General features: G+C 40.8%; 2 protein-coding genes across 4 annotated transcripts; both read right to left on the reverse strand.

Annotated features, from left to right (window-relative positions):
• Window positions 1-12,697: 12,697 nt before the first annotated feature.
• Window positions 12,698-58,926, reverse strand: SAMD13 (sterile alpha motif domain containing 13). Of its 3 annotated transcripts, XM_081224943.1 has the most exons (5): window positions 58,856-58,888; window positions 55,309-55,407; window positions 54,031-54,115; window positions 29,388-29,499; window positions 12,698-12,915 (listed from the first exon to the last, which is right to left on the reverse strand). In XM_081224943.1, the coding sequence occupies exons 3-5, from the start codon at window positions 54,081-54,083 to the stop codon at window positions 12,772-12,774; spliced, it is 309 nt and encodes a 102-aa protein (XP_081081069.1). In that variant the 5' UTR covers window positions 54,084-54,115; window positions 55,309-55,407; window positions 58,856-58,888; the 3' UTR covers window positions 12,698-12,771. The 3 variants fall into 3 exon arrangements, with proteins under 3 accessions (XP_081081069.1, XP_081081067.1, XP_081081068.1); XM_081224941.1 differs by lacking the exon at window positions 55,309-55,407 and having other exon boundaries at window positions 58,856-58,926; XM_081224942.1 differs by lacking the exon at window positions 58,856-58,888 and having other exon boundaries at window positions 55,309-55,598.
• Window positions 16,923-17,566, reverse strand: LOC308612652 (dnaJ homolog subfamily B member 6-like; the record flags this gene model as incomplete). The annotated part of the gene is made up of 2 exons (XM_081225309.1): window positions 16,923-17,149; window positions 17,326-17,566. 2 exons carry the CDS (start codon window positions 17,564-17,566, stop codon window positions 16,923-16,925), a joined length of 468 nt encoding a protein of 155 aa, XP_081081435.1.
• Window positions 58,927-60,948: the final 2,022 nt, after the last annotated feature.

The raw sequence follows: 60,948 nt of genomic DNA on the forward strand, positions 1-60,948 counted from the left end.
AAAACCTTTGTAACTCCTGCTTCCTCACCTGCATGTATGAGGAAACCAAAAGCTTATTTCTAAAGACATGGATTTCCAGTCTTCTAACCAGATGCACTGGGTTATTCCTGCTTCCAAATACTGGAATCTTCATCTTTTATTTATTTATTTTTATTTTTATTTTTGCGGTACGCGGGTCTCTCACTGTTGTGGCCTCTCCCATTGTAGAGCACAGGCTCCGGACGCACAGGCTCAGCGGCCATGGCTCACGGGCCCAGCCGCTCCGCGGCATGTGGGATCTTCCCAGACCGAGGCACGCACTTGTGTCCCCTGCATCGGCAGGCGGACTCTCAACCACTGTGCCACCAGGGAAACCCCATCTTTTATTTTTTATAGTCTTTGTTCTTGCTTCTTCCAGAGTTCAGGTGCCTCTCATTCTTCCATTTGCCCAACTCTTTCTCAGAAATTCTTAATGTTCTTTGGATCCTATGGAGACCTTATTGTAGATAAAATGGCTGTGTACCTTCTTCTCAGCAAAACATTCATTCACATCTCTACAGATGCTCAACATCTGCTAAGGAAAATTTTACACTCTGTCTTTAAAGTGTAAAGGATTCCATTAGAAATTTACCACAAAAGGAATATATTCAATCAAATGTAGAAGAAAGGCATACTGATCACCTTTATATGAGAAAGGATATAAGTGTGTTTAGAATAAAAGAATGGTCACAGATGTATGAATTTACTGAGGCTACTGTAACAAAGTAACACAAACTTGGTGGTGTGCATAATAATAGAAATTTATTCCCTTATTGTTCCGGAGGCCTGAAGTCCAAAATCAAGGTGTTGGCAGGGTTGTGCTCTCTAAAGGTGCTAAGAGGAGATGGTCCTTACTCTTTTAGCTTTGGGTACCTTTAGGGATTCCTTGGTTGAGGTTGCATCACTCCAAGCTCTGCCTTCATAATCACATCACCTCTTCTGTCAGTCTCCACTGTTTGACCTTTATAAGGACACTTGCCATAGGATTTAGGGCCCACACAGAGAGCCCAACGTATTCTCATCATCTCAAGATCCTTAACTTAATGACCACTACAAAGACCTTTTTTCCACATAAGGTCACACTTATAGGTTCTGGCAATTAGGATATAAACATAGGATTTTGCAGCCACCACTCAGGGAACAGTAAGCTTCCTGAGGGCAGCTCTTCTGGTAAATATTGAATCTTTAGCTACACACAGGCTACTGTTCCTTTCAGATCTGGGGATGTCACATCCCCTTCCCAGTTTGATCACATAGATGTTTTTAAAATGGAAAAGAGCATGGACTTTGGATTTAGATAGTGTGACATTTTAGACTAGGCTCCACCAATTTCTAAGCTGTATAACCTTGGAGAAGTTACCCTGAACTTTAATTCTCTAATTTTGAAATGGCAGTAATAATACCTACTTGAGAGTAACTGAGGATTAACTGAGATAATGCATGCATGGGTTAGAATTCTTTTGGTTGCCAGCAACTGAATACCTTACAGTGTCTTAAACGGAAAGGTCTTCTTATTAAGTTTAGAGATAAGCTATCCAGGATTGATTTGGCAACTCGGGCTCATGCCATCTTTTGCTCTGCTGTCTCCAGTGTGTGGTAATGGTTCCCCCATGGACACAAAATGGGTGATAAAGCTCCTATTAAAGATGCTGTGGTATATTACCCACCCAGGTCTCCCTTGAGACCAAAGCACTCAGATGGCAGAAGTGTTGGTCTCTGATGGCCTATAGTTGGCTCCCTCTGCAGGAATTGCCCTTGGCTGAAGGAGGTTATCTCACCCAAGTTTAGAGCCACTCCCCGGGAGCAGCTCATATCCAGTGCTGGTCAATGTGGGAGATACAAAATCTTGATCCTCTTGCCTCAATTGAGACAACCCATCAGGGGCATTCCAGCTCCATAGCTCCTGATTGGCTGAGGCTTCAGCAACTGCATCATAGCTCAAATTCTCCCTCTGCCCAATCCTGCTTCTCTGACTGCTCACAGGCATTGTTCTGGAGAGCACTCCTTACTAAACGTCCTGCATGAAAATCTCAGGGTCTCACTATGTGTTTCATGGGCAAGACTATCTGTGATAACAGGGTATAGAAAGGGGTCTGTAAAATGGGATTTTAGGAGCTGGGCCACCCATTGGCCCACTGACAATGAGCCCCTGGAATGTTGTAGTCATGCCATTGTTACAACTTTTACCGGAGTTGAATTGGGATGTGATACTAGAGGCCAGGAATATACTGGCAGGGGCAATATCTCAGATGTTGCTGATACAGCCAGATGGCAGAAAAAGTTAGGACTGGGCCCAAGACTTAACTAAGAAAAGCAGAGCTCCAAGAAAGATTGAGTTTTCAACCCTGACAGGTCTGCCATCCCAAGGTTAGGGTCCTGACTGATGCATCTGAAATCTTGAATCCTCAGATCTCCCTCAACTCTCTGGACCTGCAGAAGTGACCTAATCCTCCCTGTTAAAAGCTAGCACTGCACTCCTTGCCTGAAGATAATGCAGAGGCTTCTGCCTGGCAAGGAAACACGTGCCCCCTTGAGATGTATCCCCACCTCCCCTCCTGGCTACCAGACCTATAAATAGGATCAATTCACATCGTACACTACCCAGAGACATGCTGGGCCTGCTGCAGCAGGAAAGGGACTATAGGCCAAAAGAGTGACAAAGACTCGATCAATATATACAGGAGCTGGAGGATTATACATGGGACTTGATACTGAGGGTGCCCGATGTGATAAAACCTATCAGACTTTCAATCAAGGAAGAAAAGAAGTGGTTTCCATTTGCATGGAATGGATCATTGTATACATTTATGGTTTTGCCCTAGGACTACATTAACTCTCTTGCTATTTGCATATGTGACCTGGACCATCTGGACACTCCTCAGAACATCACATTGGTCCATTGTTTCCATAATATCATGTTAATTGGACTGGAAGAGTAAAAGTGACATTTGTTCTCTGGAGAATGGTAGAGAAACCCATCACAGGCCTACCATATTAGTGAAGTTTTTAGGAGTCCAGTGGTCTAGGGCAAATCTCTCCCACCACCTATTTTTGTAAGTTTTAATTGGAACACAGTCATGCCCATTTGCTTATATATTGTTGTGGTGGCTTTTGTGCTACAATGGCAGAGTTGAGTAGTTATAACAGGCTGTTTGGCCCACAAAGCCTGAAATATTTACTCTGGCCCTATATAGAAAATGTTTTTGATCCCTAGTCTTGGACATTCCAGGACATCCCTTCCAAAATAAAGGACACATTACTGCGTTTCAGATTTTCTACCACGAAGAAGAAAACACTGTGCCTAGTAATCTCTTCAGGTTTCAGAGGCGTCATGTTCCACTGGGATATTACAATCGGAATATTCATCCAACCCATTTACTGAGTGACAAAGAGGGCTCCCAGTTTTGTGTGGGCCCAGAGCAGTAAAAGGCTCTGCAGCAGGTCCAGGCTGGGTACAAATATTCCTGCTACTTGGGCCATATGAATCAGCAGAGCCTATGCTATTAGAGGTGTATCTGATTGTGGAAGATATGGGATTTATGGTAAGTCCCAGTAGGAAAATTACAAGACAGACTCCTAGGATTCTAGAGAAAGTCTATACTATCTGTAGCAGAGAATTACTGACCATTTGAAAAATAGCTCCCAGTGTGTTATTGGGTTTTGGTAAAGACAAATGTCTGACTAAGGGGAAGCAAGGGATTCTGTGGTGGAGCTGGTTTCTATCAAACCTATCAAGTATTACCGTCTGGCGGCCTAGCAGCAATCCATTGTAAGATGGAGGTGATAGATCCAGGATTAGGCACAAGTAGGGTCACAGGACACAAGAAAGGCATATGGCCCCAATCTCCATGTCATACACCACTGCTTCATCACCTCTCGTGGCTGTAGGAGCCATACTCTTCTTATGACAGTGGTGATGGGAAATCCTTCTAACGAATAAAGCTTCAGGAAATGCCCCAAAGAGTCATCTACTTTGGGGGAAAAAAGTGGTTTTAGATAATATATATAAACTCATGGGCAGTGGCAAATGCCCTGATTGGTTGGTAAGGATTCTGAAAAGAGAAAGATTGGAAGGCTGGGGAGAAAAAAAGAGGCTTGTGAATGGACCTGTGTATATTAATCATGTTTTTAATTTTCTGTATTTTATGTTTTGACATCTTGGGGGCCATAAAGACCCAGGGAAAGATTGCTCCTCCCACAGGTAGCTAGTACCTAAAGAGAGAAAACAACTTACTTGACAGCATGCCTGTCATATGCAAGTCAACCACCTCCTTATTGAACAATCAAACACCAAGCCAATACTTCCCCTGCCCTTTGTCAACCCAAGGCCAGGAACCAGAGAGCTAGAGATAGCCCCTATGCCCCCAAAGCCTGCTGGAATTATTCAAACCAGGCAACCTTAAACTATTTACTCTGCCCTGCCTGGTCTCTACAGCAGTTACCCCAACAAAACCTAGGCTTTCCCCTAGCTTTTGCTTCTGCCTCCTAACCAAAACCTGATGTTTCCATTGTGGCCCTGCATGGCATGGCTTGCCCCCTTTTCTCAGGAAATGTAGGTAATAAATTCTTTTTCAAGTTAAAACCTGGGCACAAGTCTCTGTGGGAGTGGTCATTAAATGTGAATATTTTTGTATTGCATAATATCTACCAAAGGGCATCAACCATGGAAGAGGCACTGGCCAATCAAGTAGACAGAATGACTTGGCCAGTTGATGTCAGTCGGCCTCTGTCATTGGCAATCCCAGTGCTGGCACAATGAGCTCATGAATAGAGTAGTCATGGTGGCAGGGACAGAGGCTATGCACGGACCCAAAAGCATGGATTCCTGCTTTCCATTACTGATCATAACTGTTGCTAACAAATATCCAACTTTCTAGTGGTAGAGACCAATATCAAGTGAGATCTTTATGGCACAGATCCTTGAGAAGACTAATCAGCTACTTGGCAGCAAATTGAATACATAGATTCTTTTCACTCTGAAAGGAGCAGTGACTCATCTTAACTAGAATTGATATATATTTTGGATATGTTTCCCTTTCCTGCCAGTGGGGACTCAGCCAGCAGCACTGTCCAAGGGCTTACACATTAATCTTGCATACCATTACTCAGACTAAGGGACCAAAATGCTTATTTTAAAGGAGATGTGGCAGTTTGTAAATGACCATATGATCCACTTGTCCTACCACATACTGCACCATCCAGAAGCTGTTCGCCTGATAGTGATGGAGTGGTTTTTTAAAGGCATAACTGGGGCTCCAGGTTGGGGATGATACTATGTGATGATGGGGTATCATCCCCCAGGATGTAGTACATTCCCTAAACACTTGATTCTTATATGGTGCTACGTCTCCCAAAAGTAGAACACGTGGATCTGGTAAACAAAGTGTAAAAATAGAAATGGCCCCACTTACCATCATCCTAGTGACCCACTTGGGAAGTCTGTGCTTTCCCATCCCCTCAACTCCAGGCTCTGTTTGTGTAGAGGTCCTATTCATAGAGAGGAGATACTTCCACGATGGGTTTAAAGTGAGAGTAGTTTAAAGTGAAAGCTACGGGGTTGTACAATGAGCAAATTTGACAATTCTCAAGAAAGGCAGCTGTTTCCAGCCCACTACACAGCCAAGAGAGAATCATAATCAGACTGAAACCACAGGACATTTATGAAGGGGAAATGACATTGTAAAACGTGACAATGCTGTGAGTTTTAATCGAATGGTGGAGAGAATCAGTGACACATATAAATCAAATAATTGGATTCTTAGAAAATCAAAGACATTGAGTGCAGAAATAAACTTCTCATTGAACCTTTTATTTTACATGGGAGGCAGTTGAAGCAAGAGAGGTTAAGAGGCTTGTACAGGTCTTATATAGATAAGTCGGCAGTGGATCCAGGACTAGAACCCAGGTCTCCTGACCCCTAGTCCAGTGTTCCCTTCCTCTTCTGTGGATTCACATCTCCAGTTTTCCCTTTTAACTATGTGTGGATTAGGCCAATGTTAACTTATTCTGCATTCTACATGCACACCATACAGAAGGCTGATGAATAGCCTACAGACATTATGGTGGCTGGGAGAAGTCACGTTAGCATTAAAAATTCATTATAAAATCAGCCCAAATAGGCAATTAGACAAACTGATGTCAACCTAATTGGCTCAAATTAATGCAGATCTACTGAGATTTTTAAAAATTTTATTAAAAAAATTTTTTTTGCTGTTTATTATTGACCCACACGTCTTCATTAAAATCACAAAGGTATCAGAGGTCTCCCTTTCCTTTGTCTCACAAAACCATTTTGAATGTCATTGAATGTTCATTTTGGATTAGGAAGAGGATGTATTTAGAATGCACCAAATGCCTCAAACTAACTTCTCTACATCTTTGGGGACCAATAAAAGCTTATATACATTTTGCTGAGTACATTTCCCTTAACTCAGCATAACAGTTTTTCATGGACCTTAAATTATGCAAGTTTTTTCCTTTTATGTGCCTTTATGAAGATAAAGCATCTAGAACCACCCAATATCCAAGGACCTAAGAAAGTAATTATTTTATATTTCAGTAGTATTAGGGTGCACCAGATGAACAGTATTGGAGTTTAGCATGTGTTTGTTAATTCCGGGACTGGGCTGGGTTTAAAATGGAGTGAGATCATAGTAATAAAACCTCACTTTAAAGCACCCATCATGTAATACTAATGACTGTGCAATGTACTCTCAATAAATCCTCCATCAACCTTATGAGATTGGTACTATGGAAGGATTGTTAGCTTCCCCCCAGTATCCATCCTCCTGTCCTTGTTTAGCTGAATACTTGGCTGCCTGAAAGAAAGACTAGATTTCCCAGCCTTCCTGGCAGCTAGGTATAGCCAAATGACTAAGTTCTGGTTAAAGAGATGCAAGTGGAAATGCTGTATGCAACTTCTCATAACAGGTATCTTTCTCTCCTCCACCTCCTTCTTGGCTAGAATACAATTGTGATACTGAAGCTTAAGCAACCATCATGGACCACATAGGAAGCTATGTGTTGAGGATGGTAGAGCAAAATTCTAGAAGACTGGGACCAAATGATTATGGAGTAGCCATACCAACTCTTATCTGCTTACCTTGAGACCTCATATATACTGTAGAGAAATTTTGTCTTGTCTAAGTCACTGTTATTTGGGTTGTCAACTGAAACTAATCCTAACTGATACACCGGAGCTGTCGGTCCTGAGATGTACTGTAAGAATAAAATACACAGTGGATTTTGAAGACCTGAAGAAACAACTGTAAAGTACATCGTTAATAATTTTTATATTGATTACATGTGGAAAATGGTAATATTTTGGATATACTGGGTTAAATATATTCTCCTGTTTCCTTTCACTTTTTAAAATGTGACTACTAGAAAAATTTAAATTGCATATGTGGCTCAGGTTTATATTTTTATTGGACAGTGCCAGGCTAGTGCTGTATCTGCACTAGAGAATAGGTGAGGTACCTGAGGCTAAGAGGAGCCGTACAACTTACCCAAGTTCCCATGTCAAGTCAGTGATGGGGCTGGATTCATGCTCAGAACTCTCTGGAGCAGCCCCAGTGCTTCCACCATTGTACCACAGTGCTTTTCAACTGGTGTCACTGGGTTCTGGCACAGCAGAGAGGATACTGGCCCAAACATTCATTTTATTTGTTTATAAATTTATTTATTTTATTTATTTATTTTTGGCTGTGTTGGGTCTTCATTGCTGCGTGTGGGGTTTCTCTAGTTGCTGGGAGTGCGGGCTACTCTTCGTTGCAGTGTGCAGGCTTCTTATTGCGGTGGCTTCTCTTGTTGCAGAGCACGGGCTCTAGGCACGCGGGCTCAGTAGTTATGGCTAGCGGGCTCTAGAGCACAGGCTCAGTAGTTGTAGTGCACGGGGCTTAGTTGCTCCGCGGCATGTGCGATCTTCCCAGACCAGGGATTGAACCCGTGTCCCCTGCATTGGCAGGCGGATTCTCAACCACTGCACCACCAAACATTCTGAAGCCCCAAACATTCATTCTTAAAGGCAGGAACTGCTGGTTGCTTGAAGAGTTTTACTGAGTTTTCCTCAAAATACATTTATATTCTGATAAATTTTATAGTCTTATTTTCAAATTGTCTATTTCCCAGTATATAAAAATAGAGTATAATCCACTTTACTTATTCTGTGGAAGAAGGACATATTTTTTATTTGGAGATTGCCTGGCATCCCCAGCTTTTGTGATTTCTCCCTAAAGACAACTGTAAACAGGACCACCAGGTCCAACTAAGGTAAAGAGACATCAACCTAGCTACCTATTGTGGGTAGCCAAAAACCACTCTTGCTTTACTCACAGGGTCCTCCATTATTCTGCCCCTGTGTTAGACTAGACACTATTTTCTTGAGGTTCACAAAGACACAGCAGCCACAGTCACCAAATGAGCCTGGATGTGATCATTTTAATCTCTTTCTCTCTGTATAGAACTGCCAGTACTGGCCAGAAATGGTACACAAAATACTTAATTGCCTACAGAGCTACAGCATGAAGCTAACAAGCTGCTCATTAATGCACCCATTGCATGCTCTCTCCTTCCTGTAGATTCTGTTCCTGGTTTAGAAGCAGAATTAACAAGTTTTTTTCTAAGAGGCATATCAGTCCTATAGCAGTCAGGTATTTGAACATTTAACTTCATCTTGCAAATCATTACAGAAAACACTTAATGGCTCTGTGCCCAGACCTGACCCCTGCAGATCCCATTTGTAATGACCGTCAAAAACAGATGGATCACCATCAGCAAGTACTTTTTGCATTCGGCTTCTAAATATGGGAGTGGTTGGGCAACTCTAGGTCATTAGACTTTTTCAAATTAAATTCCTTCAAAGATATATTTCACTAATGCAATAGAAGGACATTGTGTGCCTCTGACAGTGTATGCTAAGCTCAGAGGGACAAATTCCTGCTCACATAGGATATTTGTCGAGGACAAAATGAAGAGACTGCTACCAACCGGTCTCTTTTTCATTGTCATCCTGTCCACTAGGTATGAAAAAATGATGCCTATGCCTGCTGCACATTCCAATGCAATATGCCAGCATGTTTTCTTTTCAGCTAAATCTACATGCAATTTCTAGTTCCTGAATTAACTTACTTTAAGGAGGCTCTTTGTGTGTATTCTTTGTTTTAGATCAGAGTCCAGTTAGTGTAAAAGGGCGCAGCTTCTGGTTGCAAGATATTAGGGAAGTAAAGAGACTGTAATAAATTGGAGCTTTCGGCCTCACCTAGAAGAACACAGATGTAGTTGTAAATACATACACATATTGCACTGGCCAAAGGAAAACACGTCAGCTTAGATTCTACTGAAAAGCAACCAGTTTGTGACCTTGCCTATAAATCAATTCATTAAATGTCCTTTGTAGAGTCTGGATCTGAGGTTCAAATGTGGGGAGAGGAGGTGGAGTGGCAATTACTTTTTAAAATCCCTCATGATTCTGATATCCTGTCTGCCCCTCTGGTTGAGCATAATCAAATTCATCATTAAACAGTTCTCACATAAAATATATTGCCATCAAGGCAAGCTCATTCCCACTTATACTCATGAATTGCTTCCTTATGTAGCATGCGTTTTTGCTGTTTGTTGCAGACCCAGATCACATTAATAGAAATCCAGTGTGATCTGAAAAGAAATCAGACATCTCTGGTTTTACAGCTGTCTGGAGACAAAGGCTGCCTACCTGCTGAATTTCAAGTACTTCCAGACTCTCTCTATGGCCTATTTTGATCACACTGCTTTTCCCTGGATGGGGTGGGGGAAGGAGGGAGGGAGGAGAGCACCTTCAGATATTGCCAAGGCACTCAGGCCTGCCTGTCATAGGCCTTTATTCTGGGTATAAGAAAGGCAGACTATCTTTAATTTGCTAATTTTGCCTGAAAGCTGTCAACAGAGACTGAGGAATGATTTGATTTTTTTTCAGTTTGCTTTTCAATTAAGATATTTTCCTCTCCTTTTTTTTTTTTTTTTTTCCTGACAAGCATTTTTACAGTAGTCCAGGTCTAAAGATTAGTTGAGTTAGGTTGGGGGTAGTGAACAAGGCTTCCAACAGCTGTGAAAGGTGACTGTGATAAAAAATATCCAGAGACTGAGGGAATGTGAGCCCAAGTTCAAATCTAGAGAAAAATACAATACATAGAGAAGATACATAGAGAAAAATACACACTTGCAGTGTCATTTTCTCCAAGTGTTCAACAGCCGGCTGACAGTGGTAACAGGAAATTGTCCTCTAATACCCCTTTTCCTTTGTCTACAGAATAATGGGACTTTTGAATTTTAGCTGGGCCCATCCACTCTAAGAAACAAGCCTCCCTTGCAGCTTAGGTATGGGAATGTGACTGAATTTTGGATAGCAAAATATAAGAGGAGGTAATACTACTTCTTACTACAGTTTCTTGGAAGTGTTCTTAAAGGAAGGAGGTATGTTCCTTTTCTCTTTTTTTCTCCCCACTAGTTGGAATTCAAGTGGTGATGGTGAGAGCTGAAGCAGCCATCTTGGGCTGTGAAATGATTCTGGGAATGAATAGCTGCATGATGGAGCAAAAAGATAGGAGGAACTTATTTCCCTCACATCATGGAGGGCCTCACCATCCTTAGCCCCTCTATCTGGACATTTACATAAAGAAAAGCAAGCTTCTGTTTTGTTTACATTACCTGGCATGGTAGCGAGGGAGGCAACTTTTTTTTTATCATTCACAGCCAAATCTTTTCCAAACTAATACAGAAGGAATCAGGTAGATGCACAGAAGCAGGGCTCGGACATTCCTCATGCTATCCTTTTGAAGTAGAGAGGGCTCAAACATCATCACTATTTCACTTGTGGGAAACTCCTTCAGAGAGATTAAGTTCTTCCTTCCATCTTCTTTCTGTCTGATCTTCTGTCCCTTCTTTCCAACCCAGGTCTCCAGCAGGTGTAGTCCTCCTGTTTTGCCACTATCACACCTCACAGTACTTTACTATATTCTGCCTTTTGGTCTTATGTGTTTTGTAGACTGTGAAAAGTTGGGGATGGAGAATGTCTCTTTTGTAAATCCTTCTCCCACTTATGCAAAACAAAGCATTACTTAAGTTTCAGGGAATTCCCTGGCAGTCCAGTGGTTAGCATGCTGCACTTTCACTTTCACTTTCACTGGGATCAATCCCTAGTTGGGGAAAAATGTGAATTAATTTGGGATACATTTCTGAACCCCATTCACTATACCATTTCCTCTGTTTCTTTTCACTTTCATCTTTTTAGACTTTCTTTCCTTTAGAGAAAATATCTCCACAGGGGACTGAATTATAACACTCTCTAAAATAAGGACTATTAACTTGAGGAGGGGAAAGAGGGAACTCTGGGGAGTCCATCAACTCTGCAAAGTTTTGTGTGTGGGAATATGAGCTTTCATCTGGAAGGAGGGTCCAAAGCTTTCATCAGAATTTCAAAAAAACCCCACAACATCCCTTCCCCCACTGGCCTACAGCAAAAAAACCCCCACAAAACTTTGGCTAAAATGACACCTAAACTTGGTTGTTGGATCGGGGTAAGGAATAAGGCCTAATAGACAATTCAGTCCATAAAGAAGATAAATCTACATATAGATCTATATGTTTTCGATATCTAACGTTTATTTTTTAAAGAAGGCTTAACTTTCTCTCCATGGTTTCAAGGAGTTACCTTAATCCTTAAGCCCAACCAAAGAGGCAACCAAACTGAAAAGATCAAAAATAAATACACTGGGAATAAACTGAAGCAATGCTTTATTGTGACCACAAAGCACCAATTCAACAAGGAATTGACACACAGAGATTGAACAAATGTCTCTTTGAACAGAGATGTAGCAAGCCCACTTTTTCAAGTTCTTAAAAACAAGTACTCAAATTGGAAATCAAACAAAGCATCAGAGCAATTAAAAAAATATTACACCATCATGAAGGAATATATATATAAAAATATTCTGTACTAGTAACAAGGCTTTTCAATCTATAACTCTTGGCAATTTTCTTCAGAAACAAATTATTATAAATACAAACCATAAAGTGAAAAAAAATGCTTTGTTCAGAAACAAAGAACCAATTTTAAAGCAGATCTATGCAGAAAATACCATTACCCCCATGAAAGCTAGCTGAAGATGGATGGATGTCCCCAAAGTACAACAGAGTTTCTCTTTTCAGAGCTACAGTCTGCTCCTGAAGGGGCCATGATGCATGTCCGTTTCAAACAGCGCAGCATATCCCAGTGAAACCTTAATAAGGTCAAGTGGAGGACCCTCTACAAAAAAGGGTGTCGGCAATTCCATCCAAATAACACAAGCTCTAAGGAGCAGAGGAATTCAAGGGAGGCACAATCCCTTTCTCTTTCTCCCTCTCCCCAAGTTCTTGCTTTTGATCTTCCCACATCTGTAACTGAAAGATGCTCATACCATTTGATTCTTTTTTCAGGAATTTGGGAAAGCAAACTATGAAGAAAATCCTCTTTGTGGGGAGGGCTGTCTAATCTCATCAAAGATCATTCTATTTGACAAACTCCACAAGGTAAACCATCCTGTCCACATGTCCTCGCTCCTCCTGGCTGAGTTCAGGTCAGCCGATGGATTGCCTAGTCTATCCAATAGGATAACGTTTCATTTGATTGAAATTCTTTACATATACACATGTATGTATTCTGTTTACAAAGTTTCATCACATGAAACTAAATTATGTCATTATGTATTTTTTGAGGTTCAAGACCCCAATTTGACTATACTATGAAGAGTTGTTCTTTAAATGCTTTGTCTGCAGAGGTTTTACATGATACTCATAGATTTTCAGAGCAGGCCCCAATTTTAACTGAAGTCCTGTCAACACATCATTTCTTGTCATCAGTAGCAGGGATTTTCCATCAATTTCCTATAATGGAAGCAGAGGGTAAGGCTCAAGGATAATGAAGAAAAAAAGGAAGGTCAAAGGAAGAAGTCATATTGCTTGTCTCCACGCTAAAAACATTATTTTTTTAATAGTGCCAAAAATGGAATCTTCTACTTTTATCTTCCACCTTTTACATTTATTTTGGAGTTAAATATAATCTATAGCTGATCTTGTTTTCAAGATCACATCACAAATGTCACATCGTAAAAAACTGACAGCAAGCTTGGAGTACGTACCCTGAAGGATCAAAGATGCTGCTTCTGAAAGGAATAATGACACTTTCCACTTGTAAAATCTGTTGAAGTTTATGCAGAATTTTTGTCTAATTCCAAAACAAACCCTATAAATTAGGACAGGCAGGGATTGCCATCTTAATTTTATAGGTAAACCAAGGATCAAGGCAAGAAGTTAGCCAGCCCAAGAAGTTAGGAAAGGGTGGCACAGAATTTGAACTCCCATCTGCCTACAGCCAAAGCCGATGTTCTTTTTCATAACTCACTTCTGTTTCTCTTGACACTTAGAAGTAAATATGTGTTGTCTAGATGGACCAATGGGGACCAGAGCCTTGGGTTTTCTGAAACCTTTTCAATCGTAACAATGGGCACTGGAAAAATGACTTAGTCTCTGTGAACTTCCTTTCTGTCCTTTAAAAGGAGAACCATCCTGTCTCAACCTGAATATCAAGTCTCATGCTACCCCACTTCCTCTCGGTGGAGCCTCAAGATTCCAAAGAAGGTAGCGAGGGGCAGAGCTGTGCCCACCACAAATTCCCTCCCCTACTCTCCTCGCAGTCCACTCCCCACTCCTCTCAAGTACCCAACCAGGTAGACTTCACTCCAGGTACCCTGGAGACTACAAACCTTTGTAATGAAATAAAAATGGGCTTCTCGTGAAAGAGATAAGGACCCCAAATATAGAAAGTCTACAGGCTGAAAACCTTTGGAAAGGATGCACTGAGAAGAGTGCCGAATACCACCATCTTTTTGTTATTGTTTGTTGTGGGGAGAATCTGAGCTGGTTCTTAGGAAACCTGTGTTCAAGAGATGGACCAGCTGCGCATGCTCAGTAAGCCTCGACACAGCTGTTCATGATTTTACCCACCTCCCCCACTGATGGACAGACAAGGAGGCACTGTGTGCAACTGCAGCTACATAAAACTGTGACTCCCTCCTACACTGTCCCCAAGAGGGCCATTCCTCCAAAGTCTCTCATGTATTTTGCCAGGCTGTGAGGAAGAGGTGCTCTGAATGTCTGAGTATGTGGGAGATACAGCACCGGGCTAGGGGCTGAAGAAACACCCACTTTGTGACCTTAGGCAAGTCCCTTCCTCCTCTGTCTCTTCGGTTGATAATATGGGATATTGGGTTTTGACAGGATTTCATGAGATACCACCCTTGCAAGTGCTCCCTGAGCTTTGTGTTACACAATCACATGTCAGTGTTCCTGGACAGACTGCAGCCCTCATTTTACAATTATTTAAGGACAAAGGAATTGACTTTTCAATCCTAAAGTATCTTTTTCTATTTAGGCAGCTAGTAATCCCAAAGACTGTCCATCAGTAAAACCTGCAAGTATGAGAGTTGGAGAGGAGCCCTGACACCTGGAAACCACTGCAGCAGCTCTGAAGGCATTGTGAGGTCACAGGAATCTGAATCGCAGGTTACATCAAAGCTCATGCTCTATCTTACACACTGAGATGAATAGTGATTCACTCGGGCTGCTTCAAAGAACAGCAAAGCCCTGCCTGCTCTCCATCTTTCCTTTGCTGTTGTTTGCTCATATTTAACTTACCACATATTTTAAATGGGGACCAGGAGGAGATGCCACTGCTTTCATTTCTATACAAGAAAACTTCCTTGACTAACTGCAAATGAATTTTTTTTACATCTTTGTTGGCAAAAAGTCCTTCTACAACTCAGCATTTCTGTCAAAAGCCAAGTACGTCTGTGAAAAATGCTGAAATTTGGATTTTATTTAAGACAAAATGGAAAATCATGTTTCATGCTCCAATTTGATTTTCCTTTGTTTGGTAGCTACACTGCCATTCACCTCAGATGAGGGTTGGTAAAAGAAAGCTCCATCTGGAATTCCTCATTTAAAAATGTTTGAAATGAATATAATTCATATATACAACAAAACTTTCCTCTTAAACCATGACTATGGCAGCTCAGATGAATGGGAGTGGAGATGGCATAATGGAAATGGGAGCTTCCAGGTCAAACAAACTGCAGTCTGAACTCTGTCTCCACAACTTATTGTGTGGCTCTGGGTAAGGGACTTAACTTCCCTGAGCCTCAGTTTCCAAACTTGTAAAATGGAAATAACCCCCTGAAGAATTTTGGAGGTTAAAAATGATTAATTCATATGAGGCACCTAGCACCGGGTCTGACATATAGGACGTTCTCAATGACTACTAAGTGGAAATGTGTAGGCTTTGAAAGAACTGGGATGTGTTCCAATTCCAAATCCATCTTCTGTTTCTTTTCTGGAAGGATGTCCCCTGCCTGAAAGCTACCCTTTGCCAGAGGGATGCAGGAATATTCTTGTTCAAGTTCAGAAAATTCATTGAGATTAAAAAAGTTCAAAGACTACATAAAAATGTGTCTCATAAAAATCACAAACATAGGAAAGTTCCTTGATTAAGAAAGCTAATCATTTGTTACATAATTTCTAGAAAAGCTTGCAAGGCAAATGAAATCCAACTTTTGCCAGTCAGCATGGTATACTAGGATGTACGTGAGACTGGAAATCGGGAGACAGAGGTTCTAATGCAGACTCCATCAGTAACTTTCCACAAGGAACCACTCCTCTGGAGCCTGGTCTGTGTATAAATGAAGGAGTTGGAGTGTGAACAGATCCAGTTAAACAAACAAACAAAAAAGTCCCATGATTTTGCATTAACAATCCAAAATTCAAAACAAAAATATAATTCACATCTTAGGATTTTGTTTACATTTCTGTGTTAAGGGATAATTATTTGTTAGTTTCAGTGAAACTTTTTACATTGCTTCTGTCTTCTGTCTTCATGTTAGAATAACCAAGTGCCTGCTGGGCAATAATACTCAAAATGCTTGCGTACTTAAGTTCCCACAAGTACTCATGCATGGAAGTAAGGTTTAGAGATGACAGGTGCAAATTTCCAATGACGCCAAGACCCTAGATCTAAAAATAAATGAGTAGAATCCGTAGATGTCATAGCTCAGTAGATAAGCATGTGTTTCAGAGTAAGACACTATCTTATTGCTTATTAGGCGGGGCCTGGGGCAAGTTACTTAATCTCTCTAAACCTCATTTCCTTATCTATATGGGGGTGGGGGGGAAGTAGTTACTGTATCTCACTGCTGAAAAGATCATTGAGATAACACATGAAGTAGAATTCCTTAATTCTACTGAGCAGTCGATAAATCCTAGCTATTTTTAAAAGTATATTTAAAAAATCTTAACCCATTTACTTTTCACTCTTTCTCTGACAACTTTATACATAGGTGACTCTTTCAGTTAAGCTTAATTATGATATGGTCTATTGGAAATGGGGAGAAAGAAGAGGTGGGGAGAGAAGAAGCAAAGAGAAATAGGCTAGGAAGAGAAAAAGGGCCATCAAGAAAGAGGCAATGGATAATAACAAGGTAGGGCAGGAAAGAGAAGTCAGGAAGAGGAGTCAGTGGGATTTATAATGGTAGGGCCCTGCAAATGTCTCAGAAGGCCATATCTGTGGTGGTCTCTACTGTCCCAGATAGAGTACAGGAGAAAAGAAGGCTCAATTTAGACTCAGAAGACTTGGGCTGGAAGCCAAACTCTGCTGCTTCCTAGTTCCTATGGAGCATCTGGCCCATTATTCCCTCCTTCTGTGAAATGAGAAATTTGTATTAAGCTGACCCCTGTCCGTTCCAGTTCAACACACTCTCAGATTCCAATTCTGTCTTTGATAAGCATCAGACTCACCAGCCTCACAGCAAAGTCTCCCCGTGGAAGAACACGGCAGCAACTCCTTACCAGTGGCATGGAGGAATCTGATGAAACAGGCGTTCTTTTCCCACTTCAGTCTTCTGCCTCACATATTCTAGAACTTTCTTTATAACAACTTCCTTGCCATTCACTATCTGGATACAAGTGGTGACCAGTTTGAAGTTTCCCATTCCACTGCTTATAAAAGGTACAAATGTCACAGAGGAAGGGGAATTTGGTCCAGAGCCCAGGGATACAAAAGTGGAAAATCCTGTGTCCAGTATGGGGGTCACATAAAAGAAGGAGGAGTGGAACCTCCTGGCCCTACCCACACGGCCACTGGGAAAACAGTCTCCTGAGAAGGGCTCTTTATCTTCAAAGACATTTTGAAAGCCACAGTGTGGCCTCTCAAACCACAGTTCCTCCTTCAAATAGTCCTGTCTCTGCCATCTCCTCTGTTTTCCCTTTTGATGCAATTCCTTCTGGACTTGTCATAGTTGTTGTGTTTCTCAGCATCAGACAAGACTGCATAGGTCTCTGCTACTTGATTGAACTTCTCCTTAGCTGCCTCCTGGTTTTCTGGGTTCTTGTATGGGTGGACCCCAAGAGCTAACTGGCGATAAGCCTTCTTAATATCAGAGGAGGAAGCATTTTGTGGTATCCCCAGTACTTTGTAGTAACCCACCATGTTTCTTTAAAGGACTTTTCCTCACCAAGACACAGAGTTTATTTTCTGAAGAACTTCCAGGTAACTTCGGAAAGGAAGATGGTGGACTATTCAAGTCTACAGCAAGACCTTTTGAATCGTATCACATGATTCTTGGGACAAAGGCTATTCTGGGGAAGAAATTCCTATTTGGGGCTGGTATCCTCTACAATGTCCCCACCCCTCCCCTGACCTCTGCAGCTCATTGTGGGTGGAGTGACTATGAGCTCAACACTATCAGCCAATGACTATCAGCTGATGCTGTGCTTGCCTTGTAATCCTATTGGTGGAAAATTTGGGGTGGATAATATACATCTTGGAGGACAGAAACTATCTGTGTGGCTCAAAAAGAAGTCTTTACCTCATTTGTTAAAGTAACAATCGGAAGCAACATGGGTCTTGCATTTATATCAGACACAAAATCCATTTCTGCTCATTATGCGGGCTCATGCCTTCAGTAATGTAATGGGTATCTCCCTGTGGATATCTGCTGCAGGCACGAAATGGGTGATAAAGGGGCTCTATTCCAAAAAAATCACGTACACATTTCTGATGAAGGAAAGAGATTGAAACTCATGTCATCAAATGAGGAAACTAGGTTACAGAGAATTCTGCCTAGATAAGAAAGAAAGAATAGATTGAAGGAACAGAATTAGAAGTGAAGGCTTCCCATGTATGGTCAGATAAGGCTCCTTCACTTCAGTTGAAATCTTAAAGTTAGTCTTTTTGAAATTTATCTGTGGACTTAAAGATAGAACTAAGTAGCAGTGTCGCATCAGCCAATGCTTTAAAGAATGGCTTTAAAGCTCAAGTGTAGCAAGGCTGCTCTTTTTCCAGGACACACAACTACACATTTCCCAGACTTCCTTGCAGTTCGGTGTGGCTGTGTGACCACATTGTGGCCAACAACATGTGAAGGGATGACGTGCACCTCTCTCTAGCCTGGCCCATGAAACGACCACGTGTGTTCCTTCTTGTGCTTTATCCTTACACCAACTGGATGTCAGTGCCCAAGTGATCTTGAAAGCATACAGCTGAAGATGACAGAGCTCCCATCAGCCTGGGACCTTGAATTACAGTGGAGCAGAACACCTCCACCAACAACCTTGGACTATTTATATTAAGAAACTTCTACTATGGTTAGGCCATTGTATCTATTTTCATCCACTTGTGACAGCAGTTGATGTCTACTCGAATACACCAACCATTTCTACAACTTCACCTTCCCCATTAGAACCTAATCTTATAATGTCATCAACCAGAAGAGTCCCACCTCTGCCACATTGGAAGTCCAATAACCTAGTCTATCTCTCACTCCTCCCTCCCATTATACCCACTTTTTCATTTCAACTCCTCTTTCTCCAGGGTAATGAGTCCCCTGCAGACTCCTCTTTTGTATCAAATCTGCACCCACTGGTTGGCCCTTGGAACCATTCTTTTACATGCCCTCTCGAATCACCCTCTTAGGCTAGTAGCCCTCCACTGTGCCCATGCCATAAACACTCTATCCAGGAGCAGTTTAGCAATCAATCCAGCTTCTCTGATTCCTATACCTGATGAAGTGGGGGAAAAAAATCAAGAAACCAAGAAGATGAACACTAAACGTGCAGGGTACCAGTCTCGGCTGGGTCAGGAGAATATATCAACAGTTCTTGTGTTTACCATTGCTCAGCTCTCTCTCCCATTCCCCTAGGTCATTCTCAACCTTCACTGCTCTCCTCTAGTTCCTTAGTAAACTTCTACCTATCCTGTCCACTCCAAGCAGAGGAGCTTGCCTCTTGGTTAGCAAAGAATATAGAAACTGTCAGGAACTCCCTGAATGTCCCTTAGGACAAGGGCCATCTCAGCTGTATCCACACACATCCTTACCTATGCTCCCAGAGCACAGGAAGGACAGAGGAAGATGTCCCTGTCTTGCTCAGAACTAATCCCCAATATATTTTTTTATATTGACCAAATTGAGTCTTCATGTATATTACCTGACATTACATTTTATTGCAATAAAAAATATATAACATAAAATAGGCCATTTTAACTATTTGTAAGTGTACAATTCAGTGGCATTAGTGATATTCACAATGTTGTACAATTGTTGCCACTGTTTTTTAAACTCTTCCATCACCAAACAGAAACCCTATGAAGCAATAACTCCCTCCTCTCCACTAGCCCTTGATAACCTCTAATCTACTTTGTGTCTCTATGAATTTGCCTATTTTAGATATCTCATATAAATGGAATCATACAATATTTGACTGGCTTATTTCACTGAGCATAATACTTCCAAGGTTCATCTATCTTGTGGCTTGTATCAGAACTTCATTCCTTCTTATGGCTGAATAATATTCCATTGCATGTTAGGTACCACATTTTACTTATCCATTCATCTGTTCATGGATACTTGGGTTGTTTCCACCTTTTGGTTATTGTGAATAATGCTACAATGAACATTTGTGTACAAGTATCTGTTTGAGTCCCTCTTTTCAATTCTTTTGTGTGGAATTGCTGGGTCATATGGTAATTTTATGCTTAACCTTTTGAAGAACTGCCAAACAGTTTTCTATAGCGGCCACACCATTTTATATCCCTACCAGCAATGTATGAGGGTTCAAATTTCTCCATATCCTTGCCTCTCCACACTCTTTTGATCTCATCCACTTCCTTGTCCTCAGGGATTTTGCTTCACTGAACTGTTCTCAATTTCATTCAATTTTAACGTGTCCAATTCTTCTGGCTACTTTCCTGCATGTAAATAAGTTTGAGCATCTCCTCTCTTAGAAAAGAGCTCCCATGTCTTCACGACCCTCCTGCTGCTGGTGCTCCCTCCACTTGCCTTCCACTCACTCCTCAACTTGGAGGAAAGAGTCCTCCACGTTCCAGTCCACCCCCAGCTCCAGTGAAACTCCACTGTCATTGGCAGACCCCATTGGGCTTCACCTTTTTGAGGTATTTGACCTTGTTGATCATTTCACTTTTTTTGAAACTCTTCCCCTCATTGGTTTCTAGACAACCTTTCACACTGAGTATTTCTCAGATGCTTTTGCCAGTTCCCTTTCTTCTCCTAACAATTGAAACCTGGGTGCTCCCTAGGGTGCTGTCCTTGGCCTTTTTCTTTTCCCCTTTTAAATGCCTGTCTCTTCCTCACCCATTCCTATGACTGCTGATGACTCTCATGTCTCTCTTTCTAGGCCTTGCCCTTCCCCTGAGCTCTCTTCTAGATATATCCACTAGATGCCTACATGCCCTCAAACTGAACGTGCCCCAAACTGTACTCAGTCCATCTGTCTTAAAACTGACCTCTCGGGGCTTCCTTGGTGATGCAGTGGTTGAGAGTCTGCCTGCTAGTGCAGAGGACATGGGTTCAATCCCTGGTCTGGGAGGATCCCACATGCCGCGGAGCAACTAGGCCCGTGAGCCACAACTACTGAGCCTGTGCGTCTGGAGCGTGTGCTCCGCAACAAGAGAGGCCACTATAGTGAGAGGCCCACGCACCACGATGAAGAGTGGCCCCTGCTTGCCACAACTAGAGAAAGCCCTCACACAGAAACAAAGACCCAACACAGCCAAAAATAAATAAATGAATAAATAAATAAATTTAAAAACAGAACAAAACAAAACTGACCTCTCACTAAAGTCCTGGTTAATGACACTTCTTTGCAACTAACAAATCCAGACATCTAGCAGTCGTCACCCAAGCCTCCTCCCTCTCCCACCCTGAGCAGTGAGCTCAGTCCTGGGGCTAAGGCAGAGAACTGAGACAGGACAAATCTTCACCCTCCATTGCCAACGATCCACTAAATTCTCTTGACCATCTTCCCCAGACTTTCTAATCCATCTCTTCCTTTCCATCCCCCATCCCCAATGGAGTGATTATATCAGCTTCCCTGCCTTCTGTCTCCTTGTCTTCCAAGCCACTCCACATTGTCACCAGACTGATCTTTCAGAAACACAAATCTCATCCTGGCACTCCCCACTCAATATCCTTCAGTGGTTTCCTAGTTCCTCTCACCCAAACAGACTATCTGTTATCTGGATCCCTGTTTATCTTTCAGTCTTATCCTTAGGCATTCCCTGCTCCCGCACCTCTTATGCCAAGGTACTGGGAGTTCTCAAGATAAATCATGTTTTTTCATGCTCCCATGCCTTTGTATCTAATCCTCCTTCTGCCCAGAATCTTCCGTGCTTCCTTCAAACAACTCTCATACCTACAATAGTTTCAGGTGGCCTTATTAAAGTAAAATAATACTTGTAATAATGATCATTATTTTACTTTAATAGTTTCAGTTATTTATTTTATTGTTGGCTGTATTGGGTCTTTGTTGCTGCGCACGGGCTTTTCTTTAGTTGCGGCGAGCGGGGGCTACTCTTCGTTGCGGTGCGCAGGCTTCTCACTGCAGTGGCTTCTCTTATTGTGGAGCACAGCCTCTAGGCACACGGGCTCAGTAGTTGTGGCTCGCGGGCTCTAGAGAGCAGGCTCAGTAGTTGTGGCACACGGGCTTTTTTGCTCCACCGCATGTGGGATCTTCCCGGACCAGGGCTCGAACCCATGTCCCCTGCATTGGCAGGTGGACTCCTAACCACTGTGCCACTAGTGAAGCCCCAACTTTAATAGTTTTATATTTATTTTCATAAGTGTTAGAAAAAGCTGTAACAGCTATGGAAACAATTGAACAAGTGAATAAGCCAAAGAAGCACCACGTACCTGGCTATCTTATAATGTCTTATAACTTCTCATTTCAAATCAATGATTTAAACAACAATTTGGGGGTTTGGTCTATAGAAATCTATTCTATTTCAATCAAAAAAATTCAAAAGGTTCTTTCCTTATCAGTTTTGCTTCCATTCTCTTTGCTGTTTTCTTATTGCTAGCATTACCCATTTGTTTTTTAACTCTTTTCTAAATTTTTGTGGGCTGAAAGGACACATCAGCAGAGTCTAAGGTGCCACTTCCCCTGTTCATTATGCCACAAAATATTTTAAGCATTTCAGAAGCCTTCGACTGTTAAGAAATATCAGGTGTCAAAGCACCTCATATATTTCCAGTACTTGGTATTATAATATGCTGAAAAGGTAATAAAAGTTATGGTCAATTTGTGGGATTTTAACTGGTCTAATTCAGAGCTGGATTTATTTATTTATTTGTTTGTTTGTTTGTTTATTTATTTTTGGCTGCATTGGGTCTTCGTTGCTGTGTGCGGGCTCTCTCTAGTTGCGGCGAGCAGGCTTCTCATTGTCAAGGTGGCTTCTCTTGTTGCAGAGCACGGGCTCTAGGCACGCAGGCTTCAGTAGTTGTAGCTGTGGCACGTGAGCTCAGTAGTTGTGGCTCACGGACTCTAGAGCACAGGCTCAGTAGTTGTGTTGCACGGGCTTAGTTGCTCCATGGCACGTGGGATCTTCCCAGACCAGGGCTCGAACCTGTGTCCCCTTTATTGGCAGGCAGATTCTTAACCACTGCTCCACCAAGGAAGTCCCAGAGCTGGATTTACCATGAAGTTAATGAAGCTTAATTTTTGCCTTAGCAATTTTGTATCATGATTTTGTACTTTTATTCCAAAGGAGGGCTCTTAGAATTGTATGATTTTAATCTCCCTCTCTCCCCCAACCTCTGCAAACCTGGATTTGTCCCAGGTCTAATTAGAACTATCCATCTAGAATCATTACAGTTGAAGTCCATCCAATCACAACTTAGGACACATGCTCGTGGTTGCTCTGATTGGCCTTCCCACTTTACTACTCCATTTGAGGAAGTTAGTGTTACTTGGCAATTTGTAACAATAAAATATTTTATTTATAGTTATTAAGTCAGTGGCCCCAGAAACGTATCAAAAGTTAGCAATAAGCCATCTGAAAAGAAATGTCAGTCTTGGAATTTCAGGCAAACAGCTTAAACAACCAGTTGGACATTTCAGAGTAAAATACTGTTCTTATTCATGTGGTTTAGGGGAAGTGAGGTGATATGGAGTAAAATTAATTTGTCACCATGAGTTGCATATTATTTTGTCATGATACTCTGAGAAAAAAATTCTCAGTGATTCATATTGTTCTAGAAACAGATGCACTGATGTCACTCACTTGTGATTTTGAGGATCTGAACAATATGAATTATGTGACCTTGACTGAATGGCCCCTTTCCATGTCCATCTTATTCACATACATTCTGAGTGAATGAGTCAGATAGTGAAGAAATGAAGTGATTACCCTACAACGGGCACAGTCTTTGCGACCTGCAGTTAGGGTCCAGTTGGAGTGGTGAAGTTGCTGTGATGGACTTAACTGGCAACTAAAAGCCTTGTCAATAGAGATGGCTTTTCAGTTAACCTTCAGAGTTTAACAAAATAAACCTTATCCTAAATGTTCTGTGTGAGGAAGGTGGAGATGCTTTTGAACGAGTTAGTCAAAAGGTTCTTTCTTAAAAACTAAACTCTTAGGAGAGTAAAATTCCTGAGGTACCTTTGACTCTTGAAAACCTGGCAACCCACATCATCCCTGGGCAAGTGCCAATTTTTTATCATCTAGTTGTGAAAATTCAACAGTGTATATACAGCACCTCAAGGGGTTTTGCGCCCTGTGTTGTGCATTGAAAGCTAACTTCATGAGGGCCAGTTTCAAGGTAACACTTGACTCTTAAAGCAGGAACTTGAGCAATATTCTGCTTGTTTAACTCAACATTCATCATAGAAATCTGAGTCCTAGAAAGGCAAACTCTGCAGGGTCATCTAATGACCATGAGTCAATCAGGAGAAATGAAACCAGGAGTCATGATTCTCACTCATGCTTTTCACCGCGGCCTAAGAGTCTGTCTGCTGGAAGATACTTGGGAAAATAGCCACCATGGTGTCTGTGGGAGAGAGAGATAGTACTGACAATGCTGGAATCACTGCCTTCTCTAGGAAGGGATCCCACTGCCTCCTGCTCTTATGGGCCAGTGAGTCCTCTGGGGCACTACATTAATGAGGCCAGTGGGCCAAGGGACAGCGTCATCACTAGCCATGACAGAATGGCCAGAGCAGGAATACAACCCCAGACACACACACTGTTGACACTGGATCATTGGTGCAGGGGTGGGGAGGGAGCTGGGCAGGGGCCTAGGCCTTCCCTCTTTTTTTTTTAAAATAAATTTATTTATTTTATTTATTTATTTTTGGCTGAGTTGGGTGTTCGTTGCTGCGCACGGGCTTTCTCTAGTTGTGGTGAGTGGGGGCTACTCTTCATTGCGGTGCATGGACTTCTCATTGCAGTGGTTTCTCTTGTTGAGAAGCATGGGCTCTGGGTGTGTGGGCTTCAGTACTTGTGGTGCGTGGGCTTAGTAGTTGTGGCACACAGGCTCTAGAGTGCAGGCTCAGTAGCTGTGGCTCACGGGCTTAGTTGTTCTGCAGCATGTGGGATCTTCCTGGACAAGGGCTTGAACCCATGTCCCCTGCATTGGCAGGCAGGTTCTTAACCACTGTGCCACCAGGGAAGTCCCTGGGCCTTCCCTCTTGATAAGTCTTTTGGTTTGCACCTGTGGCTCACACAGAGGCTCAAAAGAGGTTGGCCAGAAGAAAACCTGATGGAGATAATTGCACTAGTGGGAAACTTAATGGAGATAATTGTTAGGTGTCAGTGTGCCTGCAAAGAGAAAAGGAGGTTATACAAAGATCCCCCAGTTAATTCAGCTGCCCCTCCATACCACAGGAACATGGGACACTCCTGCACTTTGGACAAACCTCGCTCAATGGCCTGACATCTTCCAAGGGAACGCGTTGCTAGAAATCCACCTGAGTCTGGTTGCTACGACAAGAGAATATCCAGTAATGTACTGTGAGACCATACCAAGAAGACAGACACTCTCCTGAAAGTTGGCACATGGGATGGTGGACACGTCCGGCGTCAGTGTTAGTGTCTTAGTCAGCTTAGGCTGCTATAACAAGACCCCATGTATTAGGTAGCTTAAACAACAGAAATTTATTACTCACAGTCTGGAGGCTGGAAGTCCAAGATCACAGTGCCAACATGTGGCTCTTGGTAGGGCCCTCTTCCTACCATGCAGATGGCTGCCTTTGTGCTATATCCTCACATGGCACAGAGGGAAAGAGAAGCTCTCTGGTCACTTCTTTTCAGAGCACTAATCCCATCGTGAGAGTTCCAGCCTCATGACCTCATCTATCTCCCAAAGGCCCCAAACACTGGGAGTTAGGGCTTTAACTTTAACGTGAATTTTGGGGGGACACAAATATTACATCCATAACAGCCAAGAAATTAAGCTCTCACATCAACTGAGACATGCTACTCTTGGCAACCCTTTCTGAACCTGCCCTTTTCTAAGGTGGTTTAGGGGATGTTCACATCCCTGCCATGCTTCCATCAGATGGCAAGGCAAAGCCTCCCCTAAGGAGATTTCAGGACGTGACCATTCTTATTGTTTCTCAGCTGCTGTGACCTAGAAGATGTGCCTAAAAGGGACATGTGTTTGGCCTGGGGGTGGCCTGCAGTCTTCCCATCTGGGATGATTGGTGAGTGACAGCTGACTGCTTCAGGTTCATTGCCGGGAAGATCCTTGGAGGTGAAACACTGAAGGCCTCTGAATCATGAAATGGAAGAGGTAGGTTAACATAGTAGAGGACCCTGATCCTCAGTCCTCATGAAAATCATAGCAGCTGCTTGTCATATCAGCCTGAGCCTGGCCAGTGGTTCCCTCCTTGCCCTCTACCTCCTTTAATGAGAAGAGGAAAGACAATGAGAATTTCAAAGCAGGAGGAAGAATTGAATCACTTCCAGAGAATAATTCAAGGCAGACTCTTTTCCCCGCCCAATTACCTTTCCACAAGAATGAAGAACTTGAGCTTGTAGACGATGCTTGCAAAATTCCAGTCCCCTGGGAATTCATTTCTCAGGCTCCAGAGTTGGAGAAGCAAGATGGTGCTCCTTTCCTCCCTTGAAGGACTTCTGAATGAGATGCTTTGGGAAACTGTGTTTCCTTTTGCCTCCCACTGTCACTGGTGCCAGAGTGAAGTCATCCTTGGGAGAAAGGGCCTGCTCCTGGGCCGAGCTCAGAGCTGGCCGGTTCCATTCCAGAATCTGGAAGGCCCCAAAACATCCCCACCCCCAATCTGGGACATCTGCCCCAGAGGAGTCTGAGCAAAAGCTCATTCTGAAAAATGCTTTTGGACAGCAGGGAATCTGGCCAAGAGACCTTTTAGCTAAGTCCATTTTTTTGTTAACCTTTCACAGTATTCTTTAAATTTAATTTTAGAAGTGAGTTAACTCAACTACAATGACACAAATGGACACTATATCAGTAAACCAAAATAAAATGTTCCAGCTGATCAGCCTTCCACTTTCCAACCTGAGCTACTTCCCCCCACAATTTCATTACAAAATTTTTCAAACATAAAGTCGTAAGAATATTATAGGGAACACCCATACTCCCACCACCTAGATTCTACAATGAACATTTTCCATACTTACTTTATCATATGTCTATCCAACTACTCATCCCTCTAGCCAACTATCAATCCATATTTTGATGCATTTCCAAGTAAGTTGCGAAATCAGTATACTTCTCCCCTGAATACTTCAGTTTGCATACCATTATTGTTTTATTTTTTTACAGTTCTTTTCATTTTGAGGAAAAATGTATTGGCTATGTAATACACAAATCTGAATTGTTTGCATATACCTGTGCATATGTGGTGACCAACGCATATACCCATAACACAAACCCTTATCAAGACACAAAACACTACCATCACTCAGAATGTTCCCTCATGCTCCTTCCCTGTCATTCCCCTCTCCCACCTATCCAGAGGCAACCACTGTCTGATTTTTTTCTACCATTAGTGCATTTTCCTGTTCTCATCCTTTAACTAAATAGAACTGCTGTGGTCTATTTGTGTCCCCCCAAAATTCATATGTTGAAACTAACCCCCAATGGGTCTTAGGAATATTAGTAATGGTATTAAGAGGTGGGCCCTTTGGGAGGCAATTAGATCATGAGGGCAGAGGCCTCATGAATATTTGTGCCTTCATAAAAGCAGCCCCAGAGACCTCTCTCATCCCTTCCTCCATGTGAGGACACAGTGAAATGACAGCTGTCTCAGAAGCGGGTCCTCACCAGACACCCAATCTGATAGTGCCTTGATCTTAGACTCCCTACCTGCAAAATCATGAGAAATAAATGTTTGTTGTTTATAAGCCACACAGTTTATGGTATTTTTGTTATAGCAGCCTGCATGGACTAAGACAGAAACCATTCAGAATGAGCTCTTTTATGTAAGGCTTCTTTCACTTAGCATAATGTTTTGAGACTCATCCAAACTGTTGTATATATCAGTACTTCATTTTTCTTTATTCCATTGTATGACTAGACCAGAGTTTGTGTATTCACTCTCCTATTGATGGACACTTAGGCTTCTGGTTTTGGACTCTTATGAATAAAGCTATTTGAACAATGTTGTACCAATCTTTGGTGGACATATGCTTTCATTTCCCTTGGGTAAATACTCAGGAATGAAGTTATTGATCACGGGGTAGATGTATGAGTGTTTATTTTACACTCCCACCAACAATGTAGGAGAGTGCGGTTGCTCTACATCCTCATGAACATTTGCAATCAGCCTTTCTAATTTTAGCTATCCTGGTGCGTGTGAAGTGATTTAAGCTGTTATTCTGGCAAATTTTCCAAATTAACAAGAGACACATATGCATAGGGATAAGGTTGAAGGAAATACTGATTGAAGGAAATCTAGAGATTGGAATATATGATATTAGAAAAGTGCACTTATCCAAACCCAGCTTGAGAGAGTAAGAAATGGCTAAAGGGATGTGCAAGAAGCAGCTAAACACATTGCTCACTTTATAATTCTCTCAATTATATTACAACATTAGAGAAGTAAACGTAATGCTTAGAAGACTGCAGATTTCATTGATAGGGAGATGGGAACTCTGTGTTTTCCTACAGAGCTGGTCTGTAGTACACGTGGACCACGTGTAGCCCGATTTGCTTCCTCATGGTCAAAGCCCTTTGAGCACCATCTCTACAAAGCTGGCCCAGCCTGGAAAATGGAATCGGGACTCACCCAGACAATTGGGAAGGACCCCCTGCTCCTCCTTCCCTCTGTCCAGTACCAACCCTGGACCTGAGCGAGGGAATTAACTTTTGGGGGCATCAACGTTGGGCCAGCACCTATCCTAGGCACTGTGCCTTTGCTGTCCTTTAATCCTCATGGCACTACCCTACCAAGTTAGGCATTGAGAGCCTCCTCTTACAGATGTGAAACCAAGACTCAGAGAGTCATAGTAACTTATCGGGGGTCACATAGAGTTACAAGAACCAGGATCTGAGTCTATCTGAGTCTAGTGTCCTCTTTCCACTAGACTTTGCTCAGCACCCAGCAAGCAAACTGGAGGAGACTTGATTAACAGCTCAGGTGGTGCCAAGCCCAGGAGCAGACGAGGCTGCATGTCTCTCAGCTAGATTGGTCCCTGCTTTTTCTCTCTTTTCTGCTTTCTAGTGTGTTTGTGTGGAAGGTAGAGCTGTGCCGTCTTTCAGAAGATGCAGATGTTGAGGAGACTGAGACCTCCTCTCTGCAGCTGCGACTGTGTCTCCTCTCCTCTCGGGCTTGGGCTTTTCTCTTGCAGGAAGGACTCATTAGTTTGTCACTCCCGTCCTCCCCTCCCCCACCCACTCAGTTTCTCAGGGGCTGGGATGATCGGGAGCCTCACTCATCCTTCACCGCTCTCTGTTCCTCTTCCTCTCACTCCCTTCTGCCCACTGTGGGAGAGGGAGGTGATCTTGTTCATCATGTGTTTCTCTAGACCGAGTTACCTGTTCCTGAAACGCACTAGCTTGCTCTTCGAATCCTGCGGTTCGGAAATAATTTACGACATCCATCACGGCCCAGTCTGCAGGATCGGGTGGCCTCCCGTTCTCCATGGAACTGCAAAATAACAATCAAGATGGCTGTCAGGGCAGAACATGCAAGGGTGTGTGGCTAGGCTCTCCACCCAGCCTCCCAGGGGCAGGCCTGGGCCAGCTCACTGCAACCAGAGGCCCAGATCTCAGTGTATCTGCCTCAGGACCAGAATCACTTGTGCGTTTCTTGGGCTCAGAAGATCACTGCTCTCACTGGCTCAGTCACTCCTTTCTCTATGAACCTTTAATATAAAGTATTTCCTCATGTATTGTTTTTTCATCCAGAGACATTAAGAGTGGTCCAGTGATTTCTGGCGGCCCACAGTATGGTATTCATACCCCTGAGCTAAGAATACCAGGCCTCTTACAATGTGGCCCCAACATGTCATCACTTTTCCCATCCCCAACCCCAGACATCCAGGGCTAAAGCCATTCCCCAACACACCATGCCCTTCACATGCTGTTCCAGCCACTGAATTTACCTCCGACAAAATCCTACCCTTCCTACCAGTTCAAATGCCACCATCTCTGTGAGGCATTTTCTGGCTGCACCCGGGTAAGTGTTTCAGTTATAACATCCTCTGAGTTCAAGACCTCCATTCTAACTCCCAGTGCAGCATTTTTCCCACTGGATTATACTCTGCTTATTAGACAGTCTCTAGAATTTCTATGGAGATGTGGGCTGAAGAGGTACATTTGGACCTGGACTATTTCTCACTTTATTATCCCTTGTGTCAAGTACGTAGTTAGGAATTCAATTAATGTTCAGACAACTAGATGTTGATCAAGCATTAGTTTGAGAGGGTCTCTGGGTAACCTCCTCAATGGATTTAGAGAGGAGGGGAGGAAAGGTGGAAGAGAGAAAGAGTGGCAAGGACCTGCAGTTACTGTGACTCTTATTTCTGTGTTTCAAGAGTATTTGTCTAGATTTCTCTATGCCTCATCCCCAGTGATTCTTCCAGAGTGTATATCCCATCACATTGTCCCCCTGCTTCCAATCCTTCAAAGACTTCTTCCCATTGCCCTTTGGATAAATTCCAAATAGTTTCACTTGGTTCAGGAGGTCCTTCAGGACAAAGCCCCCTCCTAGCCCTCCAGCTGGGAATATATTGGTGAGTAAAACAGAAGGGTCATTACTCTTGTGAATACACAGCACTGTTGGGGTAGACACTGATCGGTAATCATACGACTAAATGTACAGCCACACAATGTAGCTGAAGGATAGGCACTCTGTACTATGGCAGTTTGAGGGGCTAGGAGAGGCTTTCTTGTGGAAGTTTCTTTTGAGGTAACGTCTAGAGAGCAGCCAGAAGGTTAACCGTATAAAGAAGTCAGCTGAAGATTATTCCAGGCTCTGTAGCAGGAATATACAGCCCAGGGAGCCATGCTGGTGTTGGAGGCCACATCAAGGATTCTGGGTTTTTGTCTACGAGCAATGGGACTTGTTGAATGGTCTGATGTAATGGGTGTGACCTGATCTGACTCACATTTCTAAAAAGAGGGTATTGGAGAGGAGCCAGAGGAGAAGGGACCAAGCAAGAGATCATGGTGACTGAGACTATGGTGGAAAAGGAGAGAAGCATGTGGATTTCAAAAATATTTAACCAATAGAATCAGCATGACGTAGTGGTGGACTAGACATGAGAACAAATGAAATCGAAGTGTCCTGGAACTGGATGGATGGTGGTAACTGCACTTAGACTGCATCCCCAGGTTTGGTTGGACACACTGAATGTGGGGTACCATCTATATCGAAGTTGAGATTTAATGTGGAACATGGGTCTGGAGCTCAAAGCAGACGGGTGGGCTAGAGGTACACAGTGGGGCGCCAGAAGCATTTAGATGGCATGTGAAACCTTGGGAGGAGAAGAGAGGAAAACTGGGCCTAGAATCAAGCTTGGGAAGGTTCAACATTTAGTGTAAGTTGAAAAGATTCATGTTACTTTTAATGGAAATGAAATTGCCCAGACTTTGGGGATTCCTGAAAGTCTTCAAACATCCAAAAGTCAAGGGTTGACCTGTACCTCTGCCTTGTTCCCAGGATAATGTTTTGCTCTTAGTAGCAACTTAAAATATTTGATTAAAAAAACAAACTTCTCTCCTAGTAAAAGAAAAGGGAGTCACTAATCAATGGCACATGTGATCAACTGCTTATCAACATAGCACTTAATTTAAAAACATTTAGAGCCAATGCTTGCTAGTTATAAGTATTTTCCCTTTTGGGCATAGAGATTGTGAATCTATAAATACTGCCCATGTTCATACACACTCATGTACATGCTCATTCACACATGACATGTGCCCCCTCTGCCACCTTCCTACCATTTAACAGTCAATATACATGGGGAAAAACTATTTTTTACTCTAACATTGTTAAACATTAACATGTACTTTCAAATCAAAGCTAAATGTGTTTTTAAAAAATTATCCACATGCTGGGATTTTCCATCATCTCTTTAACATAAGCAATCATGAGCTGACACAGGGGACTCTCTTTTAGGTACCATTTTCCCTCCCTCTCTTGCTTAAGTTGGGCTTTAAAAATGTTTGGAAAGGATTCACTGTTTTAACAAATCTTTTACGTTTTCTAGTCAGCTCGCTTCTAGCAGTGAGCACAGCGTCCCATCAGATGCACTTTTAAGTGCCCCAGAAAACATCTGAATTCACTCTCCCTGTGGCTGACTTCAATTAGCTGCCTTTCTTCATATGATAAAAAAAATTATGCTACATTGTAATTTTAGGATGGGAGGCTTTCCTGATTCTTATTCTGCTGGGATATGACATCATCACTTCCTCAGTTCTGAAATATTCTTGAGTAGTAGCATTGCAGCAGAGAACAAAGGCTTTGCAAAACCCCTGGCAGCATACCATGAAGAGCACCAGTAATGAGGAATGTCTCATACTTAGGGTGAGGGGATACACAGAAGAAGACAATGTTAGACCACTCACATCCTGAGAGGAGAAACTATCTGTCTCCATCTCTGCCTCTCTACAGCTCCCAGCACAGGTTGGACTGGTGTGTACAGTTGATACATGGCAAAGATCTGTTACATTAATGGAATAACAACCAGAGAGCATTTAGAGTCTACAATGTGCTTTTCACGCATAATCTATTATCAGCCTCCCAGCTCCTTGTGAACTGGCTACTATAACCTGTTTTTAGGAAACTAAGGCTCAGAAAGGTTAAGAACTCATCCCAAATCACAGTGTATAAAGCCAGGATTGGATTCCACACATGCTTGCCTCCAAATCTATGCTTTTTTTCACTCCATACTCATTGATACAACAGATATTTACTAAAAGCCTACTGTCTTCTCAGTACTGTGTTAGAGGCAGGGTTACCAGGATAGGAATGCATATCCTTCAAGAAGCTGGCACTCTGGTGAGGGGAAACAGCATACTCTAAGTATTAGAATTGGGGGGGTGAACTGGTGCTACTGGGGATGCACGCACTGGAGGGGGCCCAGATAATTCTCCCTGACCAGGACCCTTGAAGATTTTTAATGCAATTCTGAAAGGTATAAATTGTTTCAAACACACACTAAGTTCCTCCCTGAGAGGGGATGGCTTGCAGAAGCAGAAATATGCAGGCACACATTGTCACTTCTAGGTTATGTTAAAGAATGGTGGATGGTTTTGCTGGACCCGTCCAGTGGTTTCAGCAACAGCTTAAACAAGAAACCTGGAGATTATCCAAGGCCACATGATGGTGGGTGTTGGGGAGGCCAGAGTGCCAAAGCCAGATAAAACTATGAGGACATTTCAGAGGATGGATTTAAGGGTCACCTTTCCCCACTGGGAAAGCCAGTATGTCTCCTCAAGGACTGTTATTTGTGGCCAAACTGAGATGCTTTGTTCCCTTTTAAAGGGACCATTCTCTCCAAATCTTTTCTTATAATTCATACATGTCAAATTCCAGGAGGAATTTAAATGGTGCTGTTTAAAACACCTCCCAGATGGTAGTTCCCACTGTGGCTGCTAATTTTGCACTGATGAAATGAGATGGCAGATACAAACGTTCCATTATCATTTGATACTTATTATTCATTATTGTCATAGCAAAATATTTCCTAGAATATAATGTATAAAGATGATAAATTCATGAATATTTTTTCAAGCATGGAGGCTTTAAAAATATATATGTATGTTACCTTATTACAAAAAACTAGCAAGAAATGAAGAGCAGAATTTGTCTCCAATCCCATCACTTAATCAAATCAATGTTTCCATTTAACATAGTCACCTTTCAGTCCCTGTGCATATGGTTGGGTACATCATGTATGGATAAAAATTATATAATGTGTGAATAATTCACACTAGGAACTGATTATCCCTTAATTAAACAATCACCTCACTTTTAAAGAGAGCTAAAGAGACACAATCATGAGGACAGAAATGTAATAAATAATAAATTTGGCAGATACATGCAGATCGAGACCTTATGATTAACGTTTTCATGTTGGCACATGATAATTTTAAGTGCTGGTGGCAAAAGTCTCCATTTCCCCTTTATATATTAGTGGAGGCAGATGAAAAATAGTTGAAACCCTTTCTCAGAATTTAGCGTGTGTATATTTTATGGTATTTATAATATTATAGATTCTGAGGGTTGATCAGACCAAAAGGAAACTCTGGATAAATACAGCCCATATGTGATTTCAAAACCCCATTATACTTATTAATTGCATTTCTGCTTTAAAGTTCAGAGCAAAAGTTACCTCCTACTAGTTAATTATGGTGATATATTTATTTATCATGCTACTCTTATAAAGCTAATTCTCAATGTTACTTGTGTTTCTACTCAGAAATGCACTCTAACTTTGTACTGCCTTGATCTTTATAACTTATTTTCAAAATTAAATTAACCTGCTCTTTGCCCATATCTTAAATCAGCCTTTGGCTAAAAACAATGTAATTCTGATTGTAATAAATTAACAATGATCTCTCGGCCTATGACATAGCTAAGAATGAAGCAACCAAATGAGTTTTAGTTTTATCTCCATTTTTTTCTCCCTCTCCCATCATCCTAACAAGCAGGGATCTGGCTGAAAGACAGCCGGAGAAAGAGAAAGGATGATTCAAAGTTTCTTGACAGGACATTTTCCATTTTTTAATATCCAGCTAAATAAGAGTTGACTGCATTTAGCTGCAGCATACCCAAGCAACGAAAGTATTGAAAAAGCAAATAACTCTTCTGTATATTTCAAATTCTTTAGCTTGGCATTCAGGGATTTAATTCAAACATAACTTTCCAGGCTTCTTTCCAATTCCAAGTTTGTACTGAAATCCAACCAGTCAACATCCTGGACTTTCCCATATCCACAGCTTTGGTTATGTTACTCAAAGCCCTGTCTGTTCAACTGCCAAGGATTAGAACCCTACTCATTTTTAAAAGATTCTGGTTAAATATCTCCTTCCTAATAACCCCAATCAATCTTCCATTTCAATAACTAATTAATTTTAACCTGCCCACAATGAGCCAGGTACTTGATAAGCCTTGGGAACTAATCTAGTGAAAAGGAAAATCTCAAGTCAACTGCGTGATGAAGATGGTCATATATGTTCCCTGCCTTCATTATTTGTAGTGAGGTGTATGGACCTAGAGTCTGTCATACAGAATGAAGTAAGTCAGAAAGAGAAAAACAAATACCATGTGCTAACACATATATATGGAATCTAAGGAAAAAAAGGGCATGAAAAACCTAGGGGTAAGACGGGAATAAAGAGACAGACCTACTAGAGAATGGACTTGAGGATATGGGGAGGGGGAAGGATAAGCTGTGACAAAGTGAGAGAGTGGCATGGACATATATACACTACCAAATGTAAAATAGATAGCTAGTGGGAAGCAGCCGCATAGCACAGGGAGATCAGTTCGGTGCTTTGTGACCACCTAGAGGGGTGGGATAGGGAGGGTGGGAGGGAGGGAGGGAGATGCAAGAGGGAAGAGATATGGGAATATATGTATATGTATAACTGATTCACTTTGTTATAAAGCAGAAACTAACACAGCATTGTAAAGCAATTATACTCCAATAAAGATGTTAAAAAAATAAAATGGAAAAAAAAAAGCAAGTAAAGAACAGGAGGACTAGCTAGATGGAGGAAGGAGGGCAGTATGAGTCAGGCTGTGCTAGGTGTGTGGAGCCCTGAAACAGCAGCAACACCATGATCAAGTCCCAAGAACAGATGAGCCATCTTCCTGCATCATTTCTTTCCTCTGTAACAGGCATCTTGCCTCAGGCTCATCGCTTTCCTCTGAAATCACATGGCACTCTGTCCTTGGCATATCTCTGCTGCGAATGTCTTCTGAACACCCCACCCCATCTTTCTGAAAACGAATCTGCCTCTTTCCTCACCTGCTCTCAGCTTTCTAGTATAAAGACCTCTGAACTAGTGTAAATAAGGACACTCCTCTCAAGAGGACTCATGAATTTCTGTTTTTCATTTACTATCAGATGCAACTCATGCCCACATTCATACTAAACAAAAACATATGCACATTTCATATCCTGATCATTAATACTAAAGACAACTGCATACAGATTGCCGGAAGAACTTTCCTTCCCTGCTCTGAGCCATGGCACAATGGTCATTATTCCAAAGAACTTAGTGTGGCTTTAATGCTGAGACAAACTCAGGTTTCCTTCAGTAGGGATATCAGTAGCACACTAGAATCTATGCAGAAAACAGCAACCCTTCAGAACTTCTAAGGTATAGAAGATACGTAATGCACGTTTGTGAATTCTGCTGGCATCGATTGGAACTCCTGTTGTTTTCACACTTAAAATATGATGATATGCTTAGCTGACTCTATAGTTTTACTCATTTTACTCTTTTGAAATGTACACTTCCTTAAGGCAGTTATTTACAATGGACAAAATTGTATAAGTCAAAAAAGTGAACAGACTCAATTCTTAACCCAAGTCGTCATTTAATTTAAGGGAATAACCAAACATAACCAAACTTTTAGCATAAGACCATATGATAAGACTGAATTGTGTCCCCTCCACCCCCAAAATTCATATGTTGAAGTCCTAACCCTCAGTGTGATTCTATTTGGGACTAGGGCTTTTAGGACATAGGGCAATTAAGGTTAAATGAGGTCATAAGGGTGGGGTCCTAATCCAGTAGGATTGGTAGCCTTATAAGATCGACATGCATGCAGTGAGGCAAGTCCATGTGAAGACATAGTGAGAAGGCAACCATCTACAAGCCAGGAAGAGAGCTCTCTCCAGGTAATGAATCAGCCAGCATCTTGATCTTGGGCTTCCCAGCCTCCAGAACTGTGAGAAATATGTCTATGATGTTTAAGCCACCCAGTCTATGGCATTTTGCTAGGGCAGTCGAGTAGATTAATACACCACATATCAGAATGAGCAGACAGCCATAAAATACTAAGGAATTAATTTTGGCTTCACTAAGAAAAATTAAAATGCACCAATTAAAAGTATCACTATTCACTACCATATATTCTCTGTATTCAAGAATCCATACATATGGCACTCTGACTTATTCCACCAAACATATCTGCAGAAGGGTTATGACATCAGATCCTGATTAGAAAGGTCATTTTTCAGGTTTGATTTAGTGCCTCAGTTTACTCCCCTCCTTTCTTCTCCTTTTCTCTCCCTCTCTCTCTTTTCTTCCTCCTGACTTTCTTTTTTCCTTCCCTCCTCCCTTCCTCCCTCCCTCCCTCCCTTCCTCCCTCCCTCCCTTCTTTTCTTCCTAACAAACTATCTGTTAAGAAGTATTTGGTATTTAGCCACTTATACTGTCTTGGGAATTCTATTTTTCCATGCTTTTACTATAGTGGTATCTTACATCATGATCACTCCCTGTTCCAGATTGCTGTTCCCTGGAAAGAACAGCATCCCAGGAACCATCACTCACTGTGTTCAGGTAGAATTGGGCAGTGTGGTTATGGGGTTTGGGAAAGGTGTATGAAACAGAACACTCAGGAACTACCTAGCAAGCTGGTTACAATCTCCTCGTTGCTTTCAAAGAACATACATCTAAGGACTGCTGATCATCTACTTGACAACACAAAAGGACAGGAATATGAGTAAATGTACAAAAGCTGAAGCTAGTGATCAGACACACAATTACTTCTAACAGTTTCCTCTTCCTCCTTCCCTAAAGAGCCTGGCAAGACTTCCAGGCAAATAAATAAATATCCTGTGAAGTTATTTATTTAACCCTAGATGTGACCACTTCCCTTAGAGTTAGATCCCTGGCTGATGTGTGGGTTGCTGTATGTGTAAACACTGTTGGATTCTTTTTTATGAGGTAGTAATAGTAGCCATTGTTGTTTTTGTTATATAAGAATTCTCTTTGATAATTCTACGATGAAGTCAGAGTTTTGAAATTCTAGCAATACAAATAATAATTTCTAACTCTACCCTAACATTTTACTTCTATCATTCACCTCCTAATCCTCTAATTCACATGGGCAAAAATGACAACTTCTTTAAATTAATAATTATCCTAATATTTAATAGTTAACAGCCTTCAGAGGGGGCTATTCCAAAAGTTAGTGTTAATGCATATATGGCCAATTAATTTATGACAAATGAGCCAAGAATATACAATGGGGAAAGGACAGTCTCTTCAATAAATGGTGCTGGAAAAACAAGAGAGCCATGTGCAAGAGAATGAAACTGAACCACTATCTTACACCATGCACAAAAATTAACTCAAAGTGGATCAAAGATTTGAATGTACGACCGTAAGACCTGAAACCGTAAAACTTGTAAAAGAAAACATAAGTGGTAAGCTCTTTGACATCAGCTTGCCAATGATTGTTTTTTGGACCTGACTCCAAGAGCAAAGGCAACAAAAGCAAAAATAAACAAGTGTGACTACATCAGACTAAAAATCTTCAGCACAGCAAAAGAAATCATCAAAATAGAAAGGCAAGATACTGAATAGGAGAAAATATTTGCAAATCCAAAATATATAAAGAATAGATATAACTCAACAGCAAAAAATAAACAAATAAACAATCTAATTAAAAAATGGGCAGAGGATTTGAATAGACATTTTTTCTGAAGATATGCAGATGGCCAACAGGTATATGAAAAGATGCTCTACACCATTAATCATCAGGGAAATATAAACCAAAACCACAAGGATATATCACCTCATGCCTTTTAGAATGGCTATTATCAAAACAAACAAGAAATAACAAGTGTTGTCAAGGATGTGGAGAAAAGGAAACACTTGTTCACTGTTGGTAGGAGTGTAAATTAGTGCAATCAGTATGGAAAACAGTAGGAAGGTTCCTGAAAAAAATTAAAAGTAGAACTACCATACAGTCCAGCAATTCCACTTCTGGGTATCTATCTGAAGGAAGAAACCACTAAATCAAAAAGATATATGGACCCCCCCCACATCCATTACAGCATTATTTACAACAGCCAAGACATGAAAGCAACCTGAGTGACCATCAGTGGATAAATGGATTAAAAAAATGTGGTATATATACACAATGGAATAGTATTCAGCCATAAAAAGGAAGGAAGCCTTACCATTTTTGACAACATGAATGGACCTTGAGGGCATTATGCAGGGGAAATAAGTCAGAGAAAGACAAAAATATATAATCTCACTTATATGTGGAATCTAAAAACAAAAAAATTAAAAAAACATTTTAAACCCCAAATCATAAATACAGAGAACAGATTGGGGGTTGCCAGAGGTAGGGGTTGTGGGTACACAAAATGGGTGAAAGTGGTGAAAAGGTACAAACTTCCAGTTATAAAATAAAAGTCATGGGTATGTGACATACAGCATGGTGACTATAATTAATAATACTACATTGTATATTTGAAAGTTGTTAAAGGTAGTAGATCTTAAAAATTCTCATCACATGAAAAAAAATTTGTAACTCTATATGGTGATGGATGTTAACTACACTTATCAAGGTGAACGTTTCACAGTATACAGAAATAATGAACCATTATGTTGTACATCTGAAACTAATATGCTATATGTCAACTGTATCTCAATATTTAAAGTTAGTATTTTAATATTAAAGTGAATTTAAAACTTTCCAACATTCATTACTAAGAAAAGTATCACTTGACTGATTTTAAAAGAAATGTTATTTCCAAAATTAAAAGAGTTTTTGCTTCATAATAAAATAACAAACTGAACACAAAGGCAGAGGAAGATGGTGAGATACACGTACAAGAAAAGGCGTGGTTTTAATAAGAAAGAGCTTCTTTTGAAAGTTGCTAAACTTTGTTGCTGTGAACTTTCTCTTGCAGTAGAGCTTTTCCACTGAGGGGTGAGGGGCATGGTGGTGGTGGGGAGATAAACCACTTGTTGTTGAGAAGCTGCTAACTTACTATTAGCATCTATTGTGTGGGAACATTGGTTCCTCCTCCATCCTAGGAGAAAAGGGAAGAAGGGAAAAAAGACCAACTGATGAAAAAGGGAGTAAGATTAAGTGAATGGGAAAAAAATTCACATTGTATACTTGTAAGTTGTACAGGTATGAACGTACATGTGAAACACCTAGAATTTTTTTTTAGAATTTATTGAAAATTCTAACATGGATCTAACATGGCTACACATAGATCAATGGTAAGAGTGTCATGTACCAAGGTTTTGATTAATCCAAAAATCTGTGTATCTGAAATCCACAAAAAGAGAACACTATGATCCCATTTGTTCAGTCAAGGTTTATGTGTACTTTATATACATATACATATGGATACAGAGAGTATTTGTACAGAAACTGTCTAGAAGGACACATTCCAAACTATTAAGATGGTTCCCTCTTAGATATTTAGTTATTTTTAAATTTAATAAACACTATGAATCCATCAGGCAAAATAAAAACTATAATCTTGATAATTATATCTAATTAATTATATCTAAATAACTATATCTAGCCCATGCCTGTGTCCCCCACCTGAGGTAATCATCCTCAACCTTATATTCATTTAACCTTTCTCCCTGTGCATATGTGCAAGAGCTTGTCTTGGCTATATACCAAGGCAATATGGTAGCCTCTAATCACATGTGGCTGTTGAGCATTAAAAATTTGACTAAGAAACTGGGTTTTTAATTTTCTTTAATTAGTTTAAACTTAACTTTAAATTTTGAACTGGTATAAATTATGTTTCTGATAAACACAACTTCATTGTTTTGGTGTGACAACATTTCACTTTAACCACTGAATCACAAAGGATACTACTGTTGAATTGAAGTTCTATCAGATACAAGTCTCCTCTCTAGTTTTACACATAAACACATGGCAATCTAGTTGGTGTCCACACATTGACTCAGGTCAAATGATCTTTTCTATGCACCCATATAATATTGTAATGTGTTTGATGTAGACAGCGCAAGTTATGAAAATCTTTTCATGTGCTGTACTGGTAATTAATAGTCTTACTATTTCAATTGAAATATAATTAAATATTTTTTAGTTAAAAATAAGTATGTATAAATTTTAAAATTTAAAAAGGAGGCATAGGAGGAGTCAAGATGGCAGAATAGGAGGATGCAGAATTTGTCTCTCCTCACAAGTACATCAAGTGCACATCTGCAAATGGAACGATTCTCACCGAGCACCTGCTGAACATTGGTGGAAGACTTTGGACACCTGAAAGGACAAGAAAAATCTCCTCACAACTGGGTAGGACGACAGAAGGAAAAACAGAAAAGAGGAATCAAAAAAGGGACCTACAACCCTGGAGCATTTGTGGGAAATGGGTGGGGCACCCATCTGAGCAGGCTTGCCCGACCCTCAAGCCAAGGTCTCCTTGACCCGCATAGGCTCCAGGATCCTGAGTGCCACCCACTCCAAAGCCTCCTTGGGAAACATCCCTGGGCACTCCTGCCTGAGACAGGAATCCACCAGTGCTGGTGGGGGCTGAGTGCTAAAGCGTGGGGTTAAGAGAGCAGATCCAGGGAAAGGACTGCTGTTGGCTGTGCAGATACAACAGTGGGGATGGGAGTAAGGGGCTCTGCGGCTGGGAATGCCCTTAGAGGAAGTGTGGTCTGCCTAGAAATGAGGTGCCATCGTTGAGTGGAATGCAATGGGTGGGGCCACCACCAGCCTCACATGCCAGCCCCTGCCTCCATGCGCACTGGGAAGGACTCCACCAGAGCGAGCGTGCCCCAGTCTGTTGCAACTACCTGCTGGTCTCTGCAGCGACAGGCACTTGGTACATACCCCAGTTGTGGCTGCCACACTCCTCCCTGGCCTGAGTAAGTGTGCCCCAATCAGCCACTGCTTTTGTTCCCTCTTGCCTGGGTGGGGAACAGACGCCTGAGGGTGGTGCACACGGAGAGGTGGGGCCAAAACAAAAGCTGAGCTCCAGGGGCAGTGTGACTACACAGGCCATGGATTAAACCTCTGTGATCAGCTTGGTAAATCCTGCGTATGGGAATATATGAATAGACAATGAGTGTTCCCACAACTGAGACCAGTCTAGCTTTAGCAGCAGTGGACTCTGGGGGCAGGTACATGTGGTAGTTTGGTCAGGTGAGAGTCTGAGTGCCCCACTTGGCCCACAGCAGGTCCAGAGACCTACCTAGAGGTACTGGAGGGCTTCCTGGGGAGGCAGGGGGTGGCTGTGGCTCACTGTGGGAGCAAGGACGCTGACAAAGGAGGCGCCAGGAAAATATTCTTATTACTATTATTCCTTTTTTGTTTGCTTCATTTTGTTCAATTGTTGATGTTATTGTTTTCACTATTTTTATTTTCAATATTTTTATTTTTCTATTTTTACTTTTGTGTGTTTTTTTTCCTGTTTTTGATTTTTTTCAATCATTTTTACGTGCTGGTTTTATGTTTTCTTTGCCTTTTTAAAAAGTATTAGTTTGCTTTCAGTTTTTGTTTTGTTTTTCATTTTTTTTGTTTTCATTAGTGTAGTCCTTATTGATTGTTCTCATTTTTGAGTTCTTTTGTTTGTCTGTTCTCTTGTTTTTTGTTTTCTATGTTCTATTTTTGTTTTTTCTGTCTGCTTCTTTGTTTCTTTCTGGTTGTATGGTTTTCTTTTTACAATTTGTCTTGGGCTTGGTTTGTTTGTTTTCTTCTTTTTGTGTGTGTGTGGGTTGTTGTTGCTGTTTGGTTTTGTTTTTGCTACTTGTCTTGTGTTTTTTTTTGTCTGTTTGTTTTATTTTCCTTTTTTTCCCCCTCTGGTTATGCTACGTAGTTTGCAGGCTCTTGGTTCCCTGGCCAGGGGTTGGACCTGGGCTTCCAGGGTTGGAGCACCGAATCCAGGATGCTGGACTGCTAGAGAATTCCCGAGCCCAGGGAATATTAATCAGTGTGCGCTCTCCTGGAGGTATCCATCTCCACACCAAGACCTGACTCCACTCAACTGCCTGCAGGCTCCAGTGCTGGAAACCTCACGCCAAACAAAAGAAAGGAAGACACCTCACCCTTCAGCAGACAGGATGCCTAAAGTCATACTATGCTCACAGACACCTCAAAACACACCACCTGATGTGGCCCTGCCCATAAGAGGGAAAAGCCTCAGCTCCACCCACCAGAGCACAGGCACCAGTCCCTCCCACCAGGAAGCCTACACAAGCTCCTGGACCAAACTCACTCACCAGGGGGAAGACAACAGAAACAATGGGAACTATGACACTGCAGCCTGAGGAAAGGAGACCACAAACACAGTAAATTCGACAAAACGAGACAACAGAGCAATATGTTGAAGATGAAGGAGCAAGGTAAAACCCCACAAGACCAAATAAATGAAGAGGAAATAGGCAATCTACCTGAAAAAGAATTCAGAGTATTGATAGTAAAGATGATCCAAGATCTCAGAAATAGAATGGAGGCACAAACTGAGAAGATACAAGAAATGTTTAACAAGGACCTAGAAGAACTAAAGAACAAGCAACCAGTGATGAACAACGCAATAACTGAAATGAAAAATGCACTAGAAGGAATCAATACCAGAATAACTGAGGCAGAAGAATGGTTAAGTGAGCTGGAAGACAAAATGGTGGAAATAACTGCCAGGGAGCAACATAAAGAAAAAAGAATGAAAAGAATTGAGGAAAGTCTCAGAGACCACTGGGACAACATTAAACACACCAACATTCGAATTATAGGGGTCCCAGAAAAAGAAGAGAAAGAGAAAGGGTCTGAGAAAATATTTGAAGAGATTATAGTTGAAAACTTCTCTAACATGGGAAAGGAAATAGTCACCAAAGTCCAGGAAGCGCAGAGAGTCCCATACAGGATAAACCCAAGGAGAAACCTGCCCAGACACATATTAATCAAACTAACAAAAACTATATACAAAGAAAAAATTTTAAAAGCATCAGGGAAAAGCAACAAATAACATAAAAGGGAATCCCTGTAAGGTTATCAGCTGATGTTTCAACAGAACCTCTGCAGGCCAGAAGGGAGTGTCAGGATATATTTAAAGTGATGAAAGCGAAAAACCTACAACCAAGATTACCCAGCAAGGATCTCATTCAGATCTGATGGAGAAATCAAAAGTTTTACACACAAGCAAAAGTTAAGAGAATTCAAAACCACCAAGCCAGCTTTAAAACAAATGCTAAAGGAACTTCTCTAGGTGGGAAACACAAGAGAAGAAAAAGACCTACAAAAACAAACCCCAAACAATTAAGGAAATGGTAATAGGAACATACATATCGATAATTACCTTAAATGTAAATGGATTAAATGCTCCAACCAAAAGACACAGACTGGCTGAATGGATATGAAAAGACCCATATATATGCTGTCTACAAGAGACCCACTTCAAACCTAGGGACGCATACAGATTAAAAGTGAGGGGATGGAAAAAGATATTCCATGAAAATGGAAATCAAAAGAAAGCTGGGGTAGCAATACTCATATCAGACAAAATAGAATTTAAAATAAAGACTTTTACAAGAGACAAAGAAGGACACTACATAATGATCAAGGGATCAATCCAAGAAGAAGATATAACAATTGTAAATATTTATGCACCCAACATAGGAGCACCTCAATATGTAAGGCAAATGCTAACAGCCATAAAAGGGGAAATCGACAGTAACACAATAATAGTGGGGTGCTTTAACACACCACTTACAACAATGGACAGATCATCCAGACAGAAAATTAATAAGGAAATGCAAGCCTTAAATGAGACATTAGCCCAGATAGACTTAATTGATATTTTTAAGACATTCCATATGAAAGCAGCAGAACAAAATTTCTTCTCAGAATATTCTCCAGGAATATTCTCCAGGATAGATCACATCTTGGGTCACAAATTAAGCCTCAGTAAATTTAAGAAAATTGAAATTGTATCAAGCATCTTTTCTGACCAAAGTGCTATGAGATTAGAAATCAATTAAAGGAAAAATACTGTAAAAAATGCAAACACATGGAGGCTAAACACTATGCTACTAAATAACCAAGAGATCACTGGAGAAATCAAAGAGGACATCAAAAAATACATACAAACAAATGACAATGAAAACACAACAACCGAAAACTTATGGAAGGCAGCAAAAGCAGTTCTAAGAGTCAAGTTTATAGCAATACAATCCTACTTCAAGAAACAAGAAAAATCCAAATACACAACCTAAACTTACACCTAAAGCAATTAGAGAAAGAATAACAAAAACAAAAACCCCAAAGTTAGTAGAAGGAAAGAAATCATAAAGAGCAGAGCAGAAATAAATGAAATAGAAAGGAAGAAAAAAATAGCAAAGATCAATGAAATTAAAAGCTGTTTCTGGTTCTGTGAGAAGATAAACAAAATCAATAAATCTTTAGCAGGACTCATCAAGAGAAAGAGGGAGAGGACTCAAATCATTAAAATTAGAAATGAAAAAGGACAGATTACAACTGATACTGCAGAAATACAAAGGATCATGAGAGACTACTACAAGAAACTGTATGCCAATAAAATGGCAACCTGGAAGAAACGGACAAATTCTTAGAAAAGTACAACCTTCCAAGACTGAACCAGGAAGAAATAGAAAATATGAACAGACCAATCACAAGTAATAAAATTGAACTATGATTTAAAATCTTCCAACAAACAGAAGTTCAGGACCAGACGACTTCACAGGTGAATTTTATCAAACATTTAGAGAAGAGCTAACACCTATCCTTCTCAAACTCTTCCAAAATATTTCAGAGGGAGGAACATTCCCAAGCTCATTCTATGAGGTCGCCATCACCCTGATACCAAAATCAGACAAAGACATCACAGAAAAAGAAAATTACAGGTCAATTATCATGGATGAACATAGATACAAAATCCTCAACAAAATATTAGCAAACTGAAACCAACAACACATTAAAAGGATCATACACCATGATCTAGTGGGATTTATCCCAGTGATGCAAGGATTCTTCAATATATGCAAATCAAAATGTGATATACCATATTAACAAATTGAAGAATAAAAACAATATGATCATCTGAATAGATGTAGAGAAATCTTGACAAAATTTAACACCCATTTATGATAAAAACTCTCCAGAAAGTGGGCATAGAAGGAACTTACCTCAACATAATAAAGGCCATATATGACAAACACACAGCCAACATCGTTCTCAGTGGTGAAAAACTGAAACCATTTCCTCTAAGATCAGGGCCAAGACAAGGTTGCCCATTCTCACCACTATTATTCAACATAGTTTTCGAAGTTTTAGCCATGGCAATCAGAGAAGAAAAAGAAATAAAAGGAATCCAGACCAGAAAAGAAGGAAAACTGTCACTGTTTGCAGATGACATGATACTATAAATAGAGAATACTAAAGATGCCACCAGAAAACTACTAGAACTAATCAATGAATTGGGTAAGGTTGCAGGATACAAAATTAATGCACAGAAATCTCTTGCATTCCTATACACTAACTATGCAAGATCAGAAAGAGAAATGAAGGAAATAATCCCATTTACCATCACATTCAAAGGAATAAAAAACCTAGGAATAAACATATTTAAGGAGGCAAAAGACCTATATGCTGAAAACTATAAGACACTGATGAAAGAAATCAAGGACACAAACAGATGGAGAGAGATACCATGTTCTTGGATTGGAAGAATCAATATTGTGCCCTATCAAATTACCAATGACATTTTTCACAGAACCAGAACAAAAAATTTTACAATTTGTATGGAAACACAAAAGACTCTGAATGGCCAACGCAGCCTTGAGAAAGAAAAATGAAGCTGGAGGAATCAGGCTCCCAGAGTTCAGACTATACTACAAAGCTACAGTAATCAAGACAGTATGGTACTGGCACAAAAACAGAAATATAGATCAAGGGATCATTATGGAAAGACCGGAGGTAAACCCACACACCTATGGTCACCTAATGTATGACAAAGGAGGCAAGAATATACAATGGAGAAAAGACAGTCTCTTCAATAAGTGGTGATGGGAAAAATGGATAGCTACATGTAAAAGAATGGAATTAGAACACTCCTTAACACCATACACAAAAATAAACTCAAAATGGATTGAAGACCTAAATGTAAGGCCAGACGCTATGAAACTCTGAGAGGAAAACATAGGAAGAACACTCTTTGACATAAATTGCAGCAAGATCGTTTTTGACCCACCTCCTAGAGTAATGAAAACAAAAATAACAAATGGGTCCTAATGAAACTTAAAAGCTTTTGCACAGTCAAGGAAACCATAAATAAGACGAAAAGACAACCCTCAGATTGGGAGTAAATATTTGCAAATGAAGCAACTGACAAAGGATTAATCTCCAAAATATACAAACAACCCATGCAGCTCAATATCAAAAAAATAAACAACACAATGCAAAAATGGGTGAAGACCTAAATAGACATTTCTCCAAAGAAGACATACAGATGGCCAACAAACACATGAAAAGATGCTCAAAATCACTAATTATTAGAGAAATGCAAATCAAAACTACAATGAGGTATCACCCCACACCAGTCAGAATGGCCATCATTAAAAAATCTGCAAACAATAAATGCTGGAGAGGGTGTGGAGAAAAGCAAACCGTCTTACACTGTTGGTGGGAATGTAAATTGACAAAGCCACTATAGAGAACAGTATGGATATTCTTTAAAAACTAAAAATAGAACTACTATATGATCCAGCAATCCCACTACTGGGCATATACCCAGAGAAAACCATAATTCAAAAAGACATATGCACCCAAATGTTCATTGCAGCACTATTTACAACAGCCAAGACATGGAAGCAACCCAAATGTCCATCAACAGAGGAACAGCTAAAGAAGATGTGGTACATATATAGAATGGAATATAACTCAGTCATAAAAAGGAACGAAATTGTGTTATTTCCAGAGACCTGGGTGGACCTAGAGACTGTCATTCAGAGTGAGGTCAGAAAGAGAAAAGCAAATATAGTATATTCACACATATATGTGGAATCTAGAAAAATGGTTTAGATGATCTTATTTGCAAAGCAGAAATAGTGACACAGTTGTAGAGAACGAGTGTATGGATACCAAGAGGGAAGTGGGTGGTGGGATGAATTGGCACATGGGGACTGACATATATACCCCACTATGTATAAAATAGGTAACTAATGAGAACCTACTGTATAGCACAGGGAACTCTACTAAGTGCCTTGTGGTGACCTAAATGGCAAGGAAATCCAAAAATGAGGGGATATATGTATACATATGGCTGATTCAATTTGCTGTACAGCAGAAACTGACACAGCAGTGTAAAGCAACTATAATCCAATAAAAATAAAACAAAATAAAATAATGAAAAGGAGGCATACTACTGATGCAGAATCAAAAGGAGATGTAGAAACTAGCACTAGAACCAGAATAGTAAAGAAAAAGGAGCCTGGCTGAAAGTATGTTGGAAATTTCATGATGAACAGCAATTGCAATTTGTTGGAGCAGAGCAAAAGGAAAAAAGCTATTTGTTTGTTGTGTAAAAAATGGACAATATTAAGAGACATTTTTATCAAAGACATAGTGAATTTGGTAACTTGCTTCTCAGTCAAAAAGAATTGATGACATCAGTCACCTGTAATCAAAACTAAATGTACAACAAAACATTTTGAAGTGATTTTAAACAGAATCTGAGATGATTCTGTATCTTTATGATACTCATGTTCAGTCTTCTAAAACAGTTTCCTGAAAAGTGTCATGTATACCATTGTTAAATCATTCAGTAAATATTTGCAAATGCTATGGATCAATGCCAGACAATGGAACTCTTAAAAGAAATAGAACACAATACATTTAATATCTGTGTTCTTTGCCTGTACTTGTTGGTTAAGTCATGGAAGAAATATACAAAGAGTTATTGTATTGTTAAGTCCAATTCAAGATTTCATTAAAACAAAAAAATGCTTTCCAAATATTCAATAATTAAAGACAAAAAAATACTTAAAGACAAAAAAATGGTAGAGTAATTTATATTTTCTCATTGATATCAGACTACATGTAAATGAGCTTAATTTGAAGCTCCAAAAAAAAAAAAAGGAAATGCTAACTAACCTAGCTAAATAGGCACAAAATTTCGTGTTAAAATTGAAACTTTTCAGAGTACAATACAATGAAATTAATTTTACACATTTTCTAACATAAATCAATTTTAAGAAAAATTTGAAGAATGATTTGCTGACATTGATAAATTTATAGTTGCTTATAAATTTATGTAATACCCTTTTGAATTTAATGTTAAAAATATGACTTAAGTATCAGTAAACTTATTTAACTTGGACAGAGATAGTTTTGAAACTGATGCTATTGCTTCAAAGTCAAATCAAATCTTCTAAAAAAAAGAAGAACCAGTTGTGTTAATGTACATGCATATATTAAAAGAAAATAATTTTTTGGTACGTGATTAATTTATTGGGACTTTTAGGTATGTTTGGAATTATTAGGGTATGTGATTCTGCTTTTTCGATTTCAAATTTTATGAAATCTAATAGAGATCAAGCATTTCTAATAAAAATTTAGCACCCAAATTGAGACATACTCTAAGTATAAAATACATAGTGGATTTATAAAATTTAGCATGAAAAATGTAAACTATCTCATTCATAATATGCTATATTGATTACAATTCAAGATGATAACATCTTGAGTATTTTCAGTCAAATATAAAATATACTAAAATTAATTTCATCTGCTTAAATATGACCACTAGAAAATTTTAAATTACATACATGTCTCAAATATCATTTCTACTGAGCACTTGTATATATCCAGAAACGGAATTCCTGAGTTATAAAATATTTTATGGTTCTACACTTGAAAATAATGCCAAATTGTTTTCCAAAGTCTCTGGATTATCAGCATCAACATCACCAGAGAACATGTTAAAATGCAAATTCCCAGGCTGAATCAGAAACTCTGGAGGTGTGGCCCAGCAATCTGTATTTCCAAGTGACACAAACTCAAGTTTGAGAAATCACTGGCCTAGCACTTAGAACAGACTTTAACATACTCTGTACTTAGAAGAAATATGCCATTTTGGAAAGGGAAGTCCTATCTTTGTTATGGTCATATTTTTGAATGTTTGCAACATCTACAAATCTTGGAGACAAAAAATAGGCTTCTATAGCCTCCTGGTATTGAGAGCCATGCCTCTGGTGAAAGTGACTGAAAGCCACCTTTAAACAACCTAGTCACCCTAGTGCAGAAGAAAGGACTCAGGCTTCAGAACCCGAATACCAGCACCAGCACTTCTTAGCTGTGAACTCTTTTTTTTTTTTTTTTTTTTTTGCGGTATGTGGGCCTTGTGCTGTTGTGGCCTCTCCCGTTGCAGAGCACAGGCTCTGGACGCGCAGGCTCAACGGCCATGGCTCACGGGCCCAGCCGCTCCGCGGCATGTGGGATCTTCCCGGACCGGGGCACGAACCCGTGTCCCCTGCATCGGCAGGCGGGCTCTCAACCACTGCGCCACCAGGGAAACCCCTTAGCTGTGAACTCTTAAAAGGTCTTTTACCTCCTGGAGATTTGGTATTCTCCATCATAAAGTGGGAATTATAGCACATACCTCAAAATATGGTTGTGAGGATTAACAAGGCTCACACAAAGTGCTAGACACAGAAAAGGGACACCATAAATAGTAGCCTTATAAAACTAAAGCTCTGATCAGGAGCATGTGGCCAGTGAATAAGAGCCATTATCCTAGGCTTCTTTGGAAATGACCCTTTGTGAAGTACATTCCCTAGTAAAGCAACTATATTTTCCACACCTGGAAAACAAAATGGAAGCAACTGTGAGCCCCAGTTTGGGCAGATCTCAGAAAGGGCCTTAAAACTCTATGTTTAGGAATTTTGTATTATAATCTAACTCTACCCTGACCAACAGGTTGGCCGATAGCCACTTGGCTATATAAATTAACTGAAACTTCTATTTCTGATCAAGATGGAGTAACGGGGCCCAGATTTACCCTTTTGCCTAAAACAACTAAAAAAATAGATGAGATGTATGAGAATGGCACTCAAGGCATTCACTGGACATAGGCAATAAAGAACAGTGACCCCTGAGGGATGGGAAACAAGCAAGGTAAGCCGTATCCACTTACTGCCTGCAGAGAGATTTTAGGCTGTGCCGGGGAAAGAGTTCTAGAGAGGAGAGAGCTACACAGAGAGAATTCTGGAGAGGTGTAGAGGCTTCCCGTCAAGTGCTCAGCAGAGTGCTGATTGTCACATACACATGAGGAAACAGGCTGGGGAAAGAACCACGAAAAAGAGACAATAATCCTTAGAGATCACACAGAGATGGGAATGGTGCCTGTTTCCATCTGCCAGAGAGGAAAATCTCATCATTCAGGAGCATTGGTTAGAGTACAAAGATGGGTCTTACTTCAATAAAAGGGGAAAAATACCCTTAGATTAAATACAGCTCTGGTCCTGCACAACAATGCTTAAAAGAATCAAATTGTTTGTTTCCAAGTAATTTAGGCACATACCAGGACAAAGATCAGGAATATTTATAGGAATACAAAAATATCCAACACCCAAGAAATTAAAATTCCCAATACCTGACATATAATAAAAAATTACCAGGCATGCAAAGAAGCAGAAAAATATGACCCATAATGAAGAGAAAAGCCAATCAACTGAAACTAACTGAGAAATGATAGAATTAGTAGACAAGGACATTGAAACAATTATTATGACTATATTTCATATGTTCAGAAGCTAGAGGTAAGAACATGTTAAGTGAAGACATGGAAGATATTAAAAAAAGACCAAGTTGAACTTCTAGAGATGAAAACTACATCGTCTGAAATGAAAAATGCATTGGGTGGGATTAACAAGAGATTATACATTTTAGAAGAAAAGATTAGTGAACTTGAAGGGGAGGCAGTAGAAACTATCCAAAATGAAACACAGAAAAAAGACTGGAAAAAAATTAACAGGGCATCAGTGAATTGTGGGGCAATATCAAGTGATTAAATAAACCTATAACTGGAGTCCCCAAAGAAGTGGAGGGGGGACTAAAAAAAAATTGAAAAATAATGGTTGAAAACTTCCAAACTTGATGAAAACTAAGTCCACAAATCCAAAACAAACTTCAAACACAAGAAAGATGAAGAAAACTACATGGAGTCTCATAATCAAATTGCCCAAAAATAAACGATAAAGAGAAAATTTTAAAAGCAGACAGAAAAGACACATTTATACAGAAGAACAAAGATAAGGAAAAGAGTAAATTATTTCTCTTAACATCAGGAACAAAATTAGGATGTCTAATCTCACCACTTCTATTCAGCTTTTTAAATTTCTTACAAAGTTTAACATACACCTACCACACAGCCCAGCCACTTCATTCCCAGAGATTTATCCAAGAGAAATGCATATGTCCACACATAGACCTGTACACAAGTGACCAAAGTGGCTTTAATTGTAATCCTTAAAAAAATGGAAACGACCCAAATGTCCATCAACAAGTGGGTAGATAAACAGTGAACAAAGTATTGTATATCCATACAATAAAATACTACTCAGTAATAAAAAGCAACAAACTATTGATACACACTCTAACATGAATAAATCCCAAATTAATTATTCTGGGTGAAAGAAATCAGACCCATTCCCTCCCCCCAAAAAAGTACATTATGAATAATTAAACTTATATAAAAATCTAGAAAAAGTAAACTAATCTACAGTGATAGCTTATCAGTGGTTGCCTGGGGATATGAGGGAAGGGAAGGGCAGGAAGGAGAAATTACAAAGGTTTATGAGGAACCTTTGTGGGTGAAAGATATGTTTATCCTAATTTTGGTAATGGTTTCATGGCTGTATACAAATGTCAAAACTTATCAAATTTTATACTTTAAACACATGCAGTTTCTTATATGTCAGTTATATTTCAATGAAGCTGTTAACTTTTAAAGTTGATTTAAACTGAGTAAAATTAAAAGTTCAGTTCATCAGTTACACTAGTCACATTTCAAGTTTTGAATTGCCACGTGCAGGTCATGGCTATCATTGTGGACAGTACAAGTGTAGGACATTTTCATCACTGCTCAGAGCAGCTGATCTAACTAACACATTAAAAGAGCACCTGTTTCTTTCATTCCTCCTCCATCTACCTACCCCGAACTTCAAAACTGGGAATAAGCATGGCAGCATGGCACTGATATATAAATTACGGGAGAAGTTTTAAAAGCAGATTTTATTAAGTTTAATGTAAGTTTAATGTAAAATACACCTTCTATTCATAAACATATATAGCACACTATTTCCTCACCTAGGTATCACAGCTCCTATGGATTACATTTAATTAGTTTCTTCCAAAGCTCAAGTTGAAGGCAATTTTAAACTAACTGACATGGGAAAAATGAAACAGACAGCACTGTCTCGGAACATACTTTTTCCTTGTAAGCAAAGTGGTTATAGCTAAAACAGAACTCCTAAAAGAGAATATACATTTTTTTCATATACTTACAGATATTTTATGAGTTAGTCTGAAATACGTAGCGTGTTTCAGAATACGCTACATAATGCAACTAAATTTTCTTATTTAAAAGAATCAAGCATATAACTCACAATAAATATAAACACAAGTTTCAACTGTAAGAACAGATGTAAAAAGAGAAGACTATGGTATACATGGAAATGTTTCACATTCAAGTTCATAAAATTAGGACAGAGAAGTCGTTAAACTTAGTATTCTTACGGACGCTTTTTTCCTTCTCTCTCTATAGCTTTCAGTTTTAAGAGGGGTGATTCTATTTAAAAAGACTCAAACTCTCTTTTCTGTTTCCTCCTACCACCCCCCCACCCGTCCGTGTAGCCTGTGGACTTGGGAGGCAGAGTCTATGTTTGCTCTGTGTTTTTGTTTCAGCATACAGCACTCAGGGCTGGAATCTTCAACCCGCCCTGTTCCAAAGGCTGATACACTAAACCTTGATGCACAGTTTGATGTCTGAGCCATCTCTGTCTTAGAAATGGATACAGAAAAAGGCAATTGGGGCTGGGGGGAGAGGGGAGGCTGGTGGCCAGTGTAGACCAATCAACCAAGACAACCCCCAAACAGTGTATTGTAGTCGATAAGCAAGAAGTATAAAAATAGAACCCAAGTCCCTCTTGTTTGTAGAAGCAGAACTCACAAGCCAGTTTCACTTACTTTTTTACACCGACAGAGCCATTTTCCTTGTTTTCCATGTCAACAGATAGCATGGGGAGGCTGCAGGGTTCCTTTACTTCAGCAACTAATCAATAAGGGAGAAAAGCTTGTGTTTAATTCTTAGAAAGTGAGAGAAGAATATATATTCTGAATCGGAAACATAATGGCCCCTTTTACAGCCTCACACCAGTTCACGTATGTTTGCTTACATCTCTAGTTCCCTCAGCGACTGGAGAGACGTGATTAAACCTAAAGAACTGGAGGAGACGTATTGGGGTGCTTTCCTCTGTACTGGCACTCCCTGCCTTGACAATAAGCATTTGCAAATGAAATTGAATCCTCGTTCAAAACAAGTGCTGTGTGAACTGGCACAGCTTCCTCCGGGTGCCAAGCTCTCACTTAAGACGTTGCAACTTACAAATGAGTCAAAGTCGAGAAAAACAATCCCCCTTTTCCTCCCCTTCCCACCACAGGCTATGATTTCTTCTTTTCTTACTGTATTTGTTTTTCTGTCCACTCCCACTGCTCCTCTATTTTTTCATTGTGATGCAAAAGAGCACTTACAGCTTTCCTCAGCAAGTATTCCCCTACCTCACGTATTCTCAATGAAAACCTCAAAAACCTGTCTGTGAGATGGCCACACTGTGGTAAATCTGGAAGCTCACAAAAATGTCAGATAGCCTTTAGCACAGAAAGGTGGTGCTGGGGTGTGTGTGTGTGTCTGTGTGTGTGTGTGTGTAAGAGAGGGTAGGCAACTCATTAGATTCATATAAAAATCATCAAAAATTCAAGGAGATATAGTAGCATCCATCACTTTGTCTTTTTGTTTAGTAGGAAGAGGACTGAAAAAATAAAATCCCTCCACAATTAATATGCAATTAGCAGGATGAAAAATCTATGAACAAAACTGCTGGAAAAAAAAAAAAAAACTAGTTCTGAAACGTGCTTGTTCTTCTGCAGCCGAAGCCATAAATTAAATACATTTCCTCTCAAATCACTTTATACTTCGGCACTCCTTCCCCTAGGGATTACTCTGACATGACAAGTGCATCATTCATTTAGTATAGTCACAAGATTTTATCCCTGTTAGAGAAGTAGATGATTAACAAATAATACTGTTAAGTGTGGGATTATCTTCACTGCTGATACATACACGCGCGCACGAACACACACACACACACACACACACACAAACTTCCAGTCGCTAAACCACTTAGATCATTCATAGAGAAATCCAACATTTAAGATACATATAGGTATTAACATACATCCACACACCGTTACAGAGTAGACAGAAGATAGTGCAGCTTGCTCCATGCCAAAAGAATGATTTCACTTCAGTTGGAAACTGTTACACATTCACCATTTTCTAAGCATCTCAGAAACAAAACAAAACAAAACACTCACAATGATACTCTGCAACACCACACTACATTGTCTTATTATTATTTTCTTTTTTTGTGGAAGAGTAAAAAGAAAACCTACCTAGAAGCAACTAAAACATGTCATTTTTTATAGGCTTATCAAGAACAGCCAAAGAAACCCCAATGTTTTCTTTCACAAAGTAGGCTGGCAAAGGAATTCAATAAGGAGGTACAATTTGACACAGTGAAATAAAACCAGGCTGGCTCTCAGCCAACATGACGTTAGGAATCACACACAAGCTGCACCAACTGCCTTCTGGTTCATGGCTGACTTTTTAAAGCTACAGTGTGCCTGTTCACTTTTGCTAACTACCTTCAGCACAATTAGTGGAAGTGAATGAATCATGAGTCTCCAAACTGCAGAATTCTCCCTGCACCTGTCTTGTTCAAAGAAAAACAAGCTATATCAAGAGCCTCTTATTTTCTCCCTCTCCTTCATTGTTTCTGCATCATATGTCTTTGCTGCTGTTCTGAGCGTGAATGCCATGTGTCAAACTATTTCTTTTTCTTTCCTGTAGGAGAAAAGAGAAAATAAGAGAAAGCCTGGTGCTTAGGCGCTATACCCAGTGAACACCCAGAAGCTGCAGTCCTGTTACCCTTTCTTCCTAGTTGAGACTTGCCAACAAAGTTTCCAGGGCTGGCTTTTAAGTAATCTCTTTGTGAGAATAAGGAAAGCAGTGCCCAGATGAAAATCCTTTTATTTCATTATGCAGGAAGTAACATATTTCAGAGAGGATGCAAAGTAGATGACCAGATCTCCTGAGAATGCCCACATTCTTTAATTTTGGCATTCATCCTACCAGATGAAGTCAGCAAAAAATTCAAAATAAAACAAACCTTATTCTACAAAACAAAAACAATTAGTCTGGGAGGTTTCATTTTAACTGTTTATCCCAGTTGCATAAAAAGCATAATTCAACAGATTCAACACTTATTTTCTATGAGCACCTGGTATTATATTAGTTACATATGAAAAGAAGAACTTGTGCCAGCCCCCAAATTCGTAGTATCTTCCACCACCATCCTAGGTCCCAGTTCTGGTAAGTGGGAGATGGAGTAGGGGCTGGGCATGATCTTTTGATTAAGTTACCCCAGTCAGCCTCACAGTTCTCTTGCTTGCTTGGCTGGGAACTAGTGCTCAAGGGAAACATTCCCATTCCACAAATGTGCTGTACATACACTAGAAACATAAATGGTTGTCAGTGAAATAAACACCAATCAATATTTGCACACTTTTAGGTCAAGATGTCAACAAAACCTCTCAAGGTAGGGCAGAGAATTACAGGTTCTCAAGAAGGATCCTAGAAAAAGTCATCTGCTGCTGTAATAGGGTGTCGACTTCAGGCAGAATTGAGGAGAAAGCTGCTGGTCTCCCTCTTCTTTAGTACTTTTTAAGGGAACTAGAAGATCAGCAACTATGATCCAAATTTGCAACCTGAATTTCAAAGTCAATTTTTCCCCTTATTGCAGAAATTATATTAGAAATTTTCAACTTCTTGAAAGATCGTCACTGAGAAAAATTTCAAGGGCTCTCTCTGCCCGTCTTTGCCATTGCCCCCTTGAAAGAGCAAATAATAATAATTTAGGAAAGAATTCTAAATGTTCTTATATTTTTGAGTACCATTTTTTAAGCACGGCTCAAACAGGTGGGGTTTTTTTTTGTTTTACCACCACTGATCAAAATGATGAACTCTTCTGGAGATAGAGCATTCTTTCACCAACAGATTCCATAATGCTTTTGGGTTTGATCTGAAATTTCTCAACTGTTTTCCAACTAAATTCAAATGGAAGGGCACTGGGCTGTGAGTCCTGAGGGCAAGGGATAGAGAACAGGGTGTCCTGACAGCACTGTCATGCCACTGCTCAGAAAAAAATCAGGTTCAGCACGCCACTCTTGAAAGGAAAGAGGCAAAGAAAATGTAGTTATGCTGACTCTTCCTTAGACACACTCACAGGAGAAAGGATTCTGTGAAGTTTCTCCAGGAATTTCTTCCTACATATAGAAAAGGACATCCCTTCCTGTCTTGCCTGCTGTGATCAAAAGTTTGCCTGTACACAAGGGTATGGGTTTCAGGAGGTGTTGTGAAAAACCAATCCCATTTTATACAAAATGAGCCACAAATTCTGACAACAGGAGGTTTCACTCATCAGCTAGTTTCTAACTTTGGAATAAACTGACATTTGTGGGTATAAGTATATATACTAGTACTCAACCACTTCCTCTTCATTCCCTCCGCCAAACTGTTTGATATTAACCCTCTTCTCTGCTAATAAAAATTATGTGTATTTGTGTGTAGTGTGGTGTCTGGTTGTGTGTGGTGCATAGCATAAAGGCAGTGTGTGTGATGAGTGTATGTGTACGCTGTGTAATATGTGCGTGTTTGTGGTGTGTGTAGTGTGTGGTATTTGTGTGTTGGCAGAATGTGTAGTGTGCACAGTGTTTGTGTGTATGTGTGTCTGTAGTGTGTAAGCGTAGAGTGAGAGATACACATGCAAACCGACAAGACCTTCTGATCCAGGATATCATGGGACGTGCTAAAATAACTTCGGAGATCCTCCTGCTAGGATTCTGGAGCAGAACTTTCGGGGACACTTGGGAATGGTCTCAGGTAGCAGGGGAGATGGGTCAGAAAGGACGGGAAACTGGCGCCTCGATCTGCTGCTTTTATTGATCCGCACTCATCCCCCAGAGACCCAGTGCCCTCCCCCAGGAACCTCCCGCCTTGTCTCCAGGAGTGGGCCCACAGGCGCATCCAGCCCGCGTCCCAGAGCGCAGACCTGGGTGCACAGGGCTGCAGAAGTAATCTCGAGAAGCCGCCCGAGGGCACGGCCGAGCTCAACGGGTCCCCAAGGGCATCTCAAGGAAAACTAAGGAGGGCCTGGAGAGGGGGCGGTGGGGGCAGAACAGAGGGCAGCAGAGGAGATGCCAGAGAGCCTCTTGGACCAGCCGGTCCCGTCCGATAGCCAAACGACTCGCTTGTGGCACTGGTGATAGAGGGGAAAGTTTCTGGCTAAGACTTTCAAGAAGAAACCGTTCGTCCTTGAGACTGGGGACTCCCCGGGGGAGTTCGTCTTTGGAAAGGGAGTGGGGGGGTGTGGCGCTCGCTGTGCGTCCAGCCGAGCCGTGCCACCTCCCGGTCCCAGCCTGCGAGCTCTGCCCCGCAGCCCGCGGTGAGCCGCAGCTCTCCGCGGAGCCGGGCACGCTTCTGCCCCCAGTTCCACTCCAGGGTGACAGATTCCACGCTCGGGGGTGCAAGAAGCTGCAGGAGCACCGGACACACAGTAGAGACGAGGGAGGGCAGGGCGGTTTTTATTGTGGCTTTCTTCGTTTCCTTCCATCCTGGAGAGGGGGGAAGACGGGCGAGTTCCCAGCGCGCTCGCAGCACGAGCGGATCACTTACCTCCCCGCATGGCCGGCGCCGGGAGGCTTTACCCCGCACAGAGCTCGCCGGCCGCCACGCGCCCAGCCCCAATGCAGCCGGCCGGGCGCGCTGGGCACGCCGGGACTTGTAGTCTCCGCGGGCGGGGTAGGGGTCCAAGGGCTGAGGCGGCTCGGAAGCCGAGAGGCCCGGAAGGGAAGGGACGAGGCCGGGGCGTTGAGAAGGTAAGGGAGGACATTTGCAAGAACTTAAAACCTCCTGGGAGCTGGAGGTGGAAAACATTCCAAGAGAGACTTTTAAATTGGGGGTCTTCAGGCTAATACCATTTTTTCTTCCCGTCTGACTCGCATGTGGCAACTCTGATGAAGTTATTAGCTGGGTTTTGGCAGTTATGACAAGTAGAGATTTGCCGGGCCAAGCCCATATTGTTTAGGGCCTTACGCTGCCTTCACCCCGAACATACACGTGGCATTCTCTACTTGGAACACCTATTCTGTGGCTCACTCAGTTGAAGCCCTGGGCATGCAAAGGGAGAGTGAATAATTGCACCTTACGTTTGTAGAGCGCTCTGCAGTTTACAAAGCACTTTTTATGTACTTGGTTCATTATATTAGAACCACAGGATTTTAAAACCCAGGGATTTTACCAGAGTGATTTTGCTTGTCCCAGTGATTTCGGATGGGGAACTACTGGAATGTAGTTGGTAGGGCCAAAGACACTAGACATCTTGCAGTGCCCAGGGCAGTCCTGCCCAGCAAAGAATTGTCCCACATCCTGTGTGACTTGACTGTCCCACTGCTCATTCACGTGGATGAAAAACCTGTTTATATTTACCTGAGCCTAGAATCTATTTTATACATAAACATAAACTTTTTCACACAGTGAAATGGCAATGCCATTCCTGGAATTTGAGTCACCAATACAGTCCATTTTGTGCTGCCAATTTCATGGTGACTCTACAGATTGGATGCAAGCGTCTGACTACTTCATTGTGTCTTTTAGTTTAGGGGTGCCTGAGCAGTTCCATGTTGAATCATATGTTTACTTTTTCCTTTATATTACAGTGAAGGCATTGCTTTGAATTTTTTAAAAATTACATGTGTAGGTACCTTATGACTTTCCCTTCAAAAAGGTAAAGAGTTTATTAACTCATATTTGTTGTTCAAAGGGGCATTAGTTTTGACAAGGCTGTGGACCATTTATTCAGTCAACAAATATCTTTTGAGTGCCTACTACGTACTAGGCACCATTCTAGATACTTGAGATACATCAATAAATAAAACAGAAAAAGTTTACTGCACTTATGGAGCTTGCATTCTAATGTGAGTGTGGGAGAGGCAGACAATAAATAGTAAATATAAACTAAATAAGTAAATTCTATATATTTGAAAGTGGCAAATGTTATGAAAAAATAAAGCAGATAAAAGAGATTGGGAATGCAGGAGAGTGCTAAATATAGTAAATTTTATTGAAAAGGTGACATTCAAGGAAAAGAACAGGAGTTGGTAAAAGAGTGGCCTTGTGGATTTCTGAGGGAAGAACATTCTAGGGAGAGAGAAGAGTTAGGCATAGGCCACAAGGTGAGTATGTGCTTGGAGTTTTCAAGGAACAGCAAGGATGCCAGTGTGGCTGGTTTAGAGAGAGTTGGGGGTGAGAAGCAGGATGACTGAGGATGACTGCTGGGTTGGGACAGGGGATGTAGGGCTTGGAGGACATTACAACAACTTTGCCTTTCATGATGAATTAAATGGGAAGCTACTGGAGAGTTTTGAGCAGAGCAATAACATTCAGGCATATTTTTGGAGGATTATTCTGGCTGATCTCTCTGGGATAGATCACAGATAGCAATGGTGGAAGCCAAATAGGCCAGAAGCTATTGCAGTAATAGAGGTAAGAAATAATAGTGGGTTGAACCAGAGGGGTAGTGATGAAAAGTGATGTGGGAGAGGACTCATGAATTCCAGAGGGCACTGTGGGAGAGTTTCAGGGATTGGGGAAGCTGGAAGATGGAGACAGATTAGGGGATGTTCGGAGGCTTGTGGTAATGAGACTTCAGGTGGGACCTGGGAGTCTGGGACTTCTTGTGGTGATCGACATAGACAGGGATAAAGGGG

The sequence above is a fragment of the Mesoplodon bidens genome (genome assembly GCF_964165515.1).
Source record: "Mesoplodon bidens genome assembly, chromosome: 2".
Classification (NCBI taxonomy): Eukaryota; Metazoa; Chordata; class Mammalia; order Artiodactyla; family Ziphiidae; genus Mesoplodon; species Mesoplodon bidens.

What these genes read in the sequence shown, in the direction of transcription:
- SAMD13 (XM_081224941.1), bottom strand. An exon ending in GGCTCTGTCGGTGTAAAAAA is followed by an intron (nt 29,500 to 54,030) that starts GTAAGTGAAACT and finishes GTTATTTTGCAG; the next exon opens with TTCCATGGAGAACGGGAGGC. An exon ending in CTAGTGCGTTTCAGGAACAG is followed by an intron (nt 12,916 to 29,387) that starts GTAACTCGGTCT and finishes CTTCCATTATAG; the next exon opens with GAAATTGATGGAAAATCCCT.